The following is a 72,089-nucleotide window of genomic DNA, read 5'->3' on the forward strand; positions in this document are numbered from 1 at the left end:
ACGCTCGTCCATTGATTTCTTGTGATCGCTCTTTTTGCTTTGCGTCAACGCATATTCTGCATAAAAATACAAAAATCAACTGTTTCTATGCGATGAACGTATGTGACCACAATGTTATGACTTTAATGCTTTTTGGACGCAATCTAATAATATTTTATTAACGCAAGGTAGCATTGTTTAGAACTCAGTACTATAATAACGTACATTTCTGTCCGTTATCAAAAGCTCCGGTCGTCACTCGGAATAGATGAAAGAGATGAAGAACTCTCAAGCTTTCTTCTAACGCTCTGGTCTGGATTAAAAGGATCCACCCCGAAGGTAGAAACTTGGATAAATTGAAATTCTGCTCAGCGGCCTCTATTTATAGAGCTGGATCACCTACAGCATTAATCGACTGCTCTGATTCTGACATTCGCGGCGCGATGGTCCTTTTCTGAATCTCTGCTTCTAACGGCGTGGTAGGTGAAATGTCAACATCATCTTTTGATTCTCCCGAGGTATGCATTCATGTTGCATTCCACAAATATTTCGTTCATCCTCAATTATGGTTATCATCATGTAGCCGCAATCTTGCGATGACCGCAACTTCTATGCGATGATTGCATTCGCTTGACGATCGTAACTTCTATGCGATGGTTACGCATAGTCGGTCGATGGCCGCAACATCCATGCGTCAAACGTATGCGTTCGCCTTTGTGATGGAGAAGTTCTCCGTATGCAGTCGTCTTTGCGATAGCCCGATTTCCTTGTATGCGTCCGCTTCCTGCGTTAGCGATAAAGATTAACAATTGAACACATAATAATGCATAATAGTGGGTTATCCGAGATTCTTAATGCCGAACGACGTAAACTCATTTTCTCAGGAATTCCTTGCATATTTGCCGCATATTTCACTTAACAATCCTCATAATTCTAAATAAAAGGCTTAAGATAACGTGCATTTCTGCTCTTCATCAATAGTATCTCAGTAGTCCCTGTGTTCGACCCTGGACTTACCAGGAAACCTAGTGAGATTTACACTTGGGTTTTACTAGGAAAATTTGCATGTGCAACGGATAAACCATCATCACAATTATACACCATTATTTCATCACATTTACAACGCATCATTAATCCACCTCAAACTTGAAAATGTTGGAAATTTCCACTAAATGGATTTTCCAATTTTCAATTTCTTTTCATAATTTTTTATTTAATTTTCGCTAAAATTAAATTTAAATAAAAATTCAAAACTGATTTTGAATTTTCAAAATCGAAATTGTTTTATTTAAATAATTAATTAAACAAATTTTAATTAATAATTTAATATCAAATATTAAATTAATTAAACACGTAATTTATACATGAATCCTATTCATATAAATTAATATTTAAATATTTTAAATTCTCCAGTTTTGTTTAATTTCAACAAAATCGAACGTTTTAGTTATATCGAATATAATTAATCAAACCCTAAATTGAATTTGAACACTTCAAATTCAAAACCCTAATTTCAAAGTTGAACAATTCAAATCTACACAATTCATTATTCCAAGATATATTTTACGAGCTAGTAAAGGGATCTTATGGAACTACAAATCATAAGCTCCAATGATTTGAGATTAATTGGCTAAAATCTTTAGACCGAATTTAATCAATATTCGTTAACTATCGAGACACACCACAATAGCTTGATAGTTGCACTCTCCTCACTGTAAATATATTTCTATCCATTTTAACCATAATCAGTAAGTCAATTCTTCACAGGTCGTTCGTATTTATAGCTAGGTCAAAATTATCGTTTTACCCCTGTAAATACATCTTACTTCTTAAGCTCCCACTGATCCTCTATTGAACAATTTGATTTATAGTCCAACTTATAAACCATGTCCCTCTCGATCATGAGAGAGTGGGGCCCCATTGTTTAAGACTAGGAATCTAAGAGAACAACTTATCTGCTAACCCTAAATCGAGTAGGAGTGAATTCCGTCTTGCAGAACTATGTCCCCAGCTATCTATATAATCTTATTCCCAAAATAGAAGGCTTATTGAGCAGTGTTGTTGGACTACTCTCACCTATGCAGATCAAAGGATAATCCCAAATAAACAAGAGTTCATAGTTAGCTCAAGATTAAAATCGAGTTACTCTAGGTCAATGAGTTTGAAATAGTTAGTTTTAACAGTAAACGATCGTTGTAAAGAAAAATGACTATTTTGAGGTCTGGTCTTATACAAACTCATTGCATAGGATGCCTTCACTCACATGTCTCCACATGAATGATTTTGGAAAGTTATTTGCAACCAATTTCATTATTCTTATTTTATATGTAGATGATATGTTGATAGTTGGACAAGATATAGATATGATTCAAAATTTGAAGAAAGACTTGTCCAAGTCATTTGACATAAAAGATTTGGGTTCTGCAAAGTAAATCTCAGGTATGGAGATTGCTCATGATAGGAAAGCTAGGAAATTGTGGTTATCCCAGAAGAAGTATATTGAATGGGTGCTGGAAATGTTCAATATGAAATATGCTATGCCCATTAGTACACTGGTAGCAACTCACTTTGAACTAAGTAAGAGAGCTTGCCCTACAACAGAGAAAGAAAAAAAAGTTATGTCATCCATTCCTTACTCTTCTGTTGTTGGTTCTTTGATGTATGCTATGGTGTGTACTGGACCTGATATAACATATGCAGTCAAACTAGTGAGTCATTTTCTATCCAATCCAAGTAAGACTCACTAGGAAGCAATGAAGTGGATCTTCAGATATTTGCGGGGCACCTCCAAATTAAGTTTGTGTTATGGAGGTAGCAAACCTATGCTTGAGAGCTATACTGATATAGACATATTAGATGATCTTTGAAGGAATCCTTAAGTACCATTGACCCTTCTAACTATGACCAAACCTCTCTCGGGCCAGAAGAAGGTGTATGTCACATTTTCAAGCTCCTGAATCAGCCCTTAAGGGTGTAATTTATCTACTTACCCACCTCGGGGAAAGAGTGAATTTCGTCTTGTGTAACTGTGTTCCCAGCTCCCCAATCAATCGAATCCTAAAAATGGTAGGCTTATTGAATCGATGATCTGACCACTCTCACTCATATAAATCAAAGGACTGTCTTCATAGGAAGGAGTTCACACCTCACTCAGGATTCAGGTCATGTCACCTAAGGTCATCCTGGTGAAATATAAGTTTCAATTATGAACGGTGTTATATAGTGAGACTAGTCATTTCGTGGTCCGGTCTTATAAAAACTCCTTTGTATAGAATATCCCTTCTCACATGTTTCAACATAAATGATCAGGATCAGATCATTTGTAGCACTTTACAAAAATTGTAACATCTACAAGGCGGGTCATATTCGTAGTGTCACAAGGATAAGGTATCCAGCCTTATCCATCTACTACAGACCATTTAGATTATTACTTAAACATGATCTACCCGTATGTCTCTACATACATGTTTAAGCTACAAATGATAACCTTGGATGTCAGTTTATTAGTTTGTGGGTTTAATGCTACTAAATGTCAAATAAAACATCTCATATTTTATTAACTGTACAATAAAATTACAAACTACAGGACCCTATGAGATTTAGAGCATCAACCCTAACAATCTTGAAAACAGAAAGTCTACCTCAGGTTAGTGTTTACATTTTCAGGGAGAGTCATCTCATGTCAATCCAAGCTACAAAAATGCGTAGCATTGTTCGTAACTGAGGAAGAGTATATTGCAGCAGTTGAAGCAAGCAAGGAGATGTTATGTCACACCCCACTCCAGATTATCCTCTTAACCTGGATGGAATGGTGACTGCAGCAGTTACCAACCCTTTTGCTGGAACTTACTACCTATCTAACCTGTTAAACATTCCTAAACCCTTAAAATGTACATAACATGAATACACTGAACAATTAATTCAGAACTTAACACATCTACATTACAGGGTTTTGTAGCATTGTTCGTACATGAATCTTACAATTTAGTGAGCCCCAACTAGAATACTAGTTACTAAACAGACACATGTGTACTAACTAAATACAGGTCTTCAATTAAGCTTCCTTTAATCTGACTCTTTAAGTGGCAGAGCAGCAACAGTGAACTCTTTTAGGAACTGACCGCTACCTGAAAGGAAAACATTTGAAAACACGAGCTAGAAGCCCAATGAGTAACTAACATTTATCCATAACGTTCATACATAAATTTCATATTTAAACTGAAAGCTTTTACCGAACTATAAACTTGGCAACTATTATTCATGTTATCATTAACATCACATAACATTTTCTTACTTTGCTAGACTATGCCTTAGTCTATTTGTCTAAAGTGGCCCTTTTGCACACTCTTTATCATTCTTTATTGTATTACTACTTAACTGGGAAGGAATCCTTTTTGTTCTCTTCCTACAATCATACTTGCATTCTTAGTTTAGAGAGAATCTTTACTCAATCCCTCAACATCAATCCATGACTAAAAATGTAGTGATCTCAACACTACCAATAGCAACTTTTCCTTACATTGTACAATTCTAGTTTAAGTACCGTCATACCTTAGATACTATTGCTCAAATACCTTCTCCGTGTCCTTCACTATCGAGTTACTCGGATACCTTCTCCATGTTCTTCAGTATCGAGCTATTCAAATTCTAGGGCAAGGCCTCAGTACCTTCTCCATGTACTTCAGTACTGAGTTATTCACATTCTAGTCTAGGCTTCAGTACCTTCTTCATGTATCTCAGTACTGAGTTATTTATAATTACTTGCTTGAATACTCTTATCTCTTAATAACTTAGTTGCCCAAACACATTCCTTACTAACGCATCTTCATGGTCATTGTAAAACATAGCATAAACACAATATTAATGTGAGATGAGTTGCTACATAGCTATTTGGGAATAATTATCATAAGTAGCTTTCAGTAAATATGCATTGCTAAACATTCATAAGCTTAAGAAATTTACTTAAAATATTTAAAGCATTTAGAGTCACTCACAATCTTTGGCAATCACTCACAGTCTTTGGCAATCTCCTTCATGAATATGCTTACTGTGTGTTGAACACTTAGCCAAATTCTTAGGCCTTAACTTGACTAGGCAGCAACCTCATTACCATGCGTCCAAGCCTTACATCCATACATTGCGTTAAGCATTCAAGCCTCCCATGTGTCCCAACCTTCAGCTCACACCTACTGCCCATCGCATGGTCCAATGCATAGTAATCTTTGCGCTCGCCACTCGACTTATGCGTCTATCTGGTAGCACATCGACGCATGCCTGTTCATCCGATTGTGCCTAGCACACGGCTTATGTGCCCATCTGGTGGCACATCGACGCATGCCCCGTGCGTCCATCACTCGGCTTATGCGCCCATCTGGTGGCACATCGACGCATGCTCCGTGCATCCATCACTCGGCTTATGCGCCCATCTGGTGGCACATCGATGCTTGCCCCATGCGTCCATCCGATTGCGCCCATCGTCCAACGCAACCTTGAAGCCCAATATGCGTTGCATGGTCTGATGCTTCTCAGTGCATCCTTGCGTCCATTCAACCTCCAACACATGCATTCATCATCCTTGTCAAGCTCTTAGCTGCTTGCTTGCTCAACCCAAGCAGCTGCCTGCTTGTTCAAGATTCCGAATTTAACTTACAATTTTAATAACTAATTTTTCAGGCCTTTTCTCAAGGAATTTCCTTCTACAAGCTTTCTCTAAATTGTCTTAGCAAGCTTAATTTAAGATTTCAGCTCAGAATTCCTCATGGTTGTGTCGGAATCCCTAAATTATCAAGATTGGCTCAATTTACCAGAGAATTCGACCTCCAGCCGGATTCTTCATACTCCAGCTCGATTCTGCTAGAATCTCCCTTCGGCATATCAACCTCAACAACTAGACATACTTAGGGTTTGAATGGCTCTGGAATTACTTCATTTTCCTGAGTGAATTTCTCTAACCTTCTGCTTGAAATCGAGTTTCTTGTTTTAAACTAACAACTGCTGCTTTTCTTTTAACATTAGGCTGCCAACTCATGCTTAGAGGATAATGTCAAACCTGAGTATGTCAGCTGGCTTAGCTGACCAATCTTAAAGATAATCTTTCCCTCTTGGCTAACAACGCAAGGGTCAGCTTCCAAGCCAATGCTTGCAACCACATAGTTGCATACCTCCTTCTCAACGCATTGCCCAATCTAGCTAACGCATAGCTCACCTAGAGGCTTTTGCGTCCCTCCTTTGGTCACATACTTCTAAGCCAACGCATGTCTTAGCCCATGCATAGCTCTTATCATATCAACCATGCGTTAAGCCTTCCTCACTTCGTAGCATACACCAACGCACAGACCGCATGGCGCCAACGCATAGGCTGCATAGCGCCAACGCATAGGTTGCATAGCACTAACGCATAGGCTGCGTCCATTGCGTCCATCGTTCCATGCCTCCCTTGCCGCATGCCATCAGCTACTTACCAATGCATCATAGCTTTCACTCATGCGTTCACCCTTGTTACCAACGCATAGCTTATCCTTGCCTTCAACACTTAGCCTCTACAGGCCTTGATTGCTACATATGCAACCTCATGCGTTCACTCTTCTCCATCAACGCATGTCTACACTATACATTCATACTTAGCCAAATTTCCATTTGTTATATTATTTAAACTTACACATCTAAGTATTTCTAATACTTAGAATTTTCTTCCTCCATCTTCCCACTTCCTTTATCTTCTTTCTCAATTTTACTTAACATACTTGTTACTTATTTTTGTAGGAAAAATAGAGTACGGGGTTGACATGTTATGGCTTAAAAGGTTCCTTCAAGAGTTAGATTTGAAGCAAAGTGAGTATGTTATATTCCGTGATAGTCGGAGTGCTATGGATTTGAGAAATAAATCAATGTATCATGCTCGTACTAAACACATTGACATTAGATATCATTGGCTATGAGATATAATTGAAGAGAAGAGATTCAATATGAAGAAAGTCCACACCGACAAAAACAGTGCAGATATGTTAACTAAGGTAGTTCTCGAAGGCAAGATTGAGCTTTGTAGTAAGCTTGTCGGGATGAGGTTCAAGTGCTCATGGATGTGATTGAGTCTTCCTCATGTTGGGCTGGAGGGGGAGATTGTTGTAGGTGTCCAGATCATTTATTGCATAAGCAAGACTTTATTTTAAACTTGTGTTTTGTGAGCCTAATGAGGCTAATTTTTTGGGTTGGACCAACTTGAAAGCCCTAGGTTTTCTTTTATTTGATAAAAGGATGACCTAAGGGAAAGGAGAGTGGAAAGAAAAAAAAAAAGGCAGAAAATCGAAGAGAAAGATAGCAGTTCGGATTTTTCAGTGAAAGCTTCCACAAAGTTGTCGATTATCGGAGTTTGAACCATTGGATCGTGCTGGTCTCTTTTTGAACGGTTTGATAGTTGTTTGGAGCTCTAGTTTATCCGTAATCGTTGTTGAATAAAACCTGTAAAACTGGGTGATTTTCATTCTTTTTAATCTCTCAATTGTTGATCTTTTATGTATGATAGTATTGGTGGATAGTGAATCTTTGTATGACTGATCTGAGTTCTTTTTCCCTCAATGTTATCATAATAAGAAAGCTGACAAGGGTGGACTCCTCACAAATCCTATGGTTTTTACTCTTCACATCGAAGAGGTTTTCCACGTATAATTCATGTGTGCTCTTTGCTTTTAGTCTTCTAGAATTTTGTGGTTTATTGTTGTCCATTGTTTGGTTGATTGCTTGGTAATTATTTGGTGATTTATTTGTGGTGTTTTGGAGAATAATTATTTGGTCGATTGTTTTGGAGGAGATCCTATTAGGTTGTTATATTTTTTAGGTCCTATCACATTTGTTTTGGAGGAGATCCTATTGGGTTGTTATATTGTTTGGGTCCTATCACATTTTATAATAATTTTTTTTAATGGTGCATTTTTATCTTTCTTAAATGAAAGAATTAAAATTTTAACCAAATTAAAAGTAATATTAATAATACTTGAAAAATATTTTTAGTAATAGTGGGCTTGAAATATGAAAAAGAAGACCGTCAACAAGTAGAAATGAATATTAATTGGAGAGAAAACAACAAAACTGGGGTTTGTACACAACTCTTGAATCAACTTGCTCTAATACAATATTAAATTACTTATTGATCCAAAAACTTAAACTAATAGATGAAGACTAATTAATCTTGTATCATCTAATAAAAAAAACTAAAAGTTAAGAACTCATTTGATGACATTTTTTTCATCTCTAAACTTTAATGTTATTTGTGGTCAATTTTCTACCGATATTTTAAAAATTATAGCCAAATTTTGAAAACTAAAAAACATAATCTTCAAATTTTGTTTTTATTGTTAAATTTTAATTAAGAATTCAAATGTTTCTTTAAAAGAAGTAAAAACCATGGTAAAAAAATTAGAAAAAATCAAGTATAAATTTCAAAAACAAAATGATTATCAAATAAGACCTAAAAATATAATCTCTATATTTAGCTTTTTTTTCTTAAAATGGTTTGTTTTTTGACCATATTTCTTTTCTATCATTTTCATCATTTTGTGTAAGGAACATTTGAATACTTGACAAATGTCTAAAATCAAGTCTCTAAAAACTATTTGTCTTTAAAAAAAAAAACTTCGTTTAATTTTTAAAAGTTCTTTTAAAAGTAGATAAGAAATAAAGAAATTCTTACCTGAAAATAATGCTTGTAAATTTAATTTTTTAAAATTAAAAATGAGAAACTAAAGTCCTATTTATTAATATTTCACTTTTAATTTTTTGTTTTTGAGATTTACATGGGTTTCATCCAAAATTTTTAATTATGGTCTTCACTTATGTAAGAACACTAAAATTCTTAGTCAAATTCTAAAAACAAAAACAAATTTTCTTTGAAAAAAATTCAAAATGTGACTTGATTTTTTAAAATATTAGTAGAAAATAGATAACAAAACATAGAAACTTATACATAGATGGAAATAGTGTTTATAAGTTTAATTTTCAAAAACAAAAACTAAGGCCCGTTTGATACCAATTTGAAAATTATGCTTGTTTTCTTATACATATTTTCTTACCTAAACATTCTTTACCATAACTTTTTTTTCCCTTAAACATACACTTGGATTATATTTTTAGCTAAATTTCAAAAAAAAAAAAAAAAAAACTACTTTTTAATAACTATTTTTTTAAGTTTAAATTGTTTACTTAAAATTTTCAAGACACTTCTAAGAAGTAGATAAAAATAAACAGATATAGTCAATAAGTAGAAGTAGCATTTATAAACTTAAATAACTATCAAACGAGACCTAAATGGTTCTAAATGGTTATCTAATGAAGAAAAAAAAATTTAGACCACTAAAATTCAATTAAATATAGAAATGATTCTCCATTTCCTCAAAGAAGAAAAAGGAAAAAAAGAAAAAGAGAATATGATTACTTTAGTGAAAAATATTGTACAATTGGTCTTTTGTGAATAATGGGACATTGACTTTACATGCAAATATATATAAAGGACATTGGTAAGTATTATAAGGGGCTTTGTAGGATGATTGATCAAAAGAAGAAATATCCGTAAAATTCCATATACCCTTTCAGACAATATCCACCACCCCTTTTATTTTGTAGGGTTGTCAAAACACCCCTACCACAGACACTCTCCAATTTTTTAGGGTAACTACAAATTGTACTATAGTTTCATAAATCATGTATCTTTTCCAATTCTAATTAAACCTATACCCAAATAAATCTCGATGTTTAAACTCTTAGAATGCCTTGAATATGTTATTTGGTACTTTGAATGACTACACACGAGGCTTAACTAATGAGAGTTCGATGATGATGCTCCTGAAACCTAATTTGTATTCGTATTTATATTATTTATAACGTTATTTATGATTTTAGTCCTAAGGTTTAGAGACTTTTGCTATATATAAACTCTCTAATATGATTGGTACCTCTGAATTTGTAATATTTTGATTTTTTTTTTCTCTCTAATAAAATCTCATCTCTTTCTCGGGTCGTGGATGTAGCTAAACACACTATTAATTAATCATGTAAACTTATATGTCGAATTATCTACTGTATATGTTTTCTTGCTTTCTTTGATTGTCGATTTCATAATACATACAACATGTACACTCCTTGAATTCATTCACAACAATTAGATCCTTTTGTTCCAATTTGGGTATACCAAAACGAAATAGAACTTAATAGAAAACTAAAAGGCATAATAAAAGCAAAGTGGTTATTTTTTATTTTTATTTTATTTTATTTTTTATTTTATTATTATTATTATTTTGTTGAGAATGCAACCATTGTCCTAGAACTCTAAGAAAAAATGAAAATTTGTTGGTATATAAGTGAAAAGAACAACATATATGATATATTGATATAAGATCTCTTAAACAAATAAAAAGTCAAGTGGTGAGAGTTTAGTTGTCTAAAAGTGGACAAATAAATATATCATACTATTGTAGATATGCGGAGGGTGTGGTTCTCCAACACAATTGGTATTAAAGTAATGTCTTGAACTTAAGTTGTATAGATAAACTCCTTATGTGCTAACTAAAGGTATTTAGTGAGCCTCAACGATATAGTCATACGAAGATTTGTGATTGACTCTGTATATATCATATTGACGACGTGCTTTAGAATAGACAAGTTTAACTTAGATATAAGAGTCAGAAGGGTATGACTATTTGAGTAGAGGCTTTGGAACTAGAATAACTCATTCAAACTACTATTGAATCTACGAGTGAACAAGAAACAATTTGGTGAATTGAAACATCTTACTAATAATAGAAAAAAAATGCAAAAGTATCCATATTAGAATATATAGTGTAGGTTTGAATCATAGTGTGGTTGAATTTTGGTCTTTCAAACGTTAACTTTTTACTAAAAGAAAGTCATTAATATAACTAAGAGAGAGAGGACTATTATGTAAGAAGGGGTTTGCAAAATAATAGTGCCAATGATTTCCAAGTAAAAGACAATAACTATAATTATATCTAAGAAAGGATTATTAAAATAGGAAAGTTTGGATTCCCAAAGAACTGCAAGATCAAAATGATCATCATGTAACAAGGATTCTCATTGAAAGAAAATTTGTTTATCAATAATTTTCGCCTTATTTTTGTGCCTTCAAATCAAATTTCAATGAGAAAATTTCTAATAATATGTGACATAGGTCTATTTTCATTTATGGTTAGTCATATTGGAATATCTTGAACATGAACTTTGACATGTTAAAAGACCAAGTATAGAATTTTGTTCTATCCGTGGACGTAGCTAATACATAGTTAGTAAACCACGTAAATATGTGTTGATTCTCTACTATTTTTATACTTTTTTACTTATCTTTATTTGTAGATTTCATAACAAACTACAATAGTATTATTTAAGAACGATGTAGAATTTTAATAGCACTAATTGAGGGAGTGTATAATAAATTTTTGGTTAAGTATTATTTTAGTCCATAAATTTTGAGTTTGGTTTAATTTTAGTTTATGAACTATTAAATGTTCAATTTTAGTCTCTATACTTTCTTAATAAATCTTAAATTTATATCTTGGAGTTATTTTTTAATTGAAATTAGCTAAATAATAACATTAATTTTCTGGTAAGAAAATACAATATGTGCCTACATTCTTTTTGAAAAAAAAAACCAATAATAAACTAGCAGTACAAACTAATTTAAGATTTATTTAAAGTATATAAGGATTAAAATTAGATATTTGAAAATACATGTGCTAAAATTGAACAAACTCTAAAGAATAAAGACCAAAATGATATTTTAACCTAATTTTGTAATCATAATATTCAAATTCAATTATTCTTGGTTTTGGGACATTATCAATTTTTAGGGTTAAAAAAAATCAAACCTCTTATTTGAAGTCGAATAGTTTAAACTTTATGGTGATCATGTTTTAAAATGAACAATTATTGGAATCATAATTTAGTGAATGGAAGAAGGTATTTTTTGATGCGTTGGCGGCCAAAATGGGGACGTAACAAAGACATGAAGGAAAAACAAAGGGGAGAGAAGGATGATAAATGATTAGCCAAAAACTACAATACGACAATCTTCATATTTGTTTCATCTTCCCCTCTTCTTCACCCAAATAATAATAATAATAATAATACTCTTTTTCACTTCTCTCTCTTCTCCCTCCATTATTATTCTACTTGTACTCTACTTCTCTTACTAAATAATATCACCACGGTTTACTCTACCAATTTAAATTTCATGTACGAAAGTGTTTTAATGTATTCGATTTTTTTTAGATGTCTTAGTAAACTTAACTCAATAATATTGACATGTATTTCGATATAAGAAGTCGAAAGTTCACTTATTTATAATTTGAAGAATTCGACAAATTTAATTCAAATATAAGTTTCATATTGTCTAGAAATTAATGAATGAAGATTGAACTCAATTGGTATTGATAGGGGAAAAGCAATTAAGGAAGGAATCATATTCTCTCCAATTTATTGCATAATTTTTTCTTAAAAAAAGAGAATGGCATACTTTATTGATAAAACCAAGAAGAAACAATTAGAGGAGAGGTTAGAGGAAAACCTTTCAATGAAGAGAAATAGAAGAATCATCATAGTTACACAAATTTTATATATAATTAATGTTAGAATATAAAAATTTTCTCATTATTCCTTTAAAGAATTTGACTTTGCTCCTAAATGGTACATAAACAACTCATTTTTTTTAGGATTGTTTTCAAATATAGAAAAATGAACCAAAATATTTACATAATATAGCAAAATTTTAGAACTATCAATGATAGACGTTGATACACTTTCTATCAGCGCCTATCATTGATGGTTCTAAAATTTTGCTATATTATGTAAATATTTTCAATAATCTTATCCTTTGAAATAATTTTTCTTTTTTAAAAAAAAAAATAGTAGAAGACCTTTTTTCCCTTTTTTTTTTTTTTTACAAACCCTAGAAATAAAAGAGTTCAAAGGTATAAAGTAAACAATGAATGCATACAAATTCAAACTTAAAAATTGACAACATTATATATAGTGAAAAACAATTTTTACTTAATAGGATTACTTCTTTTATGTTTTTCCAATACAGTAAAATGTGAGAGAATTTGAACATCTATCTTTAATGGAAGGAATAATATATATCAGTTATTGTTGAACTATGCTCATATTATCACTTAATATTATTTTTCTAAAACTAAAGACAAACCCTATCTTAAGTGACCGAAAATAAAAGTTTGTTACAAAAACCTGATTGATTCTTAAACTTTCAAGTAAGTAATAATTTAGTCCAAATACTTAAGAGTTTTATAATAATTTAGTTTATAAACTTAAGTATATAACAACTTATTCCATACTTTAAAACTTATAACAAATTAATCTTTATTGTGAAAAGAATCTATCAAAATTAAACAAAGTATTGATTCAAATTATATTGTGGCAGATATAAAAAATGTCAAACTATTTATAGAATTAGCACACAAAAAAACTAGTAGACACTGATAGACTTTTATTAATGTCTATCAATGATAGACTTCTATTAGTCTATCAGTTTCTATCACGGATAAAATCAGCCTCTATCAAAGAAGGTTAAGATTTTACTATTTTGTGTAAATAGTTTTTCTTATTTTTCTATTTTTGAAAATCTCCTTTATATTATTATGTAATGGCTTAGCATATGTAGTTTATAAATACATCTTATCACTTGTCAGTCTATCGATTTCATATATAATTAAGATCTCAATAATAATAGATATTAGAGACAAATTAATCCCTACTATTTTTAAAGTATAGAAACAAAATCGCATTACATTGTTTAAATTCTTGGACTAAATGTCACGAAATAAAAAATTTATTGTCTAAATCTTTATGATTTCTCGTTTTTTAAGTTAGAAGTTACCATAGAGATATTGAATAATTTACGAATATAGCAAAGTGGTAAAAACATACACGTAGGGTGAGAAATAAGACCACAAATTTATGATATGTTTAATAGTGATTCTGAAATGGTTATATAACTTTTTTTTTTCATTTTGAAAATCATTCTAAAACATACTTTTAATCATTTAAAATCAATTTTGACAATGAAAAATGTGCATTAAAAATATAGAATTTAACATTAAAATAAGTTTGAAGGATTAAAGTCCTGTTTCAAAGCATTCAAAGAATGATAAAAATGATTTTAATAATTTCAAAATTACTTTTGTCATGTTAAAATCACTCTTGTCATGTTCACAGTCACTCCAAATCACATTTTAATATCTAAAAATTAATTTAAGATTTAATTTTACACTTTTAAATGTAATTTTCATATTATTAATTTTGGTTTTGAATGATTAAAAAGATGTTTAAGAGTGATTCTAAAAAATGAGAAAAGTGAGTTTAGTCATTTAAAAATCATTCCCAACCTTGTTCTAAAACGGTTAAAATCACTTTTGTTATTTTCAAAATCACTTCAATCATTGAAAACCAATTGTTGTCGTATGAAAAATACGTTTAAAAGTGTATAATTAAACATTAAATCAATTTCGAATGATTGAATGTATGTTTCGGGATGATTTTAAACATGACTAAAATGATCGTAACCATTTCAAAATCAATCCCGAACATGCATAGTCAATGACATTAAAGTGATTTTAGTTCATCAATAATTGACGGATGCCTTTTATTTTAAAGACGGAGTTTCGATAGCCAATTTATATAATTGTAGTACCAGAAAAAGTATAGAGGAGTGATAGAGTAAGGTAATTTGGTCAGAATAAAATCGTACCATCAGGTAGATGTTTGACGGCTGAGATTTTATGATGGATTAAACTTGAAGAATTTGGTGAGATAGAGTATCTTGGTGGGTCCTGATGAGATTGGTTGGCCATTAATTATCTCCATCAACATGACCTGCAATTTTGGGTTTTTTTTTTTTTCCTCCCCAAAAATCATGCCAATCAAGAATCTCAAAATTAATAATAATAATAAAAATAAATAAATAAAAATAAAAATAGATTAAATAATCATTACAATTCAAATTTTATTCCATCTTGATTCATTGGTTCATGTAATTTTAAATATCTGTATTTAGTTTTGATATTTATTTCTTAAAATTAGACGTTTGAAATTATTTTTTAAATCTAAATTGACAAAACAACAACAATTTCTATGAAAAAAGACACAAATGTGATATGTTTTTAAATTTATAGAAGAAAGTCTAATAGAGACGTTTTATTTTTTTAAAAAAAATTAATGATACTCTTTAAGATTTGTATTAAAAGTGAGAAAACTTAATTTGGATATTTTAAAAGGGACTAAAAATAAACATCATTAATCAAATGTCGAATTTAATTAAATGAATGTCACAAGCCTAGTTTGTCTAGGGGGATTTAAAAAAAGACCCAAATATCTTTGTGTTTACCAATATATTTATCTTACATATGATATGATAAGATAACCAAGCCTTCTCCAATTGAAATATGAAAAGCTATATGAATAATAAGAGAGAGAAGGAAACTAAAAACAAAATACAAAATTGAAGTAAATGAAGAAAAAGATGAAAATGAGAGAGAGAGAGAAAAAAAGTAAGTTAATGTGGCCCATAACATGTCTATTCAATAGCTCCATGATTTGATTTGCATCTTCTTCAACCCTCCCACAATCTTCTCCTCTATTCATTTCACCCCCTTCACCCAAAAAAAAAATTAAAGTTATCCCTCCTTTCAAAATATTTTGCCTTATTTAGCAAAATTAAGTTCCATCATTTTGATCAATCACAACCCAAAAGGCAAAAAAAAAAGGAAAAACAAATGTCAATTGAAGGATCAATTAGCAAAGATTTTTATGAAGGATCTTCATCAAGTTCTTCCCCTCAAGCAAGTGGTGGAAGTAGTCATGGATCAACAACTCCAAGTAGATATGAGTCTCAAAAAAGAAGGGATTGGAACACATTTTGCCAATATTTGAAGAATCAAAGGCCACCAGTTCCTCTTTCTCATTGTAATAGCAACCAAGTTTTGGAATTTTTAAGGTACCTTGATCAATTTGGTAAAACAAAAGTTCATATTCAAGGTTGTATGTTTTATGGACAGCCTGAGCCACCAAATCCTTGTACTTGTCCGTTAAGACAAGCTTGGGGAAGTTTAGATGCTTTAATTGGGAGATTACGAGCTGCTTATGAAGAAAATGGTGGTTCTCAAGAGACTAATCCTTTTGCTAGTGGTGCAATTAGGGTTTATCTTAGGGATGTTAGAGAATGTCAAGCTAAAGCAAGAGGAATTCCTTACAAAAAGAAGAAGAAGAAGACTACTTCTACTAGTCAACCCAAAGGAGGAGGTGATGATCAAGAATCTAGCTCAACCTCCATGATGCACTTCGTGCCTTGATCATCTTTATCAACCCTATCTCCATCTCTCAAAATTATTCATATATATGGTAATTAATTTCACTACCAAATGCTTATATGAACCTTTTCTTTTTTTCGTTTTTTAAGTTTGACCATGTGGGTCGGTGTAGAAATTAGAATATTAGGGTTTTGGGTATGATGGGGGTGCTATGGATATGTCAACTTAGTTAAGATGTTCAAGTGTACCTTCTTGATCTCTTTTCATCCTCTAGTATCTTGCTAAAAAAAAGATAGATGTGTGATAATATATATCTCTTTTTTTTATATAACGTATATTTTAAGTAGTTGAGTTGAGCTATTATGTCTGAAGTTTTATTCTATTAATTTTAGGATGCGTTCTATATATTTAATTTTGGATTCTGATGAATATTCTTATCTAAATAACTATAGGAGATTACATACGACATAACTCGATGTCTCAAATAATTAGGGTATAATGAAACTTAGAGCAATAGTAAGTGTGTGATAGGTACTTGATCTAGCTACCAGCAAAATTGGGTAAATTATTTGAGGTTAATTAAGATCATTCTTCTATAGATAAACATTCTAGTAAATTAAGCTCATGCATTTCTAAACCTTGGTGTATTTTCATCAAGGATTGTGAATATATACACTTGATTCTTTTTTAATTTCTTCAATGAATTGTGATGTTTTTCTTATGCTTTTATTTACACTTTTAAAAGAAAATGATCAAAGTAATTTTCATGTCTTGTGACAAAAATCATGTCCTTGTAAGATATTTTGGCATAGTGATAATTTTTCTCAAGTTTTACTTTATTGTAGGGCTTTAATTTGTTAATCTTCTTGAAATCTCTTATTTATTTCTAATATAAGGCCATGATTGTCACAACCAAAACTCTATTATTTGCATTATAATGTGAGACAACATGTTATTTATTATTTTAATTGTTAAATTAATGAACTACTAATTATTATTATTATTATTATTATTATTATTTTGGTTGAAGACCCATGAAAATAGTCATTTATTTTTATTTTATTTTTTTAAGTTTTAACTTCGTACTATGTCTAGATTTGCTTCTTGTCCAATATTAGATTTTGTGGGACACTGAGTTATATTCCATCGTCTAAATGTTTGGACTTGAAAGCCTTTTGATATTCCTTATTTCCCTCTTTTTCTTTTCCCCAAAAGTTTGCTTAAATTAATTTTCTTGGATCCTTTCTACAAATTAGATTTAATAAACAACTAGGGTTATGGCTAGGGTTTATTTTAATTGAATTGCAAACCCATTAAAGGTATTTCACTCACTTACATAATTTTGTGAATTTAAAGTTTTCAACTAAATAAAAGTTCAAACTTCTTTGTGTCCTTGTCTTCCTGTTTTAATCGAGTATTTTCTAATTAATTGAGTTATGTTCAGGTTAGTACGTATATTCTAACTATAACCTTATTTATTTGAGAGTGTAAACTTACTTATATTCATTAAGTATTTCAAATATTGTGTTGTTTACATTTGTTTTGTTTGATGGGTGTTTTTTTCTTTTTTGACAATATGCGGGATAGGGAGATCGTAATTCTAACTTCGAGATTATTGTATATACTTTATGACGGTTAAGTTATGCTCATTTTAGTTGCTTGATGGAGTGTTGTTAACTAAATGAGACCTGGAAGCATTGTTTAAACACTTAATGCAGTGAGAGAATTAGATTCACAAAGGTCAATGGATTAATTATATGTTTTAGATATGACAGATCAATAGTTTTGAGTTGCTAGTATGTATTTGTTACAGATAGTATTTAACCCCATGATCTTAACTTTTGCTTCAAATATTGCATGACATTTTTCATATGTAGGGTCATACATATAAAATTTAGGAATGGTTTTGAATAATTTTCTCATATTCAAAATCATTCGAAATATCTTGTCGTACAAAATCAATTTAATATTTGATTTTTCACTTCTACAATTTTTATTCCATTGAATGCATGTTTCGGAATGATTTAATTATTATTAAGTCAATTGGTTGATCAACTTTCTTTCAAACTATATCCAACTAATACTTTACTAATTATGATATTATGTTATTTGCAGGGAATATATTAGATGAAGGGACCAAGAAAAGTGAAGAAATGAGAGAAGAAATTGATAAGATATAATCACTTGGCTGAATTGATCCCCATGGTTTAACTATTTTAATTTTATTATCCTTTGAAGAATCATTAGCAAATCTTTCTTTTTTTCTTCTTCCAAGAAGCAATATATTTATATAAATATATTGTGGATGGGGAGATAGAATCTCTATGAAATTCCATTAAAGCCAATAGTACTTTTATGATCAGAGAGTTTTCATTTCCCTTATGCCTTTTGAATTTTCAGCTTTTAAAAGCCTTTGATATCACAAAACTCTCAATAATGTACTTAATTTGCTGAGCTTTGTAATATGTGTGCATGCCTGATTTGTACTACTTTTTATATGCTTCTATTTGTGCTTTGTGTTTGCCTCTTCCTATCAAACTTGGTAATGTAATTAAGAGATGCTTAATTAGCATGATCAATATTTGAATTATTATATTTTATTAGATCGTCGTTAGAAATACGTTTAAGTTAGGTTAAACTACGGGAAGTTTGATGTTCCTTAATGAATTTTGATGTTTGTATCTATTTGATTCTCAAACTTTCAAAAGTGTTTAACAGGTTGGTGTGAACTTTTAAAAAGATTGTCTAATTGGTCATTTGAACTTTCGATATTTTATCTAATAAGTTTTTGATATACACTTGAAGTTTTTCTTTTAAATTACTTATGTTTTGTAGAACTCTACATTTTCCATTATTGTGTTTAGTTTATCTATTGAAATTAAGAGATCTATTGGACACTAAATCAATCAAAAGTTCAATCCAAAGTGAGCATAGCTCAACTGATATGATGTGTTAATGATCAAAAGGTTTGTGATTCGAATTCTCTATCCTGACTATACTAAAAAATCCAAAAGTTTAAGAATCTATTAGATACTTTTTAATGTTTAGAGATCTATTGTATACAAATTGAAAGTACAATGACTTATTATACATTTTTAAAGAAGACGCAAATTTCAAAATTTAGAGAATAAACTTGTAATTTAACCTGATTTTTATGTTGGTTTTTTATGTTTACGTTTGTTTCTTTCAAAAGTGTTTAATAAGTTCATGTGAATTTTTAAAAAGATTGTCTAATTGGTCATTGGAACTTTCAATGTTGTATCTAATAGACTTCTAATATATACTTGAAGTTTTTTAAAATTAATTATATTTTGTAGAACTCTAAACCCTCAATTTTTGTGTTTAGTTTATTTATTTGAAATTAAGGAATCTACTAGACACAAAATCAAATGTTTAATCTAAAGCAAGTATAAGCTCAATAAGTACATTAATGTGTTAATGACCAAAAGGCTTGACTGTATAAAAAAAAAAAATTAGAAGTTTAAGAATAGATTAAACACTTTTTAACATTTAAGAATTTTTTATGCACAAATTAAAAGTATAATAACCTATTCTACATTTTTTTTTGAAGTACATACAAATTTTAAAATTTAGAGATCAAAATTGTAATTTAACCTAATTTGAATGTTGCATTTATATGTTTAGGTTTATGTTTGCTTCTTTCTTTCCTTTTTCATTATTATTAATTATTATATTACATTACACATGGATATTCAAACAGACAGGTACAAATATCTTTAATTCAGGTTGGCATTCTATATTTTTGTTTCGAAATTACATGGGTGAAATGAATAATTTGAAATTTACATTAATGTTACATAATTCCAATTATATCGATAATATAATACTCTCTTAATTTGTGATCAACTTAAACATAACTCAACTAATATAATTATATATTCTAATAAATGAATCTATCTAATTAAACCTTATACAAGTGAATCAATTTAGATGGAATAGCGATTTATTTCCATATAACTTCCATTCACATATTCTCCTTAAAATCAATTCAAAATAACTTAATAAAATTATTTTCTCTCAAAATAACCAAAAATAGTCATGGCATCCAGTTCTTTCTAAATAAGTCAGGAATAATAGAAAATCGCTAATATCCTAATGTTATATTAATCTTTGTATTTAAAGAAATCTTATATATATATATGAGAATGATATACCAATGATTTTAAAATAGAATTTTTAATAGAGGGTCTAAATTGTTTTTTTATATTAAAAAAAAAAACTGAAGATTTAAATTGATTCACAATTTAGAGTTGCAATTATATCATTATTGATTTGGAGTTTGGAGTGATATGTGTGTCATCAAAATGTATATATATAATTTGTAAAAACAAGATTTTGTTTTTTTTATATAAAAAATTTCTCATAATTTCTTTATTGTGTTCTCATGTTTCTTTTTTTAAAAAAAAATGCTTGAATACTTCTAAAAAGGGTTTTAATTTCTTTTTTTAGTTTTCATAACTTAGCTAGAATTTTAAAATGAAACCTTTTTTAAAGTAGATGACAAAATACATAAACTCATAAGTTGTAGTTCTTGTAAGCATATTTAAAAAATAATAAATAAATAAATAATCAATGCCCGTTTGTAATCATTTTGTTTTTTGTTTTTGTTTTTGAAAATTAAGTCTATAAATATTACTTCCACCTTCAAATTTTTTTATTTGTTATCAACTTGTCATCAATGGTTTAAAAAACCAATCCAAATTTTGATAACTAAAAAAAGTAACTTTCAAAAAGTTGTTTTTGTTTTTGGAATTTTAATAGGAATTCAACCATTATCATTAAGAAAGATGTAATAAGAAGTGTGAATTAAATAGACTTAATTTTTAAAAACTAAAACTAAAAATCAAATGGTTACCGAATGGCCCTAACAATTCAATTGTTCCTGACTTGATAATCAAATCAGCTGATAATTTATGAAAAAGATGTCAAAATGAATTTAGCTCATGAATAATTGACATACATTCTTCTTTTATAAAGTCGGAGATTTGATCTCAATTGATATCGTTATTGTAAAAAAAGAATTATTGGAAAGATAATTAAAGAGAATATGATATAGGAAGAATAAAAAAAAATAAAGTAGAATAAAAATATTGCTGTCTCGTCTATAAAAAAGGTTTGTGGAAAAGAGATAGAGGCCTATAGAAACCAACAAGTTGGACTTTGAAGCCTAAAGCATTTTAGGCTTTTCTTTGAAAACGACTCAAAATTAATATACATTAACCCAATGGTTATTTCAATATTCCACCTACATTATTCATTAACTTTGTCTGCTCAAATTAAAATTAAAACGTCATTATTCTCATGTATTTGAATTTTCAGAGCATCCAATATACATATATATATATATATATATATTCTTTTTAGATAAAGATATTTATAAAATATTATTTAAAAATTAATAATTGTTTGAATACCTTTGGATAACTATTTAATTTTTTTTTTTAATTGGGCTTGATTACTCGTAAATTCTTAGTTTGGTTATCATTTTTCCTACTTAAACAAAGAACTATTTTTTATATATATAGTTTTAATTTTGAAAACACTTATAAAAAAAGAAAAAGTAGATAAAACAACCCAAGAGATCCATGGATGGAAATGTTGTTTGTAAGTTTAATTTTTAAAAACCAAAAATTAAAAATTAAGGTCTCATTTGGTAACCATTTAGTTTTGTTTTTTTAAATTAAACCTATAGACATTACTTCTTCCTCCTAATTTTTCCTTAATTATCTATTTTTTACCAATAGTTTAAAAAATCAAGTCAAGATTTGAAAATTGAAAGAAAAAAAACACTTTTAATAACTTATTTTTAGAATTTAAAATTTAGCTAAGAATTCAACCATTGTGGAGAACAAAAGATTTATGGCGGCAGGCAAACAAATAAGACTCTGAATAGACTTTGATACCATGTTAATTTTGTATATTATTATTATTGAATAAATAACTTAATCAGAATAAATAGATTCAATAGATTCAAAGAATACAATAAATGAAACTAATAGAAAAGATAAATACTAATTAAGAAAAATGATAAACCATAATTTTCTTTAACACCAAGTATTTGGTATATCAATAGTTCATCAATAGTCATTCAAAGTTTAATTCAAAGTTTATTTAAACTATAACATAGACCTATCAATAGTATATTGGTGGTCATTAGAAATCTATTTTATCTACATTTTTAATGTATCAATAGTATATCATTAATGATCTAAATTTAAATGTTAAAATTTCAAATTTTAATTTCAAGTATATATATATTATTAGTGCAGTAGTTATAGTTAGACACTTATTCAAAAATTCATTTAAAGTATAAATTATTTTATCAATATTGTATCAATAATCATAAAAAACTAATTTCAAGTATATCATCAACATTTCTTTTAAATAAAATTTTAAATATAACATTGTTATATTAATATTATATCAACATTAACTCAATATTCATTTCAAGTATAAAATATTGGTGTATCATTAGTATATCAATATTTTTTTTAAATACATTTATTCAAGAATATCAATAATATATCAACACACGTTCAAAATTCAATTTCAAGTATAACATTAGTTTACCAATAGTTCATCAACATTCATTTAAATGGTTACTAACATAATATATTGATTCATTATAAGTTAATTAAAATGTACTAGAAAAAAAATATTCTATAACAAACGAATTAATAGTGAAATTAAATCTACGAATAATGGTAAATGAACAGTCACTTCTTGATTGATAAATATGGTTTATGAATGATAAATTTGGTATATCTATTGTATAATTTGATATATCAATCAAAAGTCTACAAATTAGCAAATGTACAAGCACTCTTGTTGACTAATGAACGAGATATATGAATGATAATTTTGATATATCAATTATATAACTGATATACTTTATGTTTGATATATTTGTCAATTAATATACCATACATAAAATATATCAAATGACTGATATATCAAATATATTATTAATATACATGGTAATACATCAATAAGGATAAATTTAGAATAATACAAAACGAAAATATGCTTCCATGTCTTTTTTTTCTATGCAAATTTTAAAAAACAATAACTAAATTTATAAAAATTTAATAATACTTTTCACTATTTTTACAAGAGAAAACATCAATATGAAATTTTATCTTGATCTAACAAAAATTGTAAGATGTGTAGACACTAAATTGATTATTATAGTCTATATATTATAATATTTTGTAAATTATAATAGCCTATATTTGGAGTGGTTATAATAGTTTTTGCTTGAAATGCAGTTCAAATTATACTTGTTATACTTTTTTACTGTGTTGAAATTACAATAAATAATCTATTTTATTTTTTTAACGAAAATAATAATCTAATTTATCTGATATAAATAGGAAAATTAGAACAATATTTCAGGCAAATCCATTGTAATTTAAACCAAGACAAAAACGAACAAAGACAGCAGAGTATCTTAAATTCATTATTTGAAGATCTTTTTCTTTTCTTTTTCTTTTTCTTTTTTGTTTGTTTGGTTTTTTTTTTTTTTTTTTTTTTTGGCATAATTCTCATAAAAAGTAGTTTAAAATATACAATAACTTGGTTAGTTCGTTTGGTAGTTTGTTCGATTCTAATGTGCTTTGTTTTTAAACTGTAAAGTGGCAACTGGAAACATGAATGCATGATTTCTGTCAATATTCCAAACAAAATGTTTCAACACAACAATAATGGTCTCCCTTCCGCATGCATGCACAGCCCAAAAGCAAACCATAAAAACATGCCATTTTCCCACGTGAGAATATTTACTGCATTTACAATAATACCCTCTATTTGTGCGTGCAACTGGAGGCTATATCCGTACTATCCTTTTCTTTTTCAAGAAAAAATATCAATTTATACCCCAAAATTTTAAAAATTGTATCAATTTAAAATCTAAACTTTGATAAAGGTAGCAATTTACACTTTTCATTCCATTTGAAAAGGCTTGTATAAAACTTATAATTGTATCAATTAAATCCATAAACCTCCATAAATGAATAAATTTAGACTCTTAGCTTTGAGAATCATTCATGCATTTACTCTAATTGTCCATTCTGTAAAACCAACTTTGGAAGAAATTGACATATGTTTGAAAACTAATGCATTGATGATTTTTAAAGGTAATCATGACGAATAGTGGTGGTCTAAACCGATTGACTTATGAAAATTTAAGAGTTTAATCAACTCAAATTATATGTTTCACACGTTGTTGGTTGAAGAAAAGTTGGAGAAGGGTGTAAATTGCTACACTTACAAAAACCCTCGGTTTAACTTGATACATTCAAGATTTTAATTGATATATCCTCAAAGTTGATGTTTGTTCTAAAATCAAATATAAAATATGAAAAAGAACTTATAGAGAGAAATATAAAATACTCGCTAACACAAATAAAACATAATTATATATATTTCGATAGTTGATTCAGATGAACAAAATAAACAAGTGATTAGATTGGTAGTTACTCACACGTAAACGGTTGGAAACTTCACAAAAAGGGGAGGAAATGCTGGTTAATCCAAAAACTTGTTCCAAGCCACTTCCAGGCAGCAACACCAGATCTTGTCTCCTTAGAACTCCATGAGGAGACAGTTGCACGACCTATAGAACAGATCTGGTTTAAGTGAGATTGTAACACGAGATCCTCCAGCCAAAACTAGCTGAAATCAGGAGTCTGACCTGCATCAAAGGTGTGGATGTGTGCTTTTCAAAAAAGAAATAAACAGCCAAGTCTTCGCTACTTTGTGTTTTTTCCTTTTTCTGGGAAGAAAAGAACAACTTTCATTAAGAAAGGTCTTTACTATACTTTGTTGACTATGAGTAACAATCTGTTCAAAAAATGAATGGGCACAAGATTAGTTAACCCCTTTGTATGATATTTAAAAAGCAAAGTCATGAAACAAGAACATGATCAACTTTTTCCAAATCCATGGAGAAACAATTAACAGACTCGTGCCTTTTCACCAAAAATATGCATAATTTTGTTTTTAGTAGAGAACATATTAAAAATGAACGGATTATTCTTCCCTTTTGCTATCTAGAGGGAGAGATGCAATATAGATAATATTTCACATTCATATATTTCATCTTCTCTACAAAGTATTTTGAATTTTTGCTATTAAAACTTAGCACGTGTTCAATGTTAGAATGGATTTAATCTCTAGGAAGAACTTGTTCATGACAAGAAAAAAAAAATTATCGAACAGGCTGAACGAAAGTAAAATCTACAGATCAATGATCAACTAGGAGAAATTAAGAGCTGTTGAAACATGGAGCAATTGATGCTCATTCAAGCGTCTAGAATTTAGCATTGAGGCTTTAATATTTGACCCTTTTTCCTTACTAATGTTCTCGTCACATGCTTATCTGTAATGTAAGAACAAACACTTGAAAGTTAGTGATTTCTCTCTTGTTCTCATCATAAAGGCCAAAACTTATGAGCCCGATGGCAAATTTCATTCCGAGCCAAACCAAAATCATTTTTTCCTACTGGGTCTTGTCGAGGTAGATCATTAACCTAACATGTCTAGAGACCCCAAACAAATTTCCATTGCACGCAGTGGTGCAACATGTCTTCTCTTCTTTTTTAAGTACAATTGGGGGTAGGTGGATTCGAACCACAAACCCCGTGGTTTTTAGCACACTCGTATGTCAAATGAGCTATGCCCAGTTTGGCGCAACATGTCTTCTCTTCACACTCCCAGATTGGTAACACGAGAAAACTGAGCAGAAAGAGCAGCTCTCACTTTCTCCTTTTGACAGTTCTAGTAATACTGAAAAACGTGGCTGTATTAATATATACCCCATCTCTCCCATTCTAACTCAGTTATTTCCTAACCCAAGAGACCATAAGAATTCCCTCCTTCCATCTGTGCAGCCATGGATTCCCAGCAGCTAAACTCCCATGACAATCACATGAAAAGGGAAAAAGAGAATTGATTTCATGGATGTACCCCTATAAACAGTGGAAAATAAAAGTGGGAGGCGGGCACATTATAAGGGGGTGAAATTTATTTTAACTACTAGGTCATTAGATGATAAAATGAAATATATTGGGGGTATCAGGAATCACCGTACAGAGCTCTGATAAAACACCTTCATTCTCCTAAATACAAAATGAAAAGGGGGAATGCGTAAAAGATTCATCACTACATCCCTGGGCTGGGGAATCGTGAGTTTAAATCTCTTCAAATCCTGGTTTAATCCTTTAACCTTCAGTTTCATCTTTATTCTAATCTCGAATATTCTACTTGGTCCTTCAATTTTACATAAAGAACTAAATTGATCTCTAACAATAAGTTTCTACACTGCACTTCACAAAAACCTTACATGAAAAATTTTGACAGCAACAATCAAGGTTTTTATGGAAGCTTGAGACTCAAACCAGTTTGAAGTATGAGAACCAATATGATATAAGTGTCAAATTAAAGATAAATACTCCCTCTCCGAAAAGAAAACAAAACTTACCCTCAGAAAGTTCGGCGGTTCCATTCTTTGTTAAGGCCTATAACACTGCCAAACCCAACGTTTATGTGCAAGTGATGCCAAATTCTGATTAGCATTGCTCCCAACCCAATAACTAATTTCGAGAAGCGATTCTCTCAATATTTTGATTCAAACAACTATTACTCCTATATTGCATTCTCTATATAGCCACGGAATAATCTGATCCACCTATTCGTATTGTATAAGTAATACGCCGAAGAACATACTGCTCTTTCATCAGAAATCTATAGGAAACCATCCAGCAAACATAAGAAGAAACAAACCTAATGGGAAACCATCTCAACCTAAAGTTGCCTCGCTACTACGACAACAACAAGTAAAGCAAGAAGGGATAGAGAAAGTGAAAAATGGAGTTAGAAGCTAAGGACTCACCGGCTCCAGAACCTCGCCTGGCGCGCTTGATCTTTTGAATCTGAAGGTGCGTGTCCATAAGTAGTTGCATTCTCTGGTACTCTAAATCCTTCACGAATTGCATCCGTTGAATCTCCAATTCTACCATGTGTCTCTGTTTTGCTACCTCCACTCTCTCATAAATATCAGTAATCGCCCCTATTACCTCGGCCAGTTTTCTATATCCTACATCTCTATCCTTGAACCTTGGACTCGAAAGCGAATTATCGGAATCCAAACCATCTTTTCCTTCATCCTCATTCGAGTTCACATCCCGGCGAAGGTACGAGTCGCAAAAACTCCTGTAGAAGTGAGTCGAACGACGCTTCTTAGTTCCGGATCGAGGAGCAACCGGGACCTTCGAGAACAGCGACAATCTTGGAGTCGTCACTGGCGAGGATTTACAGTTAGATACGGAGACCGACGTCGAAGCCTTGTGGTGGCTGTTCCCTATAAGATCGTCGAGACAGGAGAAGAACGGCCAAGCGCAGACGTACGAGCCACCGGATTCTTGAATTCGCGCCTTCTCGATTTTGTACTTCCTCTTAAGCGTATCGATGCGGTTTTTACACTGAATAGCCGTACGAATGGACTTCCTCTCATGGCCATGGCTGGAGTTGACAGCGTCGGCGACCTCTTGCCAGTGTTTGTAACGAAGACTGCCCCGGTTCAAGTCGAGATGACGTTGACCCCAGGCATGGATGAGAGTGGAAGTATGGTCCAAAGTCCAACAGTCTTCGCGAACTGGAACCGTGGAAGAGGACGGCGACGGCTGAGAGAGAGGCATGAGGGCGACGAAGAGTCCAGTCGAGAGAAGGTTGCCCACGGGGAATCGGGTCGGTGGTGGGAGTTGGAAGGAGTACGGCGGGTTTGCATGCGGGAGAAAGGAAAGCGGTGAAGAGTGGTGGAAATGGAAAGCGAACGTGTCCAAGCAATTGCTTTAAGCGGCACTTGGATCCATTGGCGCGATCTCCCTTCCGCATGCTTATTGCTTTGTTTGGTTTTTGGGCCTCGGGCGCGCTACGGTGAATGTTTGAATTGCGGCATTTCCCTTCCACTCGGAAAATTTTTTAATTGAGAAATTGCAAAAACCATCTACAAAAGGATATTATACACCCTTAAATAGTTGTTAAAATTAAACTACAAATTATAACAATTTGATGGTTTAATTTTTATTATTTTGTGTCTAATTTCTGCGATTATTATAAGTTGAATGGTCCAATTTTAACACTTGTATGAGCCTGAAAACTCAATTTTTTCAATTGAAAGTTAGAGGGTGTATAATTGCACAATTCCTTTCCTTTTGGAAAATGATTAAATGAAAAAATGGTTGTTGTTACAATTATACCTTCAAAATTTTAATGGTAAAAATTGTATGTTTAATCTCATATAGTGTTAAAATTAAACCCTTAAACTTACGTAACTATAGAAATTGTATAAGTTTGAGAATTCTATTTTTATCATTTTGAGGCCCAATTTATACAATTATGGTAAGTTTATTTTATAGGGATGACAAAATTTCGATCTTAGACCCAATCAAAGCGGGAAATCTCAGGTTTGATTAGGTACGGAGTAAATCAGGGATTTAAATCGAGTCTCCGATCGGAGACAGGGTAGGGACGAATAGGCGATCCCCGCCCCATCCCCGACCCTTGCCCTCGGCACAAACTTTTTAATGGTTAATATACATACATACCTGCCCTCGGCCCAAACTTTTTAGTGGTTAATATACATACATACATATATATCCCATCCCCGACCCTTGCCCCCGGCCCGAACTTTTTAATGGTTAACATACATACATACGTATATATATATATATATATATATATATATAAACTACTTAACAGTACTTCTAATTTAATTTTTATAAAATTTATATAAAAAGTATTAAAATATTTTTAAATTATTAAATTTAAATAAATATATGTAATAATATTACTAATCTCTTGCCTAATTTAAATACTAAATTTCATTAATTTTAAACAATAATAATAATGAAATAATAATAAATAAATAAATACTTGAGATTTTTTCCCGTGAGGACCCAAATCCCCAAATAGAGATTTCCTAACCCCGACCTCGACCCCCCAAATGGGAGGGTGGGGACGGGATTAAATCTCTACAGTGACGGGCATGGGGAGTGCCTCCCCACCCTACCCCAACCCTGTTGTCATCGCTAATTTTAGCACTTATAAGTTTGAGGGCTCAATTTATAATTGAAGGGATGATTTTTGCAGTTTTTCTTTATTTAAATATTGGATAAACTAATAATTAATAATAATAAAAAAATGATACTCTTTTTGTTTCAATATTACTCTTGATCTTTTATAAATATTTCAAAACCATCGTTGAAGTAAAAAATTGTTAGAATGTTGAACGAAAATTGAGACCGGTGAATGCGTAGTGTAGTAATGATTTGAACCATAAATTGGGACCTAACTTGGAACAGTTCCAAGTCGCTGCTTGTAACGAATCGACTTTCTAGAATGAGAATCGGACCGTTACTAATTTCATTATTTAATCTTCATCTTCTACTTCTTTCTTTAATCTTCATTTTCTACTCATTCCCTATCGTCTGCTCTAGTCACTCAACCACCTCTCGACATTATTGGATTTTTAATCTAACTTTAAAATAAGTATTATAAGAATTAATTGGATATTGTGTGTGTACATGTGTGTATATATATATATATATATTCAAATGTATCTGTATCTTAGTTTTTTAGAAATTGGTGTATCGTCATATCTTATAATATTCGTATTTTGTATCTGTATTCGTATTTATGTTTCTTAGGGGAGAATGCTACTTTGGGTTGAAAATCGTGAAGAAGGAAAAAAGGAGGAAGAAGAAGAAGGAGAATTCTTGGGTCATGCGGCTTGGCTAAAAAGTATTAGCTTGATGGCTTAACTCCATTTAATAAATATTTAATTCCCTTTTCTTTTGTAAATTTTAAACCCCAAAAATCATTTTAATTCCAAAATAGTTTATCCAACTTTCTTAAATTAAGTTTAGACTTCTAATTCTCTCGATTTAATTAAATCTCAATTTCCAAATCTTTTTATCACTTATAATTCAAATTGAATTAACTTAACCTAATAATTCAAATTTTTGTCTTAAAATTCAAAATGTAACCCAAATAATTTAAGATAATTAAATTAAAATTACTCGAAAATTTGGGACGTCGCATTCTTTCCTCCTTAGGAAACTACCGTCCTCAAAAGTTCTAATCTTATAAATGCTCTAGATATTTTGCTCTCATCTCACCCTTTTGTTCTCATATTGTCTACTCAAATTGATGATTCTGCCATAGACTTTCATTAGTACTTCCCTTACAAGAATTCGCCTAGGCTTCTTCTTGTAACTCAAATTTTCATTTAGATGCAATGGCTCGAAGTCTATTACATGAGACGAATCTGCCACAAATTTCTTCAGCATAGAGACATGAAAAAAAATATCATGAGCCGCAAAAAGAGATGGTTTCAAATCTAAATGATAAGCTATAAGGCCAATTCACTTTTGAATTTCAAACGGCCCAATAAAATGTGAATTTAACTATCTCTTTTATCCAAACCTATGAACACCCTTCATAGGTGTTACCTTCAAAAACATTTTATCAACTACCTCAAACTCCATGTCCTTGTGACTATCATTAGTGTAATTCTTCTTTGTACTCTGTGTTATTTGCATATGAGCTCTAATCTTCTGGATAGCTTCATTCATACTCTACACTAACCCATGCCCTAATAATTTATTGTTCACTGACCTCATCCTAATAAACAGGAGACCTGCAAATTTTCCATATAGGGCTTCATATAGCCTCATGCAATAGCAGTTGTAAACTTCGTAAGATGCAAGTGAGAATTCCAACTTCCTGTACAAACCAACACACTGGTGCATAATATGCACTCTAAAGTTCGGTTCAAATTATTTGCTTAACCATTGAAATGTTAGCAAAAATCTCTACTAAATCCTAATTGAGTGCTTAACACTTTCTCATGAAGTGTGACAACGTCTTCCATATACAACTATAAAACTTAAGATGATGAAAACCGACAACACTTTAACAACTTCACTTTGAGAACTATCATGAACTTTGGAAGTCTTATTTATTAAGAGTATGCATCTAAACTGATCATACTAACACAGAGAAATCTCCATATGTACGTGAATTAGAAATTGCTTCTACTCTAGGAGCATCTACTGTCTTGCCCTCTTTAGTAGTTACGTGTATGGGAACCAACTTTGTCCAATTGAGTCTCATAATCTCTAAAACTCAACATAAGGTGTTATACTATTCAGGGCTAAAAACTTACTTGAGCCAATCCTCATGTTACTCCTTAGCTTTAAAACAATTGCACATCATTGTTTAGATCCTACTATGAACGAGTCCAAAAATCTCTTTCAAAATGATTTTTTTTTTTTTTTTTAAGTACTTGGATACTGTAGAGCATTAGTCATTAAAAAAAACACACATCTCCATACCTTTATAATAACTGTGACTAATTCATGAAGATAGTTTTTAAGAAAAAAATTTATTGATTCATTCGATACTGAGAATATTCATACTCCTTAAAGTTGATCAACATGTTATCCATGCAAGGAAATCTCGTGGCATCTCAAGTCCATCTCTCGTGCTAGAGGTTATTCTGGGAGATCTAAATTACCCAACCTTAATATTTATATAACTTGTTCCTTACTTGGAGCTAGATTATTTTCACCTTCAAACCAAATTGATTGACCGCTAGTTTCTAGTTATAACTTATATCCAAAGTCACAATCCCTTAACTTTCGTTAATATCTTCAATGATGCAACTTTTGACTAATGAAGCCTCAACATTCCATGTCAATAGTTTCAAAACAACCATTGTTATTGACAACTCCCTTTAGATTATCCCTCTTGCCTCTTTTATTTGGAAGACTTGCATGTTGAAACTTAGCTTCACAACCAACGCTTTACTAATTTCTTCCACCACCACAAAAATGAGGTCCAAAGTTCCAAATGGTAGGGAGAGATTCTTCTTTTACACCAAAGTCGACACCTTGTAACTACTCATATCATTTCTTAAAAAAAATAAAATAAAAAATAAAACCAAACCAAACCATACTCAAGTACTTTGGAGTCTTGATCACATTTATATCCTTTTATCTCACCAAAAAAAAAAAAAAAAAACCTTTCTTAAATACTTTTATTTTCCCACTGTTAACTTTGTCAAATCCAATAAATTCAAGGTACTCTTTTTATCACTTTCCAAGTGAAACATGATCTCTACACCAAGACATGTAACCATTTACAACCCCTTCAAAATCTACGATTTAATTTTCAAACAACTTTATTAGGGTACTCTCCACAATTTAAAATTGTTTTTAAATTCCAAATGTTTATCTTTCCTCTTGGCATAATTAATTAAACTTAAATCCTTTCACCACAACAAGAACATAAACAAAATCTAGATACTTTAAGAATAATACTTCAACCCAACCACTAGCTTTCCCCATTTTAAGCCAACTTTAATTCTAACCATCTCGGTTTCCTTGCCAAAATCATCTTACTAAGGTTCTTTAAGGAGTCTTTCATATTATCACTTATGCACCTACTAGAATTTTTTTTCCTCTTTAGGCACGTAACCTGAAGAAGTAAAACAATACGTCTTACTCAATCCACCAATCCTCAGTGCCTCAACAGTGATCAAGACCTATTAATCCTTACAAAATTGTTCTCGAAACATTTGACTCATACTAACTTCTAGAAACCGTCATACAAGCAATAATAATCCACCAGTACATAAAGCTTAAACATGAATACTATTAAGTACAACTTCCATATAACTTTTAATTGGTAAGACGTACTTGGCGATGACGAATAATTCGTTGATGAGCTATAGGGACATTCTAGACTTAAGATGTAAATCAATTTATAAAACCTAAAAACTCAAGCTTTGAAACTAACCGTAACGACTCGGCTTTCTAGAACGAGAATTGGACGGTTACTATATGTATGCATAATTCTAAAAACAACATTTTCACAAAATTTGACTAAATTCGAAAGAAGAAAATAAATTTTATTATAAAACCTATAAAAAAAACACACAAAATCTCTATTCAGGGTACTTCTAAATTTAATTAAGAATAAAAAAAACGAACAAAATATTCAAAGAATTTAAAGGTTTAATTACAAGTTAAAACTTGAAAACACAAGAAAAAGAAACATGTTCAGAAGCGATGACAAGTCCCAAAGCTTGGTCACGGATTCTTCTTGTCATTCATCGTTTTGTCCTTTCCTTTATCTGGAAAAAAAAAATATAGATAAAATAGTGAGTATAAAAATACCCAGCAAGTGGCCCACTACTAGGCCAACTAGGTGTACATGTTAGCCTTTCTATCAAGACAATCAGCCCAACATCCAACACATAACATCCAAATTTTCATATCAAACTATAAACATGTTATCATGATCTTAGTAGCATAGTTCATAGGTTTCTTGAACACCCTCAACAAACCATCCATTAGAAAATCATAGTAAATCATTTCATCGCAATAATATCATGCTTTCACGTGTATACACAATTTTAACGTTAACTTAGTTAGGTGCTTGGTTCGAGGGCGAACCAATAGTAAACCTCTTACTTCACTTTTAAGCACAAATAAAATATCCAAGCAAAGCAATGCCCAACAAAAGTCCCATTTTAAAACCTATAATCATAAATCCAAATTTAAGTTCAATCCCTAAGGCCTAATTTCATTTACCAAATTAACCAAATAACTTCAGATAAATTTATCCATAGTATGTAGGTCCGGCCTCAAATTCAGCATGACCTAAAAGCTAAACTGCACAAATCAACCTTTACGCGGCTCGAACCTTCAAATCTAATCTCATAGATAAAGATTAAGTCAATAATTAAGTCGATACTATTGAGATTAGTGTCCTAAATCTCTTGTATTCTCGTAGTTTGTAAACATTGTATAAAAAAATTGTTATTAATAAAATAATTGTTATTTTATGAGTATACACTCAATCTAATAAACTGAGATCCTAGGTTATTTTATGTAATTTAAACAAGTATGTAGAGACATACAGGTAGATCTTGTTTAAATAATAACCTAAACGAATTGTAGTAGATGGATAAAGCTGAGTATCTTATCATGATGACACTACGGATATGACCCACTTTGTAGATGTTACAAGAATTGTAAAGTGCTACAAATGATTTGATCCTGATTATTCATGTGGAGACATGTGAGCGAGGGTGTCCTATACAAAGAGTTTGTATAAGACCGGACTACGAAATAGTTAGTCTCATTATATAACACCGTTAATAATAGAAACTTACATTTCACCAGGATGACCATCATGACCTGAATCTTGAGTGAGTTGTGAATTCCTCTTCATGAAGGCAGTCCTTTGATTTGTATGGGTGAGAGTGGTCAAATTGCCAACAATAAGCCTACCATTTTGGGGATTCGTCTGATTGAGGAGCTGGAAACACAGCTACACAAGACGGAATTCACTTATTCCCTAATGTCGGGGCAAGTAGATAAATTGCTCCCTTAAGGATTGATTTCGAGGCTTGAACAAGTGGTCACACCCTCTCCTGGCCCGAGAGGGACTTGATCATAGTTGGACTATGATTTATTGTTCAATTGAGGAATCAGTAGTACTTAAGAAGTTAGATATAACTCCAGGGGCAAAACGGTAATTTTGGCCTAGTTGTACTTACAAGTAATTTGTGAAGAGTCATCGCACTGTTGATTGGTTATATCCAATTGACACAAAAATATATCTGTAGTACGAAGAGTGCAACTATCGACTTTTAGTAGAGTGACCGATAGTTAATGGAAGTTGGGTAATTTAATTAAAGAGTTTAATTAATTATCCAAGTATCATTGAAGCTTCAATCTACATGTCCATAAGGTTCCCTCTATAGCTCAACAGGGATTTAATTGTGGATTAATTTGAAGTGTTCAAATTAATTGAGGGAATTAATTATATATGATATAATTAATTTAATTAATTTAATTATATGTGATAAAATTAATATAATGTATTTGATACATTATAATATAAAGTTTTTTTTAGAGAAATTGAATATGATTCAAATACTAATTATATGAATGAGATTAATATAATTAAATTTAAATAAATATGATTTACATTAAATACCATAAATAGTTGAAAGGAATTAAATATTTGGATATGATCTGAATGTTAATTATATGGATGAGATTCATATAATTGAATTTAGCATAAATATGATTTAAATTAAATATCATGTAATGTTGAGAGAAAATAAAACTATAGGTTATATGTTGTATTTGATAATCATATAATATATATGAATATAATAAGATGGTTATATTATTATTATTATTAAAGGGAGGGAATTACAACCTCATCCTCCTAATTTCTCTCAACTAAAAAAGTGTAGAGATGGGGAAGTTCAGTGCTTTCGTTCACCAATTAAGGATCTGAAAAAAAAAAATCTCCCTGTAACTCTATTGGTAAAAAAATTACAGAGAAGATAATTCTTCTTCTCCTCCCTCTCAATCCCTCTTCTTCCCTCTTCCAAAACTACAGCAGAGCCCACACCTCCTGTCAATTCTCAACCCTAGAGAATACAGAAGGTTCCAGTTGTGGTAGTGTCCAATTTGAATTTCGAGTTCGAGATTCGTTCGAGGTAATACGTGAAGAAATTGTTCTTCAAAGGTAAATATTTCTTCCCAAATTCCCTCAAATTGCATGTTGTAAAATTTAGGGTTTATTAATGCATAATCTCTCTGTATATTTTGTAATTTGGAATTTTGTAAACTAAAATTGAGATCGATCCCCACTTCCGCTGCGAAACCGTCACTAGTTTCCCTTCAATTGGTATGAGAGACAGGTTATCAATCCCATAAATTATAGAATTTAATTGCAGTTTTTGGTGGATGTATTCTATATATTTCATGTTGATGAATATAGAATGAAAATAGTTTGCAATTTGGATGGTTTTGGGATTTGGTTCTTAGTTTTACAACTTTTCATTTACAAATTGTTGTGTAAGGGCCCTTTTTTTTTTTTTTTTTTGCATAAATGTTATCGAGTCTATAAATTTGATATATTGAGTCGTTCTTGTTGTTCCCGACGACATTCTGGTGAAAACGGGGCTAAATTTGGATGAGATTCGAATAAGATCGAATTTGTATAGTAGAGTCGCGACATTGTGCCCTAGCGTTGTAACTATGATGCGGCGAATGGAGTTCTTCTCCGTAGCGTCGCGATGCCTTGAGACGAAGAATAAGCGCAGTTCAGTGCCAGTTCACATGCGGTTTGATTCGATTAGGAGCTAGTTTAGGTCCGGTTCGTTGGTTCGAGCAGTTCAAGGACGATTCAGTTGCTAGATGGTCCGATTTGAGCTATTTCAAGACCTGGTTCACTTGTTTTGAACCGGTTGAGCTGTTTATTAATGTAATAGATAGTTTTTGATTAATTAAATTAATACAAACATTATGTTAATTTAATTAATGGCTTTAGGAGTCCAATCCCGGTCTATATTGTTGTTTAAATTATGCATATAATGTATGGTTTAATTATTTTACATATGTCATATAGTAAAATCTCATCATAGGTTATGCATTATTCATGCATCATTTATATTATAAGTCTTATAATATATAGTTGTATGTTTTAATTTTATAGCATGCTCATGCATCATATAATATAAGTGTTATACTACATGCTTGCATGCATAAATAACATAGTCATGCATCATTTATATTAAGTTATAATATATAATTTGGATGTATGGATGCAATGTATGTTATTTATTTCATTACTTTAGTATATTAATGTTATATATTTATAGTAATGAAATGGGAATTACACGATACATGACATTACTTTAGATAATTTTATAAAGCATGTCATTCAATGCACATTTTAGTTTTAATTTGTTTCATTACATACATACATACATACATACATACATACATACATACATACATACATACATACACACATACACACATACATACACACATACACACATACATACACACACACATACATACANACATACATACATACATACATACATACATACATACATACACACATACACACATACATACACACATACACACATACATACACACACACATACATACATACATACATACATACATAATATATATAATTGTTATAACAAAATGAAATTAGAAATTAAAATCAATAATTCAAAATTGCATATAAGTTGAGGTAAAATCGTTTTTTAAAATAGTTTTAAAATTTGATTCACATAGACCTAAGATCACAAATTTTTAATGAGATTATAAATTAGATTAATCTTTTTCAATCAATTTAATGGAATTAAATTGGTTCTAATAAAAGATTAATTTTGTAGCAAACGTATCTATAAGGGACCTTTTGTCTAAAGTTAGTTCTGTCTAGGCTGGGGTATTTAAGTTGACGGAAACGTAACACCCCTACTTGGAAACTAGCTTGTAAATGTGAATTAGATAGATTTGCTACAAGCATACAATTGTTGATTAAGGTTTGTTAAAGTATTTGACAAACATAAATCAAAATTGTTTAACTATCCAAAGTAAGCGATACTTTTGGGCAAACTTAAACAATCACTTAGTAAAAATAATTAGTCATGTTTTTCCTAAGTAAAATAAACTCTATGTTATTAAAATACTCAGTGGAAGGAAAAGATGTATATGATACGTCAAATTTTTTCAATTATGTTTCTCCCTTAATGTTCACACCGTGGGACTCATTTTTGGCCTCGAGGCGCCCTAGGAATGTCCCCTTCCTATGGTGTTTGCATGGGTCAATATTAAGGTGAATGGAGAAAGTATTTATAGTAAGTGGGAGAGGGATGTGTGTCAACATGTCCTGCAGTCTCCTTCATTGGTTTGCACTGTAAGATCTTCTTGCATGGCCTCGAGGCGCCCTGGAAGCGTCCCCCTTCCAATGGTTTGTGCAGTAGGTCAATATCAAGGTGAACTCGAGAAATGGATAGGATCATTTTAGTGTTGGTTTACAAAAACATGCAGTAGAAAAAAGAAAATTGAACATGAGGATTTCCATGAGCAGCGGAAGGATCGTTCCAAATTTCATTCGTATATGAACAATACAATTACAGTCACAAAAGGAAACAAACGGTCATGTATAAATTGAAATTACAGCATGCTCTACTAAACGATCAAGGGATGAATTCACGTAGCTTTGAAGACTCATCTTTGACTCCCTTGATCACGAACACTCGAACAACCAACAACACTGCAACACTCGAACGCTCATACACAACGAATTCTTCACTGCACGTTCACAGCGAACTCGAACACCGCGACCTTCAAGTCATGAACACCCCGAATACCACGAATGGCCTCCACAGAACCTCGACTATGTCGATTTGAGTATGACACCACCAAAAAGGTTACCTTGGTATTCTTGGTGTGAGAATCTAGAGTGTGGGCTCTGTGTGGACTTGGTTAGAGGATGAGACCGGAGGAGAACAATCATGCAAACGATTGAGCAAATGGGAGATGTCAAAGCATATCGTATAGGATAATGCCCAATCGTCTAACAAAAGCTATGCGAATGTTTAACTCATCGTCAATTGAGAGTCTATCGTGTAGAAACTCTCCACGATCGTCTAGTCTCTCCAAGCTATTGTTTAATAAATCTGATTTACTTGACAACCTTTCTATGAAAACTTTCCGAGATTGGAAATCTCAAATCAACCTTTTGCAAATCTTATTAAAATTAGGAAAACATTTTTCCTTTTATTTCACGGTTACCATGAAACCACCAATAACCTTCTACTCAATTGGTTATTAAAGAAAAAAAAAGATAATTATCCAATAATTAATATCATTATAAATATATATGATAACCAACTTACCATACTATATTTATAACCTATAGTTTTAATATTTCATCTCATGAAACATATAAACAATAGTTTTTTTTTTTTCTATTTCATGGCACTTAATGTAAATCTCATTTATATTAATCCTCCACTTGATGTATCTCAAACATCATAACGATCATATCACATATAATCGAATTACCTCTTGTCAATTTGAACATTTCAAATCAACACCAAGAACTGATCCTCAACTTGAATCCATTGAGCTACCAAGGGACCTTATGAACCTATAGCTTGAAGCTCCAATGGTACGTGAATAATTGACTAAACTCTTTAGTCACGGGATCCACCATCCGTTAACTGCCAAGCACTCCACTAAAGACCAACAAATGAACTTTCCTTACTACAGATATATTATGTGTCCATCTTAACCAATCAACACTGCGATAACCCTTCATAGATCGCTCGTAAGTATGGCTCGATCAATAATCGTTATGCCCCTGTAGTTACATCTAACTTCTTAAGCACATATAATCACTCCAATGAACATAAGTCATAGTCCTACTATGACTAAGTCCTCTTTTTCAAAGAGAAGTTGTAGCTACTATGTTTAAGCCCCAGAATCAACCCTTAAGGGAACAATCTATCTACTTATCCCTGCTTCGAGGAAGGAGTGAATTTCATCTTGTGTAACTAAGTTTCCAGCTCCTAAATCAGACAAGTCCCCAAAAAGGTAGGCATGGGCAATTTGGCCACTCTCACTCATATTAATCAAAAGACCGCCCTTAAAGGCAGGAGTTCCCAAAACACTCAGGATTGAGGTCATGTCACCTATGATCGTTTAGGTGAGATGTAAGTCTCTAGTACCCACGGTGTTATATACAGAGACGAATCATCTCATGGTCCGGTCTTATACAAACTCTTGTATAGGACACTCCCGCTCGTATGTCTCCACATGAATGGTCAGGATCTACCATCTGTAGTAGTCTACAATACTTACAAACCCCTACAAAGAAGGTCGTATCTGTAGTGTCACGAAGATCAAGTATCCCATCTTAATCCTTATACTACATACCTATTTAGGTTATCACTTAAGGCATTATCCACTTGTATATCTCATATACATGCTTAAGTTTACATATGATAACAATGGAGCTTTGTTTATTGGATATGAGTAAATGCCAGAATGAAATAATACTTATTTTATTCATAAACAACATGTATATTACAAATAACAAGACTCCAGGAGAATTAGGACATCAGTCCCAACAAACAAGATCATTAAGCATTCCAATTCCTTAATTTTGACATAAAAATAAGTATGTTCAGATGGTATTACGAGGGTTTCATTACATAACTTTGAAGATCCTCTTCAAACTCGAAATTGAAGGAAATCAGACATGAGGATTTCCATGAGCAGCGGAATGATTGTTCTAAATTCCATTTGAAATTGAACACTAACAATTACAGTCAAGAAACGAAAACTTACAGGTCATGCACAATTCGAAATTACAACATGCTTTACAATAAGAGCAAGGGATAAAGTATCATATCTTTGAAGACTCATGCTTCAAACTCCCTCGATCACGAATGCTCATTCAGTCTCCAAGACAGCAACACACGAACGCTCGAACACAACGACCACAACACAGAACGATCACAACAAACACGAACTCAATGATCTCCAAGATCACGAACCCAACAAACGACCTCTAAAACCTCGAACTTAGTCAAGTTGAGTAAAACACCACCACAATGGTTAGCTTGATATTCTCGGTGTAAGAATCTAGAAGTGTGGGCTCTGTGTGGACTTGGTTAGAGGAAGAAACTGGAGGAATAACAATCGTGTAAATGATTGAGCAAGTGGGACATGAGAAGAGTCTATCATATAGACTAATGCTCAATCATTTAGAAGAAGGCAAGCTATCGTATAGCAAAAGGTCTGCGATGGTTTAGCTACAACCAGCTGAGTGAATTATCGTGTAGTGTCACTCCACGATTGTTTAGTCTCTTTTTCAGCTATCGTTTAGTGAAAACAATTCTCACTTGACAGCGATCCGTGAGTTTTTCCAAGAATAACAACTATCTCAAATCTATTGAATTTAGGAAAACATTTTTCCTTTTATCTCATGGTTACCATAAAACCACCAATAACCTCTTATTCAATTAGTTATTAAAGAAAAAGAGATAAATATCCAATAATTAATATTATAAATATATATATGATAACCAACTTACTATATTATATTTATTACCTATAGTTTTAATATTTCATCTCATGAAACATATAAACCATAGCTCTTTTTCTATTTTATGGTACTTAATATAAATCACATTTACATTAATCCTCCACTTGATGTATCTTATACATCACACCGATCATATAATATATAATCGAATTTTCTCTTGTCAATTTGAACATTTCATATCAACACCAAAAAACTGATTCTGAACTTGAATCCATTGAGCTACCAAGGGGAACTTATGGACCTGTAGCTTGAAGCTCCAACGGTACGTGAATAACTGACTAAACTCTTTAATCATGGGATCCGCCATCCGTTAACTGTTGAGCACTTCATTAAAGACCGACAACTGCACTCTCCTTACTATAGATATATTTTGTGTCCATATCAACCAATCAACAGTGCGATAACCCTTAACAGGTCGCTCGTAAGTACAGCTGGGCCAATTGAAGGATCTCATATCTAAGAGTTCCATTAGCGCGTTCGGATCGCTCCGATCTTACCGTGAACGAAATACATATAATACATTCAAACATACAGTTATACAAACAAACTTTAATTATCAACATGCTAAGAATAAGATAAATGACAAGGGAGAGAGTTTCTGCCAGTTGAAGACAGTCTTCACACTTCGGAACTCCAATGCAGTGGAAACCTCCATACGATCTACCAACGTCCAGTGGAAGCGTCGACTGGAACAACAGTGAACTCACAACCGCAATGGGGACGACACCACCACTAAAGAGCCCTGGGTATTCTCGAAGTGAAAATCCAAAGGGTGGTCTTTGGTGAATTTGCTAGAAGAAGAAGGAAGCACGAATCATGTAGGCGATAGCAAGTGGGAGGGAAAAAGACGCTATTGCATAGCAGAAATGCTTATCCTTTAGGAGAAGCTACACAATTGTGTAGGTTTTACTGAACGATCGTTTAGTAAAATCGGCACACTATACGATCGTTTAGAGAAGCTATCCGATCGTGTAAGAACAAGTGTGCGATCGTTTAGGCAGAGAGGAGCTATCAGCGATCGTTTAGACAACACTAGTGCACTCTCACTCTTTCTTTTGGACGATTGAATTCCGGGCAATTCAAAATGAAAACATTTTTCATTTTAATTCATCGGTTATAATAACCGACGGATCCCACTTACCCACGTCCGAACGTGAAAATTGGCTTAATTATCATATAATTAACCAATTAAAATATTAATAAATATAATCATATTATATTTTTATCCTATAGTTTGATATCACATATCTACTATAGTATTTTCACTTCTACTTGATATAAATCATATTTATATCTAAGTTCCTCCAAAATAATGTATCTCATACATTTAGCCAATTATATCATATATAATCGAACTTTCTCTTGTCAATTTGAACATTTCAAAGGATCGCCCTCAATGGCGGCCTGGCCACTCACACCCATACAAATCAAATGACCGCCCTCAATGACAGGAGTTCCCAACTCACTCAGGATTGAGGTCATGTTACCTATGGTCATCCTAATGAAGTGAAGTATCTGTCATGAATAGTGTTATATAACGAGACGTTAATACTTCGTGGTCAGGTCTTATACAAACTCTTTGTATAGGACGCCCCTGCTTGTATGTTCCCAACACGAATGATCAGGATCGGACCATCTGTGACAAGTCACAATACTTGTAACCATTCCACAAAGATGGTCGCATCCGTAGCGTTACTAGTATAAGGTTTCCCTCCTATATCTATATACTACAGACCATTTTAGTTATCACTCAAGACATGATCCACTTGTATGTCACCACACACATGCTTGAGTCATATACAGATAACCAGGGATTTTATGTTTATTGGTTTGTGGTAAAACAAATAAAATAAGTAACTGAGCAAAAATACAAGATGTGGAGTAAATATCATATATTAACAACACAAGTGTTCGTACAAACTATTTACAAACTACAGGACACGAGACTTTAGGGTATCAACCCCAACACCAATAACGATTATGCCCTTGTAGTTACATCTAACTCCTTAAGTACCACTCATCCCTCTAATGAACATAAGTCATAGTCCTACTATGACTGAGTCCTCTCTTCCAAAGAGAAATTATGGCCACTATGTTCAAGACTCGGAATCAACCCTTAAGGGAGCAATCTATCTACTTACCCCTACTTCAAGGAAGGAATGAATTTCATCTTGTGTAACTGAGTTTCCAGCTCCCAAATCAAACAAATTCCAAGAAGGCAGGCATGTTGAGTTGGCAATTTGGCCTCTCTCACCCATACTAATCAAAGAACCGCTCTCAAAGGCAGGAGCTCCCAAAACACTCAGGATTAAGGTCATATCACCTATTATCGTTTAGGTGAGATGTAAGTCTCAAGTATCAATGGTGTTATATAAAGAGACTAGTCATCTCGTGATCTGGTCTTATACAAACTCTTTATATAGGACACCCCCGCTCGCATGTCTCCACATGAATGGTCAGGATCTACCATTTATAGTAGTTCACAACACCTGTAAACCTCTACATAGCAGGTCGTATCCGTAGTGTTACCAGGATCAGGTATCCCTCATCAATCCTTATACTACAAACCTATTTAGGTTATCACTTAAGGTATGATCCACTTGTATATCACATATACATGCTTAAGTTCACATATAATAACCACGGAGCTTTGTTTATTGGATATGAGTAAATGCCAAATAAAATAACTCATATTTTATTCAAAATAATGTGTACAGTTTACAAACTACGAGACTCTCGGAGAATTAGGACACCAATCCCAATAATCTCCCACTTGTCCTAATGTCTTGGGAGACTAATGTACAATACATGATAAAGACAAGTACAATATACAATAAACTAGGGCATACACTATAACCCAGTATCATCTCCCACTTGCCTTAGACAAGATAGTGCATGTCCCGCAGACCGACTCTCCAGGTGACCCTCGAACCCTTTAGCCATGAGAGCCTTTGTAAATGGATCAGCTACGTTATGCTCCGACGCGATCTTCGTGACTATCACATCACCGCGATGCACAATCTTCCTAATCAGGTGGTATTTTCGTTCTTTATGCTTGCCTCGACGATGACTCCGAGGTTCCTTCGAATTTTTCACAACCCTATTGTTTTCACAATAAAGAGTGGTCGACAAATTCATATTTGGAACAACTTCCAAATCTGTAAAGAATTTCCTCAGCCAAACAGCCTTCTTAGCTGCTTCACAAGCGGCTATGTATTCGGCTTCCGTAGTGGAGTCCGCGATGCATTCTTACTTGGTGCTACGTCAAACTACAACCGCTCCATTCAGAGTGAACACTGACCCCGATGTCAATTTACGAGAATCTCTATCGGTCTGAAAGTCAAAGTCTGTGTATCCTATAAGGATCAAATTCTTATCTCCATATATGAGCATGTAGTCCCTCGTTCTCCGAAGATACTTGAGAATCGTCTTGGCCTCCATTCAGACATCTAATAATGGATTGGACTGATATGACTGAAAATCACTACTGCATAACAAATGTCGGGTCTGGTATACAATATTGCATACATTAAGCTTCCAACAACTGAAGCATAGGGAATCCGTCTCATCTTCTCAAACTTTTGAGGTGTCATAGGACACAGATCCTTAGATAAAATGATTCCATGCCTGAAGAGTAACAAACCCCTTTTGGAATCCTGTCGTACCTGAACAACATTTGATCTATGTACGATGCCTGAGACAAGGCTAACCTCTTGTTTTGACAATCTCGAATGATCTGGATCCCTAGAATATATTGCGCCTCACCCAAATCGTTCATTTAGAACTGGGCGGCTAGCCATTTTTTAATGTCAGTCATAAACCCTACATCATTTCCAATGAGTAGGATATCATCCACATACAATACCAGAAAAGCTACTAAGTTGTTGATGATCATCTTCTAACACACAAGGCTCATCAATGTTCTGATCAAAGTCAAACGACTTTACCGTATTGTCAAATCTAATGTTCTACGATTGAGACGCTTGTTTCAGCCCCTCTTTTGATCTGGAACTACAAACCCCTCCGGTTGAGCCATGTAGATGGTCTCCTCAAGATTACCATTAAGAAAGGCAGTCTTGACATCCATTTGCCATATCTCATAATCATAAAATGTGACTATAGATAGGAGTATCCTGATAGACTTCAACATGACAACAGGTGAGAAAGTTTCCTCATAATCCCCTCCCTCGACCTCGGTATAGCCTTTTGCCACGAGTCTAGCCTTAAAGGTTTGCACCTTTCCATCTACACCTCGTTTTCGCTTGCAGATCCACTTACACCCTATAGGTTTTACCCCATTAGGTTGATCCACAAGCTCTCAGACTTGATTGAAGTACATAGACTTCATCTCATGGTTCATGGTCTTAATCCACTCATCCTTGTCAAAATCCTTCATTGTTTGCTTAAAAGACAATGGATCCTCGATCAAATAATTAGAAATGACGTTTTGGGCTTCAATCAAACCCATGTAATGCTCCGATGTATTCATAACCCACCCACTACGTTGAGGCAGTCGCAACTCTTGAGTTGGTTGACTAGATGTACCAACCTCAACAACTCTTGTTGATCTATCGGTCTATTCAACAACCCTTGTTGAACCCTTAGTAGTCCCAGTCTCACCAGAAATCTCACGTAAAATAAGCTTACTTCGTGGTTTATAATCCCTGATGTGGTCTTCTTCTAAGAAGATAGCATTGTAGAAACAAACACTTTGTTTTCACTCAGATCATAGAAATATCCACCCCTCGTTTCCCTAGGGTAGCCTACAAAGAGGCAAACTTTCGAACACGATTCCAACTTCTTTGGGTTAGTCACATACAAGTGGGTCGGACACCCCCAAATCCTGAAGTGGCATAAACTACCTTTATGGCATCTCCACAACTCAAAAGATGTTTCAAAAATACTTTTCGAGGGAACGTTGTTCAAAATGTAACATGTAGTATCCACTATAAAACCCCAAAACAAGTCTGGAAGATGAGCATAACTCATCATAGACCGAACCATGTCCAACAAGGTTCTGTTTCTCCTTTTTGATACACAATTCTGCTGAGGTATACCTGGGGTCGAGAGTTGGGATGTAATTCCATGTTCTATCATATAGTTATAGAATTGGAGATCCATATACTCTCCACCACAATTAGATCGTAGTGTTTTTATCTTCTTACCTAACACGTTTTCAGCTTCAGCCTTATACTCCTTGAATTTGTCAAGGGCTTCAGACTTACATTGCATTAGGTATAGATACTCGTACTTTGAATAATCATCCATGAAAGAGATGAAATATTCATACCCACCTCGAGCCCTAACACTCATCGAACCATAGAGGTCAGAATGTATAAGCTCCAAGGTTTCCTTGGCTCTGTAACCTTTTCCAGTAAAAGGTCATTTGGTCATCTTGCCTTCGAGGCATGATTCACACACCGACAACGAGTTTTCTTCTAAAATCTTTAAAAGTCCACATTTCACCAACTTCTCAATCCTATTGAGGTTGATGTGACCTAACCTTAGATGCCAAAGATCGACATTTTTCTCAGGAGAAACCTTTGGTCTTTTAGTTGTCGTTGTTGTACTGAACATTTCAGTATTAAACAAGACTATTAAACAAGACTTTTATGACTACCGGCCTTAGTACATACAAGTTACTTTCCACTGAACCAAAACCAATCTCCATCCCATTCTTGAAAATAAAAACTTTACTCTCAGAAAATGAGACAGTATAACCTTGTTCAATGAGATAAGAAACCGAGATTAAGTTCCTCTTGATATGAGGAACTACAAAAACATAATCTAGTAACATATAACATTCCTTATCCAAAAATAACTTCAGCCTGCCTACAAAAACATTTGAAACAACCTCACCAGTACCGACTCGAAGAGTCATCTCTCCCTGTGGTAACGTTTTCCAGGAACTAAATCCTTAGTAAGAGAAATTGACGTGATTAGTAGCACCTGAATCAAGGATCTAGACAGAATCATCATTCTCTACCAAACATGTCTCCAAGATCAATAAATCATGATTACTGTCTTTAGACATCCTCCTCTTTTGGAGACTAGTGGGATCAGTATCAGAACCTAAATAAGCTCCAAGTTCCATTTCAGAGAACATTTCTCGTCGATGAACATTAACAGAGTCAACAACACTTGCTTTCTCTTTCTGGAGTTTAACTTGGGAACTAATACTACTGGTGTCTTTGTATCCATCCCTCTGTGCTCGAAAAGTAAGAACTGGTGTTCAAACAAATCTTGCAACGAGTTCATGATCTTACGTGCAATGACCATGTTCTCAACCCTTTTGGCTAAAGCATCAGGTATGCTAGCCAATATGTGAAGTCAGACCAATGAATTAGCATTCATCCACACTTCATATGCATTACAAACACTTTGCGGTGCATCAAGGGTCGGGACTTGAGGACATTCCTCAACTATGATAAACTTGAGGTCGTTTACCACGAAATACGTTTTACTAGACTCTTTACACTGTATGAAATCGGTCAAATTAGAGGCATTTAACGAAAAATCAAACATGCTGCTGAAAACAAAAACACATCGACCTACGTTAGGTTTTAAGAAAATACTCGTTGAAAAACATACAACATCCAATACGGTTTAGCAAAACTAACATGAACCCATGTGACATCTAGTTTCGCAATGATGCTCCAAAGTTTTAGGACAAAAGCCGCTGAAGGGTGGCCAATTTATCCCTCCTCTGAATTGAGCCATTCTTGACCAGCCATTAATACCAGAACAACTCTTGTTCCTATAACGACTAGCCATCATTGATTTGGTTAACAAATCGTTAACTTGCATAACAATTTCCCAAAAGTGTGACCCACCATATTAGGCTCTATAGTTCCGTCCCAAGCAGCCAATCCAAAGGGGAAAAAATCCAATTGGGGCAAAAACTAAAGTGACCCTATCCATTTCTAGAGTTCACCTTGATATTGACCAACTGCACAAAACCCATCCGAAGGGGGACGCTTCCAAGGCGCCACGAGAGAGTGCAAGAATGATCTCACGGTGTGAACCAATGAAGGAGGCAGTAGGACGTGTTGACAACACTCTTCACCCACTTACTATAAACACTCTCTCCGTCTATCTTGATATTGACTCATGAAAATATCATCCGAAAGGGAATACTCCCAGGCCACAACGAGCATGAATCTCACGGCGTGAACATTCAGGGAGAAACGTGAGTGGAACCATTAACATATCAGATACATCTTTTCCTCACACTGAGTATTTTATAACCTAGGGTTTAGTTTACTTAGAAAAAACATGGTTAAGAATTTTAACTATGTGACCTTTTAGGTTTGCCCAAGAGTAACATTTACTTTGGAGAGTTGAATAACTTTTGATCATCATCCATTAAACTCTTTAACGGAATCTTTGACCAACTGTCGCATGCTTGCAGAAAATCTATCTAATAACCTTTCCATGTAGGTTCCCAGATAGAGGTGTTCATTTCCGTCAGCTTAAATACCCAGCCTAGACAAAACCTGCCTAAGACAAAAGGTCCCTTATAGATAGATTTAATACAATTTTAATCTTTTATGCCAATCAATTTAATCCTATTAAACCGATTTAAAAAGATTAAACTTAGGTTGTTAATCCCATTAGAACCTTGAACTTAGGTCTATCTCAATCCAATTTTAAAACCCTTTTAAAACATGAGTTCATTTAAGTCCGCATGCAACTCTTTCTTATCAATTTTAGTTCTAATTTCTATTATAATGCTTATAAGAGAAACATCCAAAACCATTCACAACACAAAGAAAACACATACAAGGCATTCATAATATTTACAAACAGCCTAATTGTCATGCTCCATGCATTGTTCATTCATTGCTACTTTTATATAACTCTTATACAAAACAACAACGAACCAAGTAAACATGCTTCCATTCACCTTTATACTATAACACTTATAATATAAAGATGATGCATGAATATGCTTTCTGCATGCATAAATATACTCTTATATTTGAAGATGCATGTGCATGCTTTCTTGTAATTTCAGCGTGTCATATTATAACACTTATAATACATGATGTATGAATAATTGCACAACCTAAGGTGGGTTTTAAATCTATATGTCATACATTATGACATATAAACCACATACATCTCATGTATATTAAACAAAAGTTGATGAACCAGGATAATTAGCCTTAAATCCTCAAGACTAAAAGCTAACTATTACATAAGCAAAGAGTCTCCGGTTCAAACAGGTGTACCAGGTCTTGAACCGTCCGCGTCTCCACTGATCGTGTACCAAAACCTCATGATCGTCTACACGAAAGAGTAAATGCTTTAATCAATCGTTTACCAACGCTTCTAGAGTTAAACGATTGTTTAGCAATGATTGAGTACCTTTTTCTAAGCAATGAAGCATGAGGTATGCAATCGTGCAGTGCGCAACGCATAACACAAACCTTTAACGATCGTCTAAACGACAACGATGTGGTGAAGCACAATCGTCCAAACAATCGATGAGCGAGCACCTAAGTATCATATACTGCGTGATCGTGTAGTCAGTAACTATACGATGATGCTAACTACATGATCANATGAGCGAGCACCTAAGTATCATATACTGCGTGATCGTGTAGTCAGTAACTATACGATGATGCTAACTACATGATCATTTAGTATGCGCGCCTTTTATTAAACAATGAGCATCATATGCTCCCACTCGATCGCTTACCTCCAGCGTCCACGCGATCAGGCAACCAATGCTACACGATAGAGTAAACGCTTTACTTCATTGTTTAGTAAATACTACACGATCGCATAGAAAAATCTACGTGATCGTTTAACAAAATCCCAACGATCGTTTACCTTAAGCTACATAACATGACTAATTATTGGTCTTCTTCTTCGCTGAGAACCGCATCTCCATGCTTCGAAACTTCATCAAGAACGACTCGACAAACTTAAACACTTTGAATTATAGACTCGATTGCTTGTTAATTATGCCCAAAAACAAAGGGGCTTTTGCAAATTAACACTTTGCAATCAAAAGAAAGCTTTAAACATTGGCAATTAACCCGTAAACATTCATCAACGCCATCCACAAACGCATTTAACACTTAAACGGAAATGCAGAAAACCCATTACAACTATAAAAGAAGTTTAAAATAGAAATGAAATTTGGAATATCAGAACAATCTGTCTCTGATACCCCAATTGAAGGAAATCAGACATGAGGATTTCCATAAGCAGCAAAATGATCATTCCAAATTCCATTCGAAATTGAACACTAACAATTACAGTAAAAAAACTGAAACTTACAGGTCATGCACAATACGAAATTACATCCTTTACAACAAGTTCAAGGGATAAAGTATCATACCTTTGAATACGCATGCTTCAAACTACCTCGATCACGAAAGCTACTTCAATCTCCAAGACAGCAACACACGAATGCTCGAACACAACGACCGCAACACATCACGATCATAGCAAATACGAACTCAACAATCTCCAAGATCACGAAGCCAACGAACAGCCTCCAAAATCTCGAACTCAGTCGAGTTGAGTAAGACACCACCACAATGGCTACCTTAGTATTCTTGATATGAGAATCCAGAAGTGTGGGCTCTGTGTGGACTTAGTTAGAGGAAGAGACTGGGGGAATAACAATTATGTAGACGATTGAGCAAGTGGGAGATGAGAAGAGTCTATCGTATAGACTAATGCTCAATTGTTTAGAAGAAGGCAAGCTATCATATAACAAAAGGCTTGAGATCGTTTAGCTACGACCAGCTGAGTGAACTATTGTGTAGTGTCACTCAACGATCGTTTAGTCTCTTTTTCAACTATCGTTTAATGAAAACAATTCTCATTTGACAATGATCCATGAGTTTTTCCGAGAATAGCAACTCTTTCAAATCTACTAAATTTAGGGAAATATTTTTTCTTTTATCTCACAGTTACCATAAAACCACCAATAATCTCCCACTCAATTGGTTATTAGAGAAAAAGAGATAATTATCCAATAATTAATATTATAAATATATATGATAACCAACTTATCATTATATTTATAACCTATAGTTTTAATATTTCATCTCATGAAACATATAAAACATAACTCTTTTTCTATTTTATGGTACTTAATGTAAATCACATTTATATTAATCCTCCATTTGATGTATCTCATACATCACACCGATCAGATCATATATAATCGAATTTCCTCTTATCAATTTGAACATTTCAAATCAATACCAAGAACTGATTCTCAACTTGAATCTATTGAGCTACCAAGGGGACCTTATGGACCTGTAACTTGAAGCTCCAACGGTATGTGAATAACTGACTAAACTCTTTAGTCATGGGATCCACCATCTGTTAACTGTTGGGCACTTCATTAAAGATCGACAACTGCACTCTCTTTAGTACAGATATATTTTGTGTCCATATCAACTAATCAATAATGAGATAACCCTTCACAGATCGCTCGTAAGTACAGCTGGGCCAATAATCGTTATGCCCCTACAGTTACATCTAACTCATTAAGTACCACTCATCCCTCTAATGAACATAAGTCATAGTCCTACTATGACCGAGTCCTCTCATCCAAAGAGAAGTTGTGGCCACTATGTTCAAGACCCAGAATCAGCCCTTAAGGGAGCAATCTATCTACTTACTCCTGCTTCAGGGAAGGAGGGAATTCCATCTTGTGTAACTGAGTTCCCAGCTCCTAAATCAGACAAATCCCTGAAAAGGTAGGCAAGGACCGCCCTCAAAGGCAGGAGTTCCTAGAACATTCAGGATTATCACTTAAGGCATGATCCACTTATGTATCTCATATACATGCTTAAGCTTACATACTAACCAGGAAGCTTTGTTCATCGGATATGAGTAAATGCTAAATAAAATAACTCTTATTTTATTTAAAACAATGTGTACAGTTTACAAACTACGAGACTTTGGGAGAATTAGGACATCAATCCCAACAGAAATTCAGTTGCAATTTTCTCCAATCCTTGTTGTGGCCACCACTAGAGCTTCCCTACTATTCTCTAAGAGCCTTAGATTGAGTTGTGAGACTCAAAACAAGCTTGAACTTAGGAAAATGGAAGAGAGGTTTTCTAGTTTTTCAGCTTATTAAAGAACAACTTCTTCAACCTTCAAGAACTTAGCGATTCAGCAATTGCATCAGCTTTTTCACTCAATTAAGAGTGGTTTTATTACTTGACTCTCATGCAAAACTGATCATCTCAAGGGATACGACTATCCCTTGAATTTGGTGGTGGAATTATGTGTAAGAAGGTGACTAATCTTCTTGCTTGAAAGTTGAAAATTTTCACATTTGAATTTTCCCATTTTTCAATTTCCCTTTTTCCTTTTCTTGTTTGCTTTTTTTTTTTTCTTTTTTTTTTGAAATTGATTTTCAAAATAAAAAAAATTTCCAATTTTAACTCTTAAATTAAAATTAAAATTTTATTAATTTTACAAAAATTAATTCAATAATCATTTTTCTAATAAAATTAATAATTAATAATTAATAATTTTAATTAATTCTATTAATTTAATATAAAATATTAAATTATTTGTCACCAAATCTATCACCATGAATCCCTCTTCATGTATTTAAATCAATATTTATTATATTAATCGAATCTCCAATTACGTTTAATTCCAAAATTAAACGTGTAATTATATCACATATAATTATTAATTCTCTTAATTCGAATTTGAACGTTTCAAATCAACTTATCACGCTATTCTAAGGCTAATCCGTTTGTAAGCTAGTAGGAGGACCTAATGAACCTACAGATCATGGGCTTCAAAGATTCAAGATTAATTGGCTAAACTATTTACACCGAATTAACCCTCATTCGTTATCTACCGGGTCACTCCACTAAAGCCCAATAATTCCACTCCCTTCACTGTAGATATATTGTGTCCACTCGATGTAACCATAATTGGTAAGTTAACCCTTCACAGGTTGATGGCTGAGTAAACGGGTTGTTTTATCCCCGAGATTACTTATTGTTCCTTAAGTCCCACTGATCCTCTAATGAATAATTGGTTTGTGATCCGACCATCAAACAGAGTCCCTCTCGGGCCAAAGAGAAGGTGAGGCCACTTGTTCAAGACCCGAAGTCAACACTTAAGGGAACAATCTCTCTACTATTCCTGAAAACGGGTAGGAATGAATTCCATCTTGCACCTTATGTCCCAGCTATCTACCCGGTCTTACCTCTAAAATGGGAGGCTTATTGAGTCGGCGCTATTGAGCCAACCCTCAACCAAGCAAATCTAAGGATAATCCTGAATGAACAGGAGTTCATAGTTAGCTCAAGATTAAGTTCAAGTTACCTAGGTCATCGTTTTGAAATAGTTAGTCTTAAACAGTAAACAACGTTATAAAGTAAGAGTGACTTATTTCTTGGTTTGATCTTATGCAAACTCATTGCACAGGACACCCCCACTCCTCATATCACCACGTGAACGAATCAGGACCACTCCGTTTGTATCACTTTACAACTTCTTGTAATAACAATAGAATGGGCCGCATCCAATAGTGTTACCAGAATAATGTACCCAACCTTATTTGTATATGATCATTTTGATTATTTACTCGAACCTGATCCACTTTTGTGTCTCCACATAAAGTTAAGTGCTCATGTAATAGTCATGGATCTTTTAGTTTATTTGATTTATTTCTAAAACGAAGTAAGCAATTCATATATTCAATAACAACTTTATCGATTTATAGAATGAATTTATTGTTTACAAACCACGAGTTTTAGGACATAAAATCCAACATTTAGTTTTTGCCCCAATCAATTTTTTTCCTTTGGTTGGTTCATTGGGGCATAACGCTAGGGTCTAAAATGAAGGGTTACACTTACGATAAATTGTTAAGCTAGTTAATGATTTATTGACCAAATAAATGATGACTGATTGTTATAGGAATAAGAGTTATTCTGGTGTAATGATTGGTTGAGAGTGTCTCAATTCAGTGAAGAGACAACTAACTACCTTTCGGTGGCTTTTGTCTTAAATCACTGAACATTCCAAATCCTACCTCTTAAATCATTCATTAGATCAATAATTAGCCCAAAAACTAATGGGTATTCAAAATACTTCTTGGAACTCCTTTAAAACACCAAGTACACCAAATATCTTACCCACAGCCAAATTCCAGCGAGGTATGCGACATGATGGCCATTGAATTGCCACAATCGACAAATAGATCTAAAAATAGAATATGCGAGGAAGAGATCGAGGTCAGAGAAGGATAAAGATCTGGAGGAGAGAAATATCTGGCGTGCAACCAACGACGAATGCATGGACCACCTGAGCATGCGAGCGATTGTTGGTGTTTGGATGTCGACAGGCGGATCCATGGGCTTCATTAATTGGATGGCTATGAGGCTTCATGAATAATCCACACACGGATCTACAACGCTGACAGACGGGATGGCTGGCAAGATCTATGACAGTAGTCGACTAATGGTGATATAGCGGTGGTCGGTGGCCGGTTGGTCTAGCGCGCGGGTTGCAAATAAGAGGAAGGAGCTAAAAAGTACATATACTTCTCATTGTTCAAATAATCGGTATCAGATACGTATCTGAGTCTGAACGTGATTTGAAGTATCTGATTATTTTTTAATTGTTTTTTAAAAGTTTTAGATACATGAAGAAGATATGTTGGGTAATTTTTTTTAAAAAAATTTAAGTTCAACCACTTAAAAAGCCCAACCCACAACCTATTTTATTTAAAAGTCCACTTAAATCTAGCAATCAAAAACAAAATAAACTAAAAATAATATGAAAAACTAATAAAAACAGGAAAAGGTAATAATTTTTCATCATTCTCTTCTCTTCTCTCTCACAATCTAAATCATGGTTCACACTCTTTCCCTCTTCATACTCAACTTCATTATTTAATCATCATCTTCTATTTCTTTCTTTAATCTTCATCTTTTGCTTCTTCCTTGTCATCTGCTTTCAACCACCCTTCGACGCTGTTGGATTTTTTTTTCTTTTTTTCTTCTTTTTTTAGTTTTCACTCTCTTTTTAAATTTACTTTAATCTAACTTAAAACAAGTATCATAAAAATTAATTGGATATATATATATAAATGTATCTGTATCTTAGTTTTTTTAGAAATTGATGTATCATCATATCCTATCGTATTCATATCTTATATCTGTATCCGTGTCCATGCTTCTTAGAGGAGAAGACTACTTTGGGCTGAAAATCGTGAAGAAGGAAAAAAAAAAGGAGGAAGAAGAAGGATAATCCTTAGGCTGCGTGTGGCTTGGCTAGAAAATAGCTTGATGGCTTAACTCCATTTAATAAACACTTAATTCCCTTTTCGCTTTTAAATTTAAAACCCCGAAAACCATTTTAATTCCAAAATAGTTTATCCAACTTCCTTAAATTAAGTTTAGACTTCTAAATCTCTCGTTTGAGTTAAATCTTAATTTCAAAATCTTTTTATTACTTATAATTCAAATTGAATTGATTTAACCTAATAATTCAATTTTTGCCTTAAAATTTAAAATGTAATTGAAACAATTCAAGATAATTAAATTAAAATTATTTGAAAATTTGAGACGTCACACTGCTACTATGTTCCAATTCTTATCACAAAAAAAAAAAAAAAAGAGTTTCTATATGAATAGTAGTTGTTTAAATATTTATGAAGTAACTATAGAAAGAATATGTTTTTTTTTTAACCGACAAAATACAAAGGTATTATGAATATTATAATTGAAAATAGATATTCATTGCTTAGTGTCCCAAAGGCCATATGTCACCATTCATGTAGTTATTCATGTTTGGTGTCATGTAAGTCCACATCCTACTTGCCACTTTGCCTATAAATAGTGACATTTGGTGTTACACCTACATTGGTGAGAATTCCACTTCCACCAATTTTTATATTATCTAATTTTATGATTTTGGTTATTTTATGTTTTAGTTATTTTACTTTATAATTTTAGTTTTTATTTATTTATTATTATCATATAAAAATATTATTTTATTATATTTTTCATATATGTATTCCCGTTATGCTCCTCAATTTTCATAACACATTATTAGCACGAGCTCCTGTCGTTTTCCTCGCTAAAGGTAGGTCCTAAAGGTATGTCGATTTTTCTCTCTTCGTTATAATTAATAAATTTAATGTTATTTTGTATATTCAATATCTATAAATTTATAATATAAGTACAATATTTTATGATAGTGCTGTCATGACAAATTTCAAAAAAATTAGAATTTGTCGCCCTTGATATTAACGGCAGTAATTATTTGTCATGGTTACTTGATGTTGAAATCCACCTGGATGTTATGAATCTTATGGAGACTATTAAAGAAGTAAATATGACATCCAATCAGGACAAAACAAAAGTTATGTTTTTCTTTCATCATCATATCCACGAGGGATTGAAAATGAAGTATCTTATAATAAAAGATCCTCATATCTTGTGGAAAAATTTAAAAGAGAGGTATGATCATAAAAAAACAGTTATTCTTCCTAAAACTCGTTATGAGTGGATGCATTTGAGGCTACAAGATTTCAAATCAGTAAGTGATTACAACTCCGCATTATTTAAAATCAGTTCAAAATTGTTGTTATGTGGAGAGAACATTATTGATGCTAATATGCTAGAGAAGACATTTTCTACATTTTATGTCTCGAATATGCTTCTGCAGTAGTAATATCAAGAGAGAGGTTTTAAACAGTATTCTGAATTAATTTCATGTCTTCTCGTGATCGAACAAAATAACGAGTTATTGATGAAGAATCATGAATCTTGACCAACCAAAACAACATCATTCTGTGAAGTGAATGTTGTGAATTTTAATAATAATCGCGGTCGAGGTCGTGACCGTGGCAGAGGAAGAAATAATTATTTTTTTCGTGGTGGTCATTCTAATCATTTAAATTTCAAAAGAACCACCAAATTTATGATCACAAAGGAAAAACTCTACAAGATAACAGTTCAAAGAGTGTTGAAAATAAATGCTTCCAATGCGGAATGACTGGGCATTGGTCACGTACCTATCGTACGTCAAAACACTTAGTTGACCTCTATCAAGCCTCCCTGAAGGAAAAAGAGAAAAATGTGGAAGCAAATTTTGCATACCAAGATATTGACATATTTGACCCATCCCATATGAAAAATTTGGATGTGGCGGACTTCTTTGAATCTCCTAAGGAGAAGATTGGCACAATCGGTGGCACATCAAGTGTTTCTTTTGACTTTAAGAATATCTAGACTTAACTTTGTTTTTTTCTTTTACTTATCTTCATGTTTTAGTAACTTTTGTATATTTTAAGTGTTGTTTTTCTAATTGTAATTATTTTCTTTTAATGAAGAAATATAGATCATTTTCATATGCTGGGTGTTTAAAAAATGAGCAAAGAAGATTTATGTCTGACAGATAGTGCAACTACACATACAATACTTACAAATAAAAAATATTTTTCCAAATTGACAATGTTGAAAGCAAAAGTAAATACAATATCATGTTCTGCAAGCTTGATTGAAGGTTTTAGAAAAGCAAATATTATTTTGCCTAGAGGAACAAAATTTACAATTGACAATGCATTGTTCTCTAGTTAATCAAAGAGAATTCTTCTAAGTTTTAAAGATATACGTTGCAATGGTTATCATACTAAGACTGACAGTAAGAATAATGTGAAATATCTATATATCATATCCACTGTCTCAAATGAAAAATAGAAGAGTTGTCTGCTTTATCTTCTAGATTGTATTATACTCATTTACGAGTAATTGAAACATATGCAACAATGAACTCGAAGTTCATGAATCCAAACATATTTACAATTTAGCATGACCGATTGTGTAACGCCTCAATTTTTTTTTAGGTAAAACGTTGTTAAATTATTTGGGATTTATTTTGGTTGAGGTTGAATTTTAATAATTTATTTGAGACCCTTTTTATTGAAACAAATAAGTGAGGAATTAAATTTATGTGGTTTGAGATTTAATTTCCTTTAGAGTTTTATTTGAATTTTTTGAATTAGGATTAAAGGAGTTAAATTATATATGTATATCTAATTAATTAGGGTTTTTGGCTTTAAAAAGGGTAATTAATGGCCTTGGGAAGTGTGCATTAAATAAAAAAAAGGGAAAACCCTTTCTTCCTCCCAGTCGCATGACCCCCCTCCTCCAAACCCTCTTCTTCCAGCCGCGTAAGGAGCCCCCACCGCCTAGTTGTAGCCGCCACCGACCGCGTACCAGAAGGCATCGCCGTTCGAATCGGCCCGTCAGCTGTCGTTCTCCGCCCTGCTCGCCGTCGCCATTCCAGACGTGAGCCATAACCATTTTCGTCATTCTTAGTTGCACTCGTTGTTGCCGTTCAAGACGCGAGCCACGCCCGTAGCCGTCCTCAACTGCATTCCACCGTCGTCGTCAAGGCTGTCGACATCCGCGGTAGTGGTCGTCCGTACAGCTTCGAGCTGCTCGTGTGGCCTCTGTTTGTGTACTGTGGGGTAAGAACTTGGTTGGTTTGATCAGTTTTTTATCTTTCTTGAAAGATCTTGACTATTTAGTGAAATTCAGGCTTGATGATTGGTCCAATTTTGAATTTAGGAGACTGAAAGGGAGGTTATAAGGTATTGTAGCAGCCGGCAAAGTCTTCATTCGTTCTTTTTGTCAAGTTTTGAAGGGTAAGTTGTATGGGGATTGCTGAATTAATTTGTGTAGATTTTGGGGATTCGCCCCCACAAGTTGAACTGTTGACTCAAGCCTTTGCTAAATTAAGAGGGGAGTTTCAACTGGTGTTTTCTTTTGCTTAGGCCTAAATCCAAGGTAAGTGATGATATGCCTATTGGTCTCTACATTAATATGAGATATTTGATATGCCTATTTATGAGATATTTGATATACCTATTAGTATGAGATATCTTGATATGCATGTTGGTCAGTTGAAAATTTTGGAAGCTTACGTAGAATGTTAATGTTGTGTTGTCACAATATTGGGTGGATGGGTAAATTGTGAATTGTTATGTGACTTTGTCATGATTTAAGACCTTGATTATGCTTATGACTATTTGAGATTTGCACATGTTGTGAGCTGGGCCCTCATTCTATGCCTAAAGGAACACCACTTATGTTTATGATTGTGCCCTCCGGGGTCACCATTTATGAAAACGTGCCTTCGGGTTCGCCCCTTATGCTTACTTATGCCTATGCCTATTTGTGCACTTGTGTCCCGATGGGAAGGCTAACAGATCACTGAGTGGGCCCAGTTTTTTCAGGTAAAGGTATTGATTCATTTAATTGTTATTTATTTTAAAGTTGGGTAAAGGGTACCCCGAATGATAATTTTTTTTTTCTCAAGAATTCTCTTCCTTATTGAGTTTTATTTAATGAAATAAAAAATTTATCTCTTTTATTTAAATATTCTTCGAGAAATGTATTGTCAAGCATATACATGCACAGAGTAGCGTCCTAGAAACTACGTTACAAATGTTACAGATTGGGTCATCCAGGATCTATATTAATAAGGAGAATTATTGAAAATTCAAATGGACACCCATTGAAGAACCAGAAAATTCTTCAATCTAATGAATTATCATGCGATGCTTGCTCTCAAGAAAAATTGATTATTAGACCATCACCATCTAAAGTGGGGATTGAATCACTTGTAGTTTTAGAACGAATTCATGGTATTAATAGATGCATCCAACAGATGGTCACACGTATGTTTATTATCAAGTTGAAATCTTGCATTTGCAAGATTACTTGCTCAAATAATTAAGTTAAGAGCACAATTTCCTGATTATATAATTAAGACTATTTGTCTTGATAATGCTGGTGAATTTACATTTCAAGCTTTTGATAATTATTGTATGTCAATTGGGATAAGTGTTGAACATCCTGTAGCTCATGTTCATACACAAAATGGTTTAACAAAATCATTTATAAAATGTGCAATGTCATTTGTACTCATTAGGTCAATAGTTTATCATAAGTACTCGCCATTATAATTAGTCATGAGCCAAATATTTCCCATTTGAGAATTTTTGGATGTGTAGTATATGTTTCCATTGCTCCACCACCCACTAAGATGGGTCCTCAAAGGAGGTTAGGATTATATGTTGAATATGATTTCCCATAAATTATTAAATATCTTGAGCCCTTGACGGGTGAGGTGATGTATTTATTGCACGATTTATCGATTGTTATTTTAATGAGACAAATTTTCCAACATTAGGGGGAGAAATTAAGAAGTTGGAAAAAGAAATTACATGGAATGCATCGTTATTGTCTCATTTAGATCTCTGTACAGATTAATGTGAACTTGAAGTTAAGAAAATAATTCATTTGCAAAATATAGCAAATCAATTATCAGATGCATTGATAGATGCAAAGAAAGTACTAAGTCACATATATCAACTGCAAATGTTCCATAAAAAATTGATATTTCAACACAACAAGTTGTCACTAATGAGTCTGGAATACGCCAGAAACGTGGTAGGCTAGTGGGTTTCAAAAATAAAAATCATTGAAAACGAAAAATAATTAATAATGAAAAAAACTTGGTTGAAGATGTATCCATAAAAAAAATCCTGACATGACTAGTGAGGTAGGTAAAATACCCAAAGATAATAATAAGATTTCAATAAACTATGTCATGACAGGAAAAAGATGAAATCAAACTAATGTAATTATTGACAACATTTTTGCATATAATGTTGCTCTTGATATTATGAGGATCCTGAACCAAAATCTATTGAAGAATGTCAACATGGAAAATATCGGCTTCAGTGGAAATAAGCAATTGAGGCAGAATTAAACTCACTTTCAAAACGTCAGGTTTTTGGACATATAGTCCAAACACGTGTTAAATATGTGTGATACAAATGGGCATTTGTGAGGAAAAGAAATGAAAATAATAAGGTCACAAGATATAACACAAGACTAGCTACACAAGGTTTTTCACAAAAAGAGATGTATTCTCCGATGGTGGATGCAATTACATTAAAATATTTAATTGGCTTGACTGTATCTAAAAGTCTGGATATACATCTTATGGATGTAGTCACAACATATTTATATGGATCTCTTGATAACGATATTTATATGGGAATCGTAGAAGGATTTAAGGTACCTAAAATATCTACATCAAATTCTCAAGAATGATATTCAATAAAGTTATAGAGATCATTATATGGATTGAAACAATTAGGACGGATGTGGTACAATTGTCTGAGTGGATATTTATTGAAAGAAGCATATCAAAATAATCCAATATATTCGTGTGTTTTTATAAAGAAATCACAATCATGATTTGCTATTATAACTGTATATGTTGATGACTTGAATATAATTGGAACTCCTGGATAGCTTTCAAAGGCAATAAAATATCGTAAGAAAGAATTTGAGATGAAAGATCTCGAAAAAACAAAATTTTGCCTTAGTTTGCAAATTAAATATTTAGCATATGGAATATTTTGTTGGGATTTGTGTCCTAATTCTCTCGGAGTCTCGTTGTTTTGTAAAGATATACATTGTTTAATGAATAAAATAAGTGTTATTTAATTCTAGCATTTACCTATATCCAATAAACAAAACTCTTTGGTTATCTTATGTGAAATTAAACATGTATATGTGATATACAAGTGGATCATGCCTTAAGTGATAACCTAAATAGGTCTGTAGTATAAGGATTAAGGTGGGATATCTGATCCTAGTGACACTATGGATACGACCCACTTGGTAGAGGTTTGCAAGTGTTGTAACTACTACAGATAGTAGATCCTGACCATTCACGTGGAGACGTGCAAGCGGGGGTGTATATACAAAGAGTTTGTATAAGACCTGGACCACGAGATGATTAGACTCTGTCTATAACATCGTTGATACTAAGACTTGCATCTCACCTAAACGACCATAGGTGACACAATCTCAATCCTGAGTGTTTTGAGAACTTCTGCCTTTGAGGGCGATCCTTGATTAATATGGGTAAGAGTGACCAGATTGCCAACTCAACATGCCTACTTTTTTGGGGACTTGTCTGATCTGGGAGCTGGGAACTCAATCCACAATATGGAGTTCACTTATTTCCCGAAACAGGGATAAGTAAAGAGATTGCTCCCTTAAGGTTGATTCCGGGGCTTGAATATAGTGGCCACAGCTTCTCTTTGGAAGAGAAGACTTAGTCATATTAGGACTATGATTTATGTTTATTAGAGGGATCAGTGGTACTTAAGGAGACAAATGTAACTACAAGGGCATAACGGTTGGCCCAGCTGTACTTACGAGCGATCTGTGAAGTATTGTCGTATTTCTGATTGGTTAAGATGGACACATAATATATCAGTGGTAAGGAGAGTTCAGCTGTCAGTCTTTAGTGGAGTGTCTGACAGTTAATGGATGGTGGATCCTGTGACTAAAGAGTTTAGTCAGTTATTCACGTACCATTGGAACTTCGAGCTACAGGTCCATAAGATCCCCTTGGTAGCTCAATGGATTCAGTTGAGAATTAGTTCTTTGTGTTGATTTGAAATGTTCAAATTGACAAGAGGTATTTTGATTATATATGATATAATCGGTTTGGTGTATGAGATACATCTAGTAGAGATAATGTAAATGAGATTTACATTAAGTACTATGGAATAGAAAAAGAATATGGTTTATGTGTTTCATGAGATGAAATATTAAAACTATGGGTTATAAATATAGTATGATAAGTTGGTTATCATTTATATTTATAATAATATTAATTATTGGTTAATTAATTATTTTTCTTTAATAACCAATTGAGTGGGTGGTTATTGGATTTTTATGGTAACCGTGAGATAAAAGGAAAATGGTTTTCCTAATTTTAGTAAATGTTGAAAAGTTTTTTTTTTTAAAAAAAAGTTGTTGAGATTTCTCACAAAAAAGGATCCCATACATGATACAGATACGGATAAGTCGAAGATACGTTATATATATATACACACACATATATAATATCTAGTCAATTGTTATAATACTTATTTTAAGTTAGATTAAAATATATTCAAGAGAGTGAAAACTTGAAAAAAAGTCTAGTAATGTCAAGTGATTAATGAATAACTAGAGTAGACAGTAGGAAAGAAGTAGAATATGAAGATTGAAGAATGAAGTTGTGGATGAAAGGGGTATGAATCATGATTTAAATAGTGGAAGAGAAGAGAAGAATGAAGATTTAATTATGTTTCGGGTTTTTTTAAAAAAAATTATGTTTTTATCATTTTTAATTTATTTTATTTTGGATTGCTCAATTTAAGTGAAATTTTATGTTTGGAAGTGATTTAAAAATGGTTGAAATCACTTTTGTCATTTTCAAAATCACTGTGAAACATGTTTAATTCTTCAAAATTAATTTTGATGATATGAAAATTGTATTTAAAAGTGTAAAATTGAAAACTAAATTAATTTTGAGTAATTAAAAGTGTGTTTTTTAGTGATTTTAAAAATGAAAAAAGTGACTTTTGATGATTTTAAAATCTCTCCTAAACATGCACTAAAATAAAATGGGTTGTAGGTTAGGCTTAATTTTAAAAAAAAAATTGACCAACGTATCTGGAAGCAGATACCCGTATTTGAAAAATAAAAATAAAAATAAAAAATCAGATACTTCAAATCACGTATCAGACACGTATCTACCACGTATCTGGATGTATCCATATCGTATCCGTATCTGATACCGATTCTCTGCACAATTAGAGGTATCTGTGCTTCCTAGGATCTCACAGAGTTGTCAAGTAAATATAGATTTACTAAACGACAGCTTGGATGAACTAAATGATCGTGCAGTGGCGAGCTAAACGATCGTACAGTATTTACCAAACGATCGCATAGCTTTTGCTAGACGATCGCATAGCTTTAGCTAAACGATTAGGCATTGACCTATACGATAGGTCTCCGCCATCTCCCACTTGCCCAGTCGTGTACACAATCGGTGTTTCCTCCTTCGTCTGCCTCATTCCAAATCCGAATAGAGCCCACCCTCTGGATTCTCACACCGAGAATACCAAGGTAGCCTTGTTGGTGGTGCCATACTCAACTCAACACCATCGAGGTGTTATGGAGACCGTTCGTGCTGTTGCTGAGGAGTTCGTGGTCGAGGCGATCGTTGAGGATGAGTGCAAAGAGTTCATGTTATGTTGCGGTCGTGTAGATCGAGCATTCGAGGTTGCTGTTGTTCGAGTGGTCATGCGCAAAGGAGCGTGGAGACGCATCTTCAAATGTTCGTAGAGTTTTCTCTTTGTTCATTTGAGTTTTCATGCTATAATTTCTATATTAATTATATAACTGCATGTTTCTAGACGACTGTAAATGTAATATTCATTCATGATTGTAATTTGGAATGTTCTTATTTTCGCTGCTCATGGAAATCTCGAATCTGATTTCCTTCAATTGGTATCAGAGCCAGGTTCTCTGATGTTCCAAATTACAACTCTGAATTGAACACATTTTACAGTTGCGGTGGGTTTCTGCACTTGTGGTTAATCGTTTTCTGCATTTGTGGTTGCGTTGATGAATGTTTCGGGTTTAATTGCCTTTTTGTTAAAGCTTTCAGTATTATAAAGTGTTAATTGTAAGGGCCCCTGTGTTTTTGGGCGAAATTTAACTTTGCAATCGAGTCTATAATTCAAAAGGTTTGAGTTCATCGAGTCGTTCGTGATGAAACTTCGGCATATGGAGATGTGGTTCTCAACAAAGAAGAAGACCAAACGTTGGTAGTATCATGTAGCCTCATGTAAACGATCGTTAGGATTTAACTAAGCGATCGTTTAGATTTTTCTAGACGATCGTGTAGTATTTTCTAAACGATCATTTAGCTAATGCTAAGCGATGGAGTAAATCATTTACTCTATCGAATAGCGTTGGTTACGCGATCGCATAGGCACTAGAGGTAGATGATCGTAGTGGGAGTATGCGATGCTCTTCGTTTAGTAGAAGGTGCACGCTAGACGATCGTGTAGTTAGCAAGCTTCATCGCTTAGTTACTACCTATGCGATTGCGCATATGCGATACGGAGGCGCTAGCTAAACGATCGCTTAGGCGATGATGCTTCACGACATCGTAGTCGTTTAGACGATCGCGGAAGGTGGGTGTTGTACGGAGCACACTAAGCGATCGTGTACTTTAGGCTTCATCGCTTATTAAAGGTACGTGATCGTGTAGTAATAGCTAAATGATCATTTAGATTTTTCTAAACGATCGTGTAGCAAATGCTAAACGACCGTTTAGCTCTTGGAGCACTGGTAAGCGATAGAGCAAAGCGTTTATTTTATCGTGTAGACGATCGCGGGGTGCTTAGTATACGATGGTTGGAGAAACGATACTTTGCTCGAGCGGTTCAAGACCCGGTTCGCCTGTTTGAACCGGAGACTCCTTATCTTTGTAATAGTTGGCTTTATTTTTGTGATTTTAAGACAATTTTACCCGGTTCATCAACATTGGTTGTTTATATATGTGATGTATGGTACTTATATGCCAAAGTGTTTGTCATATAGTTAAAACTCACCCTAGGTTGTGCAATTATTCATGCATTATGTATTATAAATGTTATAATATTGCATGAAGAAATTACTTGAAAGCATGTGCATGCATCATGAAATATAAGAGTTATATTTTGCATGCAGTGAGCATTAACATGCATCATCCTTTTATATTATAAGTGTTATAGTCTAAGGGTGAATGGAAGCATGTTTTGCTTGTTTCATTACTGTTCTGTATAAGTGTTATATAAAAGAATTAGCAATGAATGGACAATGCATTGATCATGACACTTAGGCTATTTATAAGCGTTATGAATGCCTTGCATGTGTTAGCTTCGCATTGTGGTGGTTGTTTTTGTTTATAAGTGTTATAAAGGAAATTAGACCTAAAATTAATAATTAAGAGTTGCATGCGGACTTAGGGTGAACTTAATTTTTTAAAAGGGTTTTAAAATTGGATTGAGATAGACCTAAGTTCAAGTGGTTCTAAAGAGTTTAGTAACCTAGACTAATCTTTTCAAATCGGTTTAATAGGATTAAATTGGTTGGAATAAAAGATTAAATTTGTTGTAAACCTATCTATAAGGGACCTTTTGTCTAAGGCGGGTTCTGGCTAGGATGGGAAATAAGTTAACGGAAACGTAACACCTTTACTTGGGAACCAACCTGAAAGGTGAATTAGATAGATTTTCAACAAGCATGTGATGATTTGGTCAAAGACTCCGTTAAAGAGTTTAATGGATGATGATCAAAAGTTGTTTAACTATCCAAGGTAAATGTTATTCTTGGGCAAACCTAAAAGTCACTTAGTTAAAATCCTTAGTCGTGTTTTTTCTAAGTAAGCTAAACTCTAAGTTATAAAATACTCAGTGGGAGGAAGAGGCGTATCAGATATGTCTATGATTTCACTCACGTTTCTCCCTGTATGTTCACACCGTGAGACTCATGCTTGGTCTCGTGGTGCCCTGGGAACATCCCCCTTCGGATGGTGTTTGCATGAGTCAATATCAAGGTGAACGGAGAGAGTGTTTATAGTAAGAGGGTGAAGGGTGTGTGTCAACAAGTCCTATGGTCTCTATCATTGGTTCACACCATGAGATCATTCTGTACTCCCTCGTGTCGCCTTTGTGCGACCCCCTTCGGATGGGTATTGTGTAGTTGGTCAATATTAAGGTGAACTCCAGAAATGGATAGGGTCGCTTTAGGTTTTGCCCCAATCAGATTTTTTCCCTTCGGATTGGCCTTTTGGGATGGACTTCTAGGGTTTAAAATGGCGGGTCACACTTACGGGAGATTGTTAAGTAAGTTAATGATCTCTTGGCTAAATCATTGATGACTAGTCGTTATAGAAGCAAGAGTTGTTCTGGTATTAAAAAGTGGTTGAGAACTTCTCAATTTAGAGGAGGGATAACTGACCTCCCTTCGGTGGCTTTTGTCCTAAACCTTTGAAGCGTCATTGCGAAACTAGATGTCACACAGGGTTCATGTTAGTTTTGCTAAAACCTTATTGGATGTTATTTTGTTTTACAATGGGTATTTGCTTAAAACCTAATGTAGGTCAATGTGTTTTTCTTTTCCGCAACTCGTTAGTATTTCCATTTAAAGCTTTTAAATATGACCGATTACTTACAATGGAAAGAATCGTGTGAAACGAATTTCGTGGCAAACGACCTAAATCTCACTACTCTCCAAAAGAGGAAACAAAACAGTAAATATGATTTATTGGTCTTGGAGACGATCTGGTAGAGAATGATGATTCTGCCTGGATCTTTGATTCAGTTGCTACCAATCATGTCAGTTCCTCTTACCACTTCGAGTCAGTACTGGTGAGGTTGTTTCAACTGTTGCTGTAGGCAAGCTGAAGTTATTTGTTGACAAGAAACATTATCTGTTACTGAATAATGTTTTTGTAGTTTCTCATATTAAGAAGAACTTAATCTCAGTTTCTTATCTCATCGAACAAGGCTACACCATCTCCTTTTCTGAGAATAAAGTGCTTATTTTCAAGAATGGAATGGAGATTGGTTATGGTTCAATGTTAAATAACTTATATGTACTAAGGTCGTTAGTCATAAAAGCCTTGTTTAACACCGAAATGTTCGGTACAACAACAATAGCTAAAAGACCAAAGGTTTCTCTAAAGGAAAATACCCATCTTTGGCATCTAAGGTTAGGTCACATCAACATCAATAGGATTGAGAAGTTGGTGCAAAGTGGACTTCTAAAGAGTTTAGAAAAAAAACTCATTGTCTGTATGTGAATCATGCCTTGAAGGCAAGATGACTAAACGACCGTTTACTGGAAAAGGTTATAGAGCCAAGGAAGTCTTCGAGCTTGTATATTCAGACATATGTGGTCCGATGAATGTGAGAGCTCGAGGTGGATATGAATATTTCATCTCTTTCATAGATGATTATTCAAGGTTTGGGTATCTCTACCTAATGCAACGTAAGTTTGAAACTCTTGACAAGTTCAAGGAGTATAAGGCTAAAGTTGAAAACTTGTTAGGTAAGAAGATAAAAGCACTACGATCTGATCGTGGTGGAGAGTATATGGACCTCCAATTTCAGAACTATATGATAGAACATGAGATTGCGTCCCAACTCTTGGCCCTTGGTATACCTCAGCAGAATGGTGTATTTGAAAGGAGAAATGGAACTTTGTTGGACATTGATTGGTCTATGATGAGTTATACTCATCTTCCAGACTCATTTAGGGTTATGCAGTGCAGACTGCATGTTATATCCTGAACAACGTTCCCTCGAAAAGTATTTCTAAAACACCTTTTGAGTTATGGAGAGGTCGTAAAGGTAGTTGCTACTTCAGGATTTGGGGCTGTCCGGCATATATGCTAGCGACTAACCCAAAGAAGTTGGAATCGGGATCGAAGGTTTGCCACTTTGTAATCCAAACAATTCAAGATAATTAAATTAAAATTACTTGAAAATTCGAGACATCGCACTGCTGCTATGTTCCAATTTTCTCCACAAAAAAAAAAAAAAAAAAAAAAAAAGAATTTCTATATGAATAGTAGTTTTTTAAAATATTTATGAAGGTAACTATAGAAAGAATATGTTTTTTTTAACCGATGAAATACAAAGGTATTATGAATATTATAATAGAAAATAGATGTTCATTGTTTAGTATCCCAAAGGTCATGTGTCACCATTCATGTTGTTTATGTGTCATGTAGTTATTCATGTTTGGTCTCCATGTAAGTCTACATCCTACTTGTCACTTTGCCTATAAATAGTGGCATTTGGTGGATCTTAAGAACACACCTACAATGGTGAGAATTCCACTTCCATCAATTTTCATATTATCCAATTTCATGATTTTGGCTATTTTATGTTGTAGTTATTTTACTTTATTATTTTAGTTTTTATTTATTTATTATTATTATATAAAAATATTATTATATTATATTTTTCATATCCGTATTCCCATCGTGTTCCTCAATTTTCATAATAAAAAGTAAATTTTTACAGATAGTTTAGGTTTAGTTATTCATTTGCATCTCATATTTGATTTACAATTTTAGCCATTAAATTTTTAGAAAGAAAATACTCATTTGCACAATGCTCGCCAATTGCTAGAAGTTCATACCAACACTATATGATGTGATATATATTTTTAGTAGCTTAAATATGTTCATCACGCCTAAAACATAGTAGAAGATACTATTTTGTGGGCGTATTGAGTTGCTCTATTTTGAAGATTTATTAGTCATTTTTTAACTTACAAAATTGTATTTTATCGTCTCTATTAAATTCTAATAGTTTTGAGTTTTTATATTTTCAATTTTATGTATGATTAGTCCCAATCGATTATTATTAACTACGACAATTTAATAGCTACTTTGCATGTTTATTGTTTTAATTAAGAATTATATAAAGAATTATATAGCGAGCTAATTTTAGAGAAATTCAAGACTTTGCACATCTATTCATGAAAATAACCTAATGACTTATATTAAATACAAAATAAAAATTTCAAGAAGTTGAAACTGCCAAGTAGTCGAAGCATGTATTTTTTACCAATAAATCATTGAATTAAAATCTCTCACTTCTAAATGTGAACTAAAAATGAAAGACTGAAAACATTGAAACTCAAGTCTGTGAAAAGTAAGAAGACTAATCACATAAATCTAAAAACAAAGATATAAACTTATAATTGAACCTATTTTATTCTTAGTCTTAATCAATTTTGCTTTTTTATTTTCAATTATTTAATTCAAGTAGCATATGTCAATATGTCATGCTTGCTTCTTATGGTCAAAATAATAATAATAATAAAAAAAATAACAACAATGGTAGTAGTAGTAAAATGGGCCATTAATTAAATCGAGCCTACATTAGGCCTAGGTCGTTCACTGATTTATTTTTTTAGCTCAACAACACACGTGATGAGTAGAGATTCAAATTTCTAATATCTTAATAGATAGTATATATTTAAGTTAGATATACTTAGAAATTTCATATCACATCTGCTTTGACGTTAATGGTAATGATATTTATAATACATAGATAAATAGACATCATACATATGCACCCATAAAGATTGAGAATAAAATATATCATTTTTCATTAAAAAAAACAACAATAAGTTTGAAAAAGAAGTACTTCTGTTATAAGCTAAACTAAATTTAATCTTCCCTGTTCTAAAAAAAAGTATTTCATTAAAAAAAAATTGAATGATTACATAAATAACAATCAAGCTCTAAATATTAGCATTTACAAGGAAAAAATATTAAAGATATAGCACAAACTTATATTCATATATTTGAAAAGACTAAAAAATCCAAAACCCACTACCCCGAACCAACCCAAATGAAATCCAATCAATGATCGACCCAAATTTCTTCTTCAACTTTCGCTCCAAAACCACGTTTCATAAATTATCAACAAATGAAATGTCTCCACCTTCGTTTATTGTTGTTAACATGATAAATAGTAACATATCAGTGCTATCAATGATAATTATACTAACAGTGATAATATCTATCATTTGATAGCATGTTGTCAGTGATCTTACTAATATGATACTAGGCTTCCTTCTCCCCCTCTTTCTATTCGGCATTCTCTCCTCTCTCATAGTGAACAACGACCCTTTTCGATCAGCCACGAACAGATCTGAGACTCACGCTGAAGTTCACGTCAATCCTCCTACCCATTATTTTCCTTTTCAGTCGATGTATCACGAAGTATGCCCTTTTCAACCAATCATTTTCGAATTTTGGCCGTGGCGGCAGACATGAAGCACGGTGGACATGGAATTTCTGGACGATTTGAGTCATGATTGGATGAAATTCCGTCAGGAAAAATTGGAGGAAAGTGAGAGGAGGATGGTTGGGAGAGAAAAATCATGATGTTACACATGGAAGAAGAAGACGGTATAGACGAGGGCAAATTTGAAAAAGAGAAAAAAAATTATTAAGTAAACGGGTCAAATTGTGCCATATGTGCAATATTTGTATCCTTGCGCTACATTTGCTAATCTTAACCTTAATATTGCCACCCATTACCATTTTTCTAAAAAAATCCTCAATCATTTGGTAACATATTACTTTGACAATGGTTTCCATAAGACCAAACTTCTAACCGTAAAGAGTTATAAATATAGTGTATCTTCTCTTTACCTTTACATCCATATGTAATATTAATTTGCACTAGACATTAAGACAACATAGCCAACCAAATAATGTTTGTTGGATAGGAACCAAGTAATGCTTTAAAGTTTAAACGAATGAATTTGGAGAAACAAGATTTTGAAAAATCACATGTTAAGACAGCAGCACGTGAACATGAACGAGTGGCTCCACAAAGGACAGTTCCTTCGTTAAACATTTTGTACTATACTGGTATCTGTAAAAGTAATATATGGCTCCTTTATACTCTATATAAATCATGGATCATTATTGTTTCTTTACAGAAATGAGTAACATTTACAACATGCAACTGATCAGATTTGCCTACAAATTCCCATTTACAGTAATTTTTTACACTGGTTCTAAAACAAGCAAAGAAAGAAAAACATAAGCCTCAAGTGAGGATGATATCTTCAGGAACCTTAAAACCGATCAAACCCGGTTGGGAGTAAAGCAAACTCACAGCCAAGTGAAATTTGGAGATCTTCCATTATTCTAAACTTCAGGTATAGATGACAGCAGTTCCTGATGCAAAGAAAATTGTGAGCATTATAATTTACAACACTCGAGGCAGTTAACTAAACATGTTTCAAACGTCAGAGGCTGTTTTACTCTTACTCCATT

At 33.0% G+C, this 72,089-nt stretch overlaps 3 protein-coding genes across 9 annotated transcripts in view; 1 reads left to right on the forward strand and 2 right to left on the reverse strand.

Annotated features, from left to right (window-relative positions):
* Positions 1-15,585: 15,585 nt before the first annotated feature.
* On the forward strand, positions 15,586-18,807 carry LOC120077540 (protein LIGHT-DEPENDENT SHORT HYPOCOTYLS 10). Its single transcript, XM_039031452.1, has 2 exons — positions 15,586-16,392; positions 18,417-18,807. Exon 1 carries the CDS (start codon positions 15,768-15,770, stop codon positions 16,341-16,343), a length of 576 nt encoding a protein of 191 aa, XP_038887380.1. The 5' UTR covers positions 15,586-15,767; the 3' UTR covers positions 16,344-16,392; positions 18,417-18,807.
* Positions 18,808-24,488: 5,681 nt separating this feature from the next.
* LOC120078276 (trihelix transcription factor ASIL1-like) lies at positions 24,489-28,283 on the reverse strand. Of its 5 annotated transcripts, none has more exons than XR_005481975.1 (3): positions 27,214-28,283; positions 25,015-25,095; positions 24,489-24,936 (listed from the first exon to the last, which is right to left on the reverse strand). XR_005481975.1 is itself a non-coding variant. In XM_039032499.1 (2 exons), the coding sequence occupies exons 1-2, from the start codon at positions 28,016-28,018 to the stop codon at positions 24,992-24,994; spliced, it is 828 nt and encodes a 275-aa protein (XP_038888427.1). In that variant the 5' UTR covers positions 28,019-28,283; the 3' UTR covers positions 24,489-24,991. The 5 variants fall into 5 exon arrangements, 3 of the variants coding, with proteins under 3 accessions (XP_038888427.1, XP_038888428.1, XP_038888426.1); XR_005481976.1 differs by having other exon boundaries at positions 24,492-24,936; positions 25,015-25,163; XM_039032499.1 differs by lacking the exon at positions 25,015-25,095 and having other exon boundaries at positions 24,489-25,014.
* A 43,396-nt stretch (positions 28,284-71,679) lies between these two features.
* Positions 71,680-72,089, reverse strand: part of LOC120078273 — a 3,392-nt gene continuing 2,982 nt past the window's right edge. For all 3 annotated transcript variants that reach the window (XM_039032496.1, XM_039032493.1, XM_039032494.1), the window contains exon 4: positions 71,680-71,990. In XM_039032496.1, the coding sequence (XP_038888424.1) occupies positions 71,961-71,990 (30 nt within the window). In that variant the 3' untranslated portion in view covers positions 71,680-71,960. The remainder of the gene's footprint in view (positions 71,991-72,089) is intronic.

This window comes from Benincasa hispida, chromosome 5 (genome assembly GCF_009727055.1).
Source record: "Benincasa hispida cultivar B227 chromosome 5, ASM972705v1, whole genome shotgun sequence".
Lineage (NCBI taxonomy): Eukaryota > Viridiplantae > Streptophyta > Magnoliopsida > Cucurbitales > Cucurbitaceae > Benincasa > Benincasa hispida.

Bases quoted from the DNA above. Each gene is read 5' to 3' on its own strand.
- LOC120077540 (XM_039031452.1), top strand. From the start codon at position 15,768: ATGTCAATTGAAGGATCAATTAGCAAAGATTTTTATGAAGGATCTTCA.
- LOC120078276 (XM_039032498.1), bottom strand. From the start codon at position 28,018: ATGCCTCTCTCTCAGCCGTCGCCGTCCTCTTCCACGGTTCCAGTTCGC. The intron at 26,230-27,213 runs GTGAGTCCTTAG...ATGGGAGTTTAG, and splicing joins CAGGCGAGGTTCTGGAGCCG to CTGCTGGGAATCCATGGCTG.